Here is a 72,089-nt window from a genome sequence, read left to right on the forward strand (position 1 = left end):
CTGTGACTCATAACCAGAAGTGGATTCTTTGACCTCCTTTGAGGAATTATGGAATATAAGCAGAGAAACAAATAAAAATAAAGCTTGGAGAGACAGTGGTTAAAGTGTTGGACTATGACCTGGGATACCAGGGCTCAGACCCCACTTAGCCATGAGGCTCACGGAGTAAGCTTGGGCCACTCTCCGCCTCTCAGCCCAAATGACCTCACAGGGCTGCTGTAAGGATAAAATATGGAGAACCATGTACTCCACCTTGAGCTGCTCAAAGAAAAAGGTAGCTTATAAATGCAACAAATTAAATTAAATTAGTGGCAAAGAGTGAAAACATGGAAACCCCGAATTCTAATATCACCTTAGCCATGAATGTACTTGAGGACATAAGGCATGCCTTTATTTTTGCATCCATTGCTCTCCCAGTCTTTAAGGTAGGGATAATATTGGCCTACCTGGCCAGAGTTCCTGGGTCTGTGGAATGCAGAAGGCTCCTGTCCTGATTGAGAAGGCACCATGTTGGGGGAAGTTACATGTTGGGGGAGATGACTGATATAATGTATATCAGGATGGGAGACCTCCAGATGCTCCTGAACTATAACTCCCATCAGCCCCAGAAAGCATGGCTAATGGTCAGGGATGATAGGAGTTGAAATTCAGCAACAGTGGGAAGACCACAGGTTTCCGACACCAGATGAATATTACCATGTTTGTTTTGTTTTCAAAAAAAAGCAAGCTTAGAAGTATGGTAAGGTGCCTATGGGTCAGCAGTGGGCAACCTCCAGTCTGTGGGATCAATTGCTGCTTGAAGAAGTGCAACCAACCACCTGCCTCCTTGACCATCTTGGCTTTTTTAAAATTAGCCATAGGGGGTTGACTGGGTCCCAGGAGTGGTTAATGCTTCATTGAAGAATGGGGAGGTACCATCAGCCTTGAAGGAGACAGGGTGTTCCCCTCCTTAAGAACACCTACCTGGATCCCAAAGTGTTAAACAACCTTTTCTAGGTAAGGTGCTTAAGAAGGGGGGGGGGGTTTCAGTTTCAGGCATGCTTGGATGAAGCTGATTACTTGGATCCATTCCAGCAATTGTAGACGCAGATCGCATTAAGACTGCCAGTTTTGCAGTGTTTTACTGATGAATGCGATGGAACCCAGTGAAGAGGAAGCTATGATTATACATTGATTCCATAATTAATGAAGATCATTTCTAAAATTTAAACTGGAATCCAGGAGGAGTAGAACACAGAGGAAGAGAGAACTAGGGAAGCAGTAAAGCAATGGGACAAAGAGAATCCTTTCATCCCTAATCTTCATGTGAATATCAGCTGGGAACTCTGCTGGTTGCTCTGTCATGCTGCCAAGATGCTACACCACTTCATGCTGGTATATTTTAAGCTCTTGTGGGTGTGTAGGTGTTTAAATTTAATAATAGCTTCGGATTGTACAATCTAAGAACAATGGGAAGCATCTTTTTGCTTTACCCAAACATCTATTCGTGAAGTGATGGGGGGTTGTACTTCTGGTGGGGACACCCCATGCTCCTTCTGGGGTAGTTTATCCACCTTTGGTCCTTACTCTGCACTCATCTCTCACCTGTGGCTCCTAGAAGCAGTTGGCATACAACAGCGGCCACAACCTGGGAGTGGCTTCATCTGATTGGCTAAACCAGGTGGAGGTAGTTGATGGGTCTCAAACCCTCTGTGAGTTAGGGACTTCCCTCTGTGTGAAGACAGGCTCCAGTGGATTGAGTGGACAAGGGTCACCTGGTCAAGAAGGTGGTTTCTGTACAAGCTTTAGAGAGAAGTGAGGGGCAGATAGGACTCATCAACCTGGGAAAATAGACCATCTAGCAGAAGGAAAACTCTGATCCTAAACCTCTGCTGCCTTGTGAGACATCTTTGGGAGAAGAAAGGACCAAGGAGTAAATGCTATACAACTCCAAAGTGGAGTCCCTTGTACACCTCCTTCTGGCAAGTCCTGCAGCCAAGCAGGTGCCAAACATATTGCTGTTCTTTCCTTTGGACCACATCAGCAAGGCTCAGAGGGAGGTCTTGTTTTCTGGCAGCCCAAAAACTCCATACACCACGCCCAGGCTTGTGCCCCAGGGAGGTCACCTTTGTGCTGCTTAGGCAACCATTTGAAGTCAACCCCAGATGGATGCCAACAACAGTCAGCTATGAACTGGCAAAGAAGCTGAGTTCTTGCACAGAGATTTGTTTGAATATAGCAGCAGATAACTTGCAAAGCTTGTCTTGGTTATTCCCATTGATAGTGACATTTACAAAATCACCGTGCAAAAATAAACACTTCGGATGAAATCAGATGGAATAAAATGCAAACACAGTAGTCCTTAAGATGCAGATGAGTCATGATGAGAAAAGGAAGTAGAGATGTTTCTTGTTTACATATCCCTTCTGAAAGCTTCTCTTTTCAGGGATCCTTTCAAAAACAAAAATTACACCATGCAAAAGATGAGTACAGAACTTCAGATGACATGGCCAGGCGGCCTTATTTCAACAAGATTGGCTGTCTGGTTTGCAAATGGTCATATTTTAACAGGAAAAAATTGCTTTCAAAAGATGTGTTCCCTCTTCTGTTGCTGCAATTGCCCACAAAGTGCCACCTCTACCTAGGTGTAATGTCTCCAAATTGCCTTAGGTCTGCTTATGCCTTGGAACTGTAATGTGTCAATTTCAAGGTGCAATTTCATGTAATCTGGCAGGGTTAAAAAAGAAATGTGTCTGTGTGAGTGAAAGCATGTGTGTTTCTCACATGAGGAAAAGAAAAAGGCTTCCCCACAATCTCAAGCCAGATATTTGAGGTCTGACAAGACACTGAATATTAACCTTTTCTCAATAGGTAGCAGTTAAGGATGCAATCCTAATCCTGCTTACATGGGAGAAACCCCTATTGAATTCAGTAGGATTTACTTCTGTTGAGGCATGGTTAGAATTGTGAGGTAATCTTTGTTTTGCTTCAACTTGCTTTGAAAGCCATGATAACAGGTCTGTCACTTCACCATAACCCAACACAGTCCTGTTCCCCAAGAGAAATGAACCCTAAATATGGTGTGTATATCCTAAGTGCGGAGAAAGTGGCTGGAGGGGTGTAATGTAACTAAGAACAGTATAGAAATTCCTTCATTTATTTAAAATGCTTTCTATGCAACTTTTCATTGAAAAAATAAATGAAAACCCCAAGGGGTTCTAGTTGGCCACTGTGAGAACAGGATGCTGGATTTATATGAGGTTTTGGTCTGGCTGGGCTCTTCTTATGTTAATAAGATACAACAACAAAACAGTAAAACACAGTTACAGTACCAGGGTCATTAGAAGCAGGCATCAGCCAGTCAGGAAAAGCTTTGTGCAAAAGGTTTTTGGTAATTAGTTATTTATTTAAAGTATTTTCTGTGTGACTCACTTCCTTTGGTCTGGCTTTAATCTCCCACCAGGGCCGGCCTGTGCATGAGGCAAGCTGAGGCAGCCGCCTCAGACAGTGCAATACAAGGGGTGCCTCCATGCAGTTGCCTCTGCTGGCTGGATAAGGGGCTGTGGTGGCCTCTGGGTTCCGGCAAGATCTTGTGAGAGCCCTGCAAGATCTCAAAAAAGTCCCATATGAGTTTGTGGGACTCTTGTGATATCTTTCTGGAACCCAGAAGCTGCAGCTGTGTGACCCTGGTCAGTGAGGCTTTGGTGGGGGCAGCAAGTTGGGGTGCCCAGTAAGTGGCATGCACACAGAGCAACACCTCCCTTGTTTTGCCTCAGGCGGCAAAATGGAAGGAGCTGTCTCCCACCACCTCTGACTCCCACTGTTCAGCTTCATTGGCTGACCCTGCTGGGTTCTGATATTATGAAAGAAAGCGAAAACTTCCTCTCTGTTCACACCCTTCATAAACTTCAGCTGCATTCACACAGCAGTTTATTCCATTACCCCAGCATTCCCTTAATTGATAGCTTCTGCATTATATCTGAGCTTTCACATGATATAAAAGCCACTTCCAGAAAGATAGTAGAATATTGCACAAGTTCACTGCTCATTTCTGTATTTTTTATTCCCGTGGGGGATTTTTTATTCCACTTGTAGCCTCCTTATTTTAGCCAAATGCAGGAGTAAAGCAATGGAATTTGTTTTGGGGGTTTTTTTGGGGGGGGTTAAAAGGAAGATCAGAAGTACACAGCCTTGGAAAGCGTAGGGGAGCAGTGACATCATCCCATGACTTTCATTGTTGTGTCGCACAAATCTAGCACAACATTCCAGTGTATCAGTCAAAAAGCCACAGTTCCAAAGCACAACAGGAACTGCACTTTGAAAGGAATACTAGAAAACAGGAGAGAAGAGCTCGTATTATAATCAGGATAATGAATGCAATATTCCCCATGTCTGAAAGTATACACCTCAATCACAACCCCTCCATTTTGCTTGCCTCCCCCCCCCCAAAAAAAGGAAGCCCCAAATGCAACCTTTCCCTCACAGAGGAGCAGCCTGTTCAGGCAGCAAGCATAGGGTGCATGCAAAGAGGACAGCAGATGCTCACTCATTTAATTTATTATTTTATTTTGACCTTGGGGGCTAGAGAGGGACACCAGTTGGGTTTTCCACCTTGGGGCGCCAGGATGTCTTAGGGCCAGCCGCTGTCTGGGATAAACATAACCACACTGACCCTGGGTGAGGCCAGTATACAGCATTCTGAAAGAGGGATGGTTTATTAGTAATTAATTTACTTATGCGAAGCACTCCTTCATGAAAGGTCATGTCCCAAGAAGGCATCAATGATTCAAAGATAGAAACTGGGTGGAGACAGGTCCAGGAAAGCAGGTTTCTGGGGGCTGGTCAGCAGAGGTTCAAGATGGAGGGATGAAGAATCTAAGAAGAGTCCAGCTGCGTCAGGCGAAAGGGGGCCCCATCTAGCTCAGCATCCTGTCCTCACATTGTCCAACCAGATGCTTCATTGGGAAGTCCACAAGCAGAATCTAACAACACCCTCCCTGCTTGCAAGTCTCAGCAATATAGAAAGCTAAGAAGAGCCATGCTGGGTCAGGACAAAGTCCCATTGGACCCAGTAGATCCCTATTCCCTGGACTAGGGGATCAAGGCTTGTCCCCTAAATGTTCCCAGTAAATTAGAGTATTAAAGCCTGGTACCTCCTTCCCAAAGCCTGGGAAGCTTGTGCCCAGCTTAGGGAGGGAGGCACAGTGCTCAAGCACACAATGTTGGGATGTTGGAATGTCACGTGCACAACCTCTGCCTCCCCAATTGCCCTCGCAAGCTGGCACCTCTGGCCCTAACTGATCCCCTACAAAAAATTTCACTGCACACTATTGCTATTCTGCTCCCAGATCTGCCATCTCCAGACTAGTTTAATAGTCTTTCCCTCTTCCCTTGGAACTCTGGGAATTATTGCTCTGTGAGGGGAATACATGTCTCCTAGGATGTCTCAACATGCTTAGCAAACTACAGCTCCCAGATTTCTTTGGTGGAAGCCACAAATGTTCAAAGTGGTACCATATTGCTTTATACGTATGGCACAAGTGTGGCCCAGTTCTAGTTTTCTCCCAATCCTTCTCCTTTCTGAGTTCTATGTGGACTAAGGAACCGGAGGGACTGGTTGTAAGAAAGGAGTCAGGCAAAGCTGAGCTGATGGCAGGCTGAGTTGGTGAAGCAGTGCCCCCCATTCATCCTATATACATTATGTGCACCTCCCTAGAAATCTCATATGAAGGGCCCTTTAGAAATACTTTTAAATAAAAAATAAATTATCCCACCGTGAGGGATTCCAGTTCAACTTCTCACCTAATGACCGCACCTTTTCTTGCCTCATCATTGTTCCCTCCGAGGAAATTATTCATCTGAATAGCTCAGCAAGGTGAAGCTCTTCTTCTTCAGACCTCAAGATAAATTTTAATATTTGCACACCACATGGTTTTATCACCAAAGTCTGCTGTACTTTACTTCAGTTTTATGTGAGTCATAATGAAAACCATGTGCAAACATTTGTAGCTCAAGGACTGGTGCACATCCGTGTGGTTTGAGTTAGGATTTTTCAAAACAGAGGCAGAGCACTCAAGATTTTAGGCAAAAGATGAAAACTGTCCACAGCTAAGATTTCGTGTGTGTTTTCTTTTTGTGGGGTGTGCGCATGTGTGTGAAGGATCATTGCTTTGTAAGTCGAAGAACTGAGTATTCCTTGCAAATACATATGAGAATTTTGTCTAATAAAAATTGGGAAATCACCCTTCTATTTCTTTTCTTTTAGAGGGACAGACTTCTGAAATTGACAAAAGCAAAATGTGCTTTTCCGTCGCCTGTTTTTAGCACCAGGATGTTTTGCCACCCAATTCTTACAGAAAACAAACTGATATGTAAAGTGATATCCGGTATTACAACCTATTCCATATTTTCTATAACCACATTCCAAATGTCTATGGCTGTGCACGCATTGCCACTTCCTCAGGTTCCATTCTCACCCCTGCTGTTTGATGCTAGGCACTGCCCATATGTATCCTGGGGCTTCTTGAGAAATATGCCTGTTTGGTGGGGTTTTCCCCTCAAACCAGCTTCCATCTTATTTGAAAACATAAGCTGCAGTTAAGCTGAGGTGTGTGCAGTTCAAACAACCTTTGCACATGTGCAGGCAACAACCTCCTTTAATAGGAGCTTGGGGGTGGGTTTTCCATGTGCATCAGGTGAAGATTTCTCTGCCCCTCTCTGGAGTTGTACACCAAGTGGCAATGCAACTTGAAAAACAGTGGCAGGAAAAAACTTCGCTGAGTTTTAAGCCATTAATATGTGCCTAATGAATGCCGCAACCCCAGAGTCGGTCATGACTGGACCTAATGGTCAGGGGCCCCTTTACCTTTACCTTAAGTGTTGGGGACGTGGGTGGCACTGTGGATTAAACCACAGAGCCTAGGACTTGCCGATCAGATTTGAATCCCCACAACAGGGTGAGCTCCCATTGTTTGGTCCCTGCTCCTGCCCACCTAGCAGTTGGAAAGCACGTCAAAGTGCAAGTAGATAAATAGGTACTGCTCCGGCGGGAAGGTAAACGGTGTTTCCGTGTGCTGCTCTGGTTTGCCAGAAATGGCTTAGCCATGCTGGCCACATGACCTGGAAGCTGTACGCCGGCTCCCTTTGCCAGTAAAGCAAGATGAGAGTCAGTCACGATTGGACCTAATGGTCAGGGGTCCGTTTACCTTTACCTTTTAGCTGAAGAGTAGTCTCTATCCCATAGGTTCCCTGTTAGGGGTCCAGGGACCCCTCGGGGTTTGTGGAACACAGGGGGTCCGCAGCCCCATCCTTTGCCTCCCCCCAACTAATTTTTTGACATTTTTGCATGGTAATATCACAATTTTTATGGTCTGTTTTAGTGCTGTTTGATTTTTCAATATATTGGCCAAAATTGGTTTTGAAATTACACCGTGTTAACAACTTCAACCCAGCAATATATAGCTCCTTAAAGGAGGGAGATCAGGGCAGTCGATTTCAAGGCACCACTGATATTGCAGGATGATCATGGCCAATAGAGCTGCTGATCTGGGCTGAATTCCCTCGTGCTGAGGGAGACCAGGGCAGCCAATTGCAAGGCGCTGCCTTCCCCTCAAACTAACAAAGAACAGGGCAGCTGATTGCCCTCACTTCAAGGCATCATGGCACTACCTTCCCCTGGCACTAAGGTGGAGCAGCTTTTCTCAGTTAGCAGGAAAGCAGCAACAGCCACAGTGGATGTGCACCTTCGCTGGCTGCCCTGCTGATGGTGACTTGATGCACACACCCCCCCCACATCCCCATCCCTTCCCACCCAAACCATGTGGTGGAGGAGACTCCACTTCCTCTCCTCCCCCACCCTCCAATCTCCATGGCTGCTCTTTCCCTCATCCCCAGGCCTGATCTCCAATTTCAGACACAGTGATATATCAGAATATCACAATGTTTAGCTGCTGTTGTATCATGATGTTGAAAACCAGATATCGCTCAGCCCTATGTTTTTTAGTATACCTAAAGATTTGTTTGTTAGGGGCTACCCCACATTTTGTTCAACAAATTGCTTTGCAGAGGTAACTACCACAAAGTTATCAACAATTTCAAAAGTAGCTCTTGGACTTGTGATGCCACATTTGCATGATGCATTTAAAGTACTCAAACCTCTTCAACAGTCATGGAGAATCTGGGGAACTGTAGTTTGTTGAGGGTGCTGGGAAATGCCACACTGTAAGGTCAACAAACTACAGTCTGAGAAGCTACAGTTCCTAGAACCCTCCATGACTGTTAAAGGGATAAAATAGTGCTTTACATGTAGGCTGCAGGTGTGAGTGATTCAACAGCCTCTGAGATCAGATCAAATTCTTGGGACTTGGCTTTGCTCCTTCCTGGTCCAAAGAAGCCAAAACCCAGGAAAGTGAGGTTGTGAGGGAAAATATCCCCTGTTTCTCAATGCAGCAAATATGCTAGGCTCCAGAAAAGGGGTAGCCTTCCATGGTCACCTTGAATCACTAAGTGCCAAGGCCTTTTGAGGGGAGGGGAGGGGAGCACACCCATCATTATGAAAGCTGCCTGGATTGATTCAGTAGGAAGAGCGTGGAAGAAAATCCAGATTCTGGTATCAACTCCAAACCCCACACCCACCCCCCTCAGCCCAGAATGTCCTATCTGTCTGCATTAAAGTTTCAGAGGAGACCCAGCGGCTTTTGATCTATTCAGGGTGCCATCAAGGTCTCTTAATAGGAGTGAATTTGGCAAAAAAAAAAGCAGCTTTAAAAAGGCGGAGGGCTTCACTGAAAACAGGAATCCCCCCTCCCCATTTTCACACTTGTCCAAAAGAATAGAAGACTAAGAGAGCTTCAAATGCTGGTTGACAGATGGGAAGACAAATGGGCCTTAAAATCCTTGATCTCTGGAGTCAGAGCCATGGTCAGCTCAGATAGACATACATCTCTATTTTGATGTTGACCTCAAAAGGGAAGAGGCCTGAGTCAACAAAGAGGTCAAAGGGTAGAAAACATCCCAAGCTGTGGTGAAGATGGGGGGGAGGGGTGGCACTGCTTTGAACTTGAGGACAAACTCGCTAAGCAGTGCCCAGTTGACAGAGAGCCTTCCTGACATGGGCCATCACAAGAAGATGAGCAGTGCCTGAACCGTAGAATTCCCTGCACAGTTCTCCTCTTGGCACCGCAGAGTGGAAGAAGAAGAGTTATTGACTTAGGGCTGGGTTTACCATCTCCTTTGCCCTTCCGAGTCTCAGCTGCCTAGTTATAGAGAGATCCCTAGAATGAGACACATGTATGACTGGCGAGGGAAGAGCAATTCATTCGGGAACGCTTTAACAAATATAGACATGCAGTCCAACAGACTTATCCCACCCCCACCCCCCTTGATCAGGCGCCCTTTGCAAGCCTTTTTTATTTTTATTGGTGGTTTATATTTGCTTCTGTGCTGAGGTTTTACAACAGGATCAAGCTTCACTCTAGGTTCATGGTGGGGAGAGGGTGGAGTAGACCACACCTTCGCTATGAATAGGGCTGGCAAAATGTCAAGACTGACTGATGCCTTTCAACCATTGCTTCATTACTCAAAGGCTGAAAATATGCAGGAGCTTTTAACCTCAGAAAAACAGCATGGTCAGACCAAAGGGCCCATCTGGTCTAGCATCCAGCTTCCCACAGTGACCAGCCAGATGGTGCTTTGGAAGCCTGCAAGCAAGGCTTGGAAGCTCCTACTGCGCAGGCCACAGCCACTAGTATTCAGTGGTATAGTGCCTTTGACTCTGGAGGTTCTATAAGCTTACGTTCTAATTAAAAGCATGTATAAACCACTTAACATTTATAAAATCCCTAAGCAATGTACACAAATAGCATAAAAACAATGAAACAGTATTATAAAAACAAGAACAGTTAGAAACAGGAGTTAAGAAATAACAGGATCCAATCTTGTGGATCAGGGAAAGTCTGGGCAAAAAGCCACATCTCCATAAGGTGTCTGAAATACATAGTAGCTGATGCTTCATTTTCATCAGAGGGGAGATCAATCCACACTACAAAGGCAATGGTATAAAATACCCATTTTTAGGTCATCAGGACCAAGAACTTTATTTGGTAGAAGATTTCTGCTGTTGCAACCAGTGTGTGGCAGTAGGCAATATGCCCACTAGATCTATGTAGGCACACACCCACACAGCCAGAGCAACCTAAGATCTTCAATCCTCTCACTGAGATATCCCATAGACTACTCCAGAAGTAGCTAGTGTGGTACCAACACTGCTCTACTAATGTTTCTGGACTTCCATCAGCCCCAGCCAGCATGGGCAATGGTGTCAGGGATGGTGGGAGCTGGAGTCCAGCAACATATGGAGGGCATCATGTTGTATACTCCTACTCTACTCCTTCCCAGAACCTGGAATACAAGGAAAGCTATTAACTCAGTAGCAAATAAAACCTCTTGTGTGCAGCTACCAGATGCCCCAATGAACAAAGCAATGTTTGGATTCTTGGAACAATATCTCTGTTTGTTAGGAGCTCTCCAAGGTCCTACATTTGCTACCTGCTATCTACTGCTACCTGCTATCTACTGGATTCACAACTACAAGTGCATGTCCAGTGCTACTATGGATCTCTTACTGGACAGTTTGACATAGCTCCAAACTGAAACAGAAGAGCACTGCCACAGTAAGATGCTTAAGGTATGTCTCCAAGTAAGACTGAGAAAGACTCATAACTGAAACCCTAGAGAGCCACTACCCATCAGCATGGACAATACTCAGGTAAAGGTAAAGGGACCCCTGACCATTAGGTCCAGTCGTGGCCGAATCTGGGGTTGCAGCGCTCATCTCGCTTTAATGGCCAAGGGAGCCAGCGTTTGTCCACAGACAGCTTCTGAGCTAGATGGACCCAATAAACTGACCAAATATAAGGTAGCCTCCTGTGTTCTTAACCCTATAGAGTCTAATCCTATAAGTAACTTTTTACGGTACTAAAATGGGTAAATCTCCTTTCTGAATGTTATAAAATTTGAAATTTCCTAATGGTTCTGCTTGTTACCTCATTACTGATATCAAACTTGGACTTTGAAGGCAGAGAGTGTCTTTCATTCCCCCTCACATTTTTCAGCAAGCCTGGGTCCAAAGCAGCAGCCAGTCATAGCTCCTGTGCAGCCTCCTCCAGCCAGTGCCAGGATGGTTCCCATATGTAGTTCTGGCCTTTGTCCTCCTTCTTCTTGCCAGTGCACCTCTCACCAAACCCCTAAGCCTTCTGTAAAACTGAGATTTTTTCCTGTCACCTCATGGTCCTTCCCATCACCTTGGCAACCCCAGACCTAAGTACCTTCTTTGATGTGTGGATGCCTGGCAATTGTTTCATAATGGCATGCATTCAAGAACAGGCTGGTTTGCAGAAGCTGGCCCAGGGATTCCTTGTAGTTTGCATTTTACATTCCTATCCCAAATATTAGCTAGATACTGACATTCATTAATTTCTTAGGTTTCAGGTCAGCCTGTGTGGTGTAGTGATTAAGAGTGGTAGTCTTGTAATCTGGTGAACCGGGTTCACGTCTCCACTCCTCCACATGCAGTTGCTGGGTCACCTTGGCCTAGTCACACTTCTTTGAAGTCTCTCAGCCCCATTCACCTCACAGAGTGTTTGTTGTGGGGGAGGAAGGGAAAGGAGAATGTTAGCTGCTTTGAGACTCCTTTGGGTAGTGATAAAGTGGGATATCAAATCCAAACTTTTCTTCTTGTTGTTGTTGGTAGAGCATCTGCTTTGCATGTAGAAGGTCCCAGGTTCAATCCCCAAGATCTCCAAGTAGGGCAGAAAAAAAGACTCCCTGTGTGAAATCCTAGGGAGCTGCTGACAGTCTGCATATAGACAATACTGAAGTAGCTGGACCGATAATCTGACTTGGTATACAGCAGCCTCCTATGTTTCTCCCTATGTTTCTATGTGGATACAACAGAAATCCAGGTATGTAGGGAACAGGTAGGAAATGCAACAATTCCAGTAGAATTAATGGAAACCTGTCTCCGTGCATCACAAGCTGGGTGCTCAGTTCCTCCACATTGCCTTTTTTCTTCTGTCCATGGATGGATGCAATTACTTGAATGCTGCCCATTCCATTAGGTAAGTTTCAATGGATCAAATGCCAGGCATTTTGGTTTCCCTGAATGCCCAGGTGATTCTTGAATTCCTCATTTCTCTTGCATTCCGTGCAGTTAGCAGAACCAAACACCGACTCTCCCTCCCACACCGTCAGAGGGCTCAGATATGATCAAGGAAAGTTACGATGCTGTAGCAGATGCTGTAACAGATGCTGCAGAAGGTGTGAAAACAGAGAGTGTTTAATGTATCAAATGAGGTTTTTCCATCATACATGCTATTTGTTTGAAGGGCTGTCTAGGCTGGCATCAGATGTAGAAGACTGGATTGTCAGCAAAAGATGACACAAAGGAGTTCTGTGTAATGGCAATTGATGAGTCAATTAGGATGACTGATGCAACTCACAGGCAGATCTTCCATTTAATATATCAATGACCAGATATTAGGTAGAGTGCTAACACATGTGCTCTGGGGAGCCTCTACTTTGCAAGAAGCCCTGTTGCGGTAAAAAAGAGGGATGTGAAATGATGGTGGCATTTGCTGGGGCTGGAGCAGACCTAGAATTGGGCAGCCAGCCCTCCTCAATGAACATTTTTAATCTAGAGGTAAGACAGACAGCCTCAGAATTCTCAAGCACCCCCTCTGATAATTTCTGGTGCACCATGGAAAGAGAGAACAGCAATGTTGTTTGAGGTAACAGGGTCTTTATCATTCTTTGGGGTTCCCATAATGCCTATTTTCAATGCCCATCAGAAGATTCCTTCAACCAGTCAGGCACTTCCTGTTTTCATGGCCATGGAAGCAAACAAGATTTCAAAGCACCACCTAGCAGGGCTGGTTTTGCCACAGGGGAGCGAGTGAGGCAGTCTGCTTCAGAGAAGCACCACTGAAGAGGGCAAGCTGTCAGTGATTTAGCCTAATATGTTTTTGCCACAGCTATTGGTGATATTCTGGATTTTCCTTCCTGGATTTTCCATCAACATATATCCAGACTTCACCAAGAGCCACACTAGACATGATAGCAGCAACCACGTTTGCCAAATGACAAACTTGCCACAAGTGGCCAGATTTTACAATAAAATGTGTGCACAGGCAAATGTTCTTTTCAGCCACAACTCACTGGAACTCAATTCCGGAACCTCTCAGGTGGGCGCCACTGCCATTCTAACAGAACAACAGAGGTGTTCATGGTGTGTTCCAGCACCTCTTTTTCTAGAAAAATAGCACTGTGCACAGGTAAGCAGAGCTGAACTTCCTGCCCCGTTGGAGCATAGGAAACTGCCTTATACTGAGCTTATCTAGTTTGGGTGTTATCCATTGGCTGGCAGTTTTCCAAGGTTTTAAGCAGGATCATTTCCCAGCTCTACCTGGAGATGCTAGTATGAGGCAGTTAAATGGGATCAAATGGGATCCGTAATAGGAGTTCAAATTTCACATCCAAATAAATATCAGTGGCTTCCCAAGAACATACATTTTAATACAAGCAGCAAACATTTTGAACGTGCATGCTGTTTTTGGCCCTGGAAGGGAATGGAACAAGGCAGAGTGGGGCAGGCTTATGCACACTCCGCCAACACGCATGATTACCTGGAACACAAACCCCCATGCAAACAGGGAGTTGCTGTTTATAGTATAATAATTAGCTAGTAAACTTGGTGCCCCCCATACATTATTGTTGGGCCTCCAACTCCCATCAGCCCCAGCCAGCATGGTAAATGGCCAGAGATGATGGGAGTTGTGGTTCAACTGATGGAGGATACCATGCTGAGGAAGAGCCAAGTTTCTTCAGGGCTAAGTAGCAAATTCTGCCTATCAGGTTACCCTTTTCAAAACATACTAGACATCTGAGTTTGCTATCAGGGAAACAAAGAGTATGCAAGGTGAAGTATACAAGTAGTGGATATCTGACAACCTTCCCTTCTGGTGGCTACAGCCAACAAGAGTTGTAGGTCAAAACACTGGGAAGGCACCAGGTTGGTGAAGATGGTGCTAGAAGTCAATAGATCAACTGCTAATAGGCTGTTGCCTTTAAATGAAGAGCAGTATTTAAAAAAATACTAAAGAAAAGAACCAGTATGGTGTTCTGTTTCCTGAATGCTTGGCGAATGCCCTGAACTAGGCAATTCGCAATGAGATAGCGAGAGCGAAGGCGTCAAGACCTTGGTGATAAACTTGCATGGACTGATTGGAGGAGGATGCTGCAGAGCCTATCTTTAGAACCTATTTTAAACATTTGGCTGAGTGAAGGTGGGTGGGGAAATGGTTAGGGTGCAGCAGAGATGGAAACGTTGTCAACAAGCTCCTGATTGCAACATATGGCATGTTATGATGACTCTAATTTGGAAGAGCTGCCATCAGCATTTCCACTTCCCCAAAACTCAGCCACGTGGGGTGACTGAGCTGCCATTTCTCCCCTTGGGACTTAGGGGTGTGGGAGCAGCAGGGACTGTGCCCCCTCCCTGCCCAAAGTGGTTGGCTTCCCCCATAGAGCCCAGACATTTGCCCAATAGGAAAGGTCTCCTACATGGCCCCTCCTGCATGTCAGAGGAACCATCTCAGAGAGAGCAGGAAGCCACAGTCCTGGCGTGTGCCCTTGCGAATGCCAGTATAATATCAGGGAGGAAAGCATTTTATAGCCCTTTTAAGCCAAACTACTTCAGAACACAGGTCAGGCTTTAGGTAACTCAGTGCTCCCAACTATAAAGAACCCCTTGCCAACAGACAACAATTCTGGCCTAGGCTGTTCTCTTGATGTGCTGGCTGGTGATGCACAGGTATCATTTATATTTTATATGGTGGCCCATTTCACTTAGATATTTGGCAGACAAAGCAGATTTATTCTGGAATGGTATAGCTCCAGGAGCTATACCATATGGTGTTTCTGCACTTGGTGGTGGGCTGGAAGAACAACTCAATAGTGTTCTATACCCATAAATTTTAATAAGATGGCATATTGTTGTATGGGGGGGTGGACCCTTGAGCTCTTTTCAGACAGCACAGTTTGAATTACAGTCATGTACAATGCTGCTCGGGGACGCGGGTGGCGCTGTGGGTAAAACCTCAGTGCCTAGGACTTGCCACTCGTATGGTCAGCGGTTCGAATCCCCGTGGCGGGGTGAGCTCCCATCTTTCGGTCCCAGCTCCTGCCCACCTAGCAGTTCAAGAGCACCCCTAAGTGCAAGTAGATAAATAGGTACCGCTTTATAGCAGGAAGGTAAATGGCGTTTCCGTGTGCTGTGCAGGTGCTGGCTCGCCAGAGCAGCTTCGTCACGCTGGCCAAGTGACCCAGAAGTGTCTCCGGACAGCGCTGGCCCCCGGCCTCTTAAGTGAGATGGGCGCACAACCCTAGAGTCGGACACGACTGGCCCGTACAGGCAGGGGTACCTTTACCTTTACCTTTACAATGCTGCTAAAAGGATCTTTTTGAATAGCCCAGTCTTCTCCAACCAGGCACTCTCCAGATGTTTTGAACTACAACTCTCATGGGCCCTGCCAGTCCAACAAAGAGCTAGGAATGATGGCAGTTGTACTCTAAAACATCTGGATGCACCATGTGAGCTACAGCTACCCCTGTATTTACCTATCAAGAAACAGCTGCAGCCATCCTGTGATAATTTCACACTTTAGATTGGGTGGTGGATTCACATGTGCATCTCCAACCATGGCTTTTCAGACAATTGGTGGTGGAAGTTGAAAATGAGGAGTGACTTCAGTGAGAACAGGATTGTGCATGAGGAGACTTTTCAACCCTCCATCTGTGGTGTTAGATCTACAACTATCTGCAAATTGTGATACTGAGGTTCTATTCTATTCTACAGTGGTACCTCAGGTTAAGAACTTAATTCGTTCTGGAGGTCCATTCTTAACCTGAAACTGTTCTTATCTGAAGTACCACTTTAGCTAATGGGGGCTCCCGCTGCTGCCACTCCGCCACTGTGTGATTTCTGTTCTTATCCTGAAGCAAAGTTCTTAACCCAAGGTACTATTTCTGGGTTAGCAGAGTCTGAAACCTGAAGCGTCTGTAACCCAAGGTACCACTGTATTCCATTCTGTTCCGTTCCATTCCATTCATTATTTGTGGAACAGTCTCCCTTGGGAGGTTGTGGGCTCTCCTTCCTTTTTTTTTTAAGCAGAGGTTGGCTGGCTACCTGTCATGGATGCTTGAGCTGAAATTCCAGCATTGCAGGGGGTTGGACTAGATGACCCTCGGGGTCACTTCCAACTCTACAATTCTATGATTATATTAAAATCACCCATTTCTTCTACCAAAAATGCTCAGTGTGGCATATATGACCCTCACAACAACCCTGTGAAGTAGGTTAGGCTGAGAGTAAAGTTTTAAGGCAGAGTACAGATATGAATCTGGGTCTCCCTCGTTAAATCCTATCACTCTAAACCATGATGGGGAACCTTTGTCAGCCCAAGGGCCACATTTCCTTCCTGACAACCTTCTGAGGGCCACATTGTGGCAGAAGGAAAGGCAAAAGGAGGTGGGGCAATGAATGTAAATGTTACCTTTCTACAGCAGCCAGGTTTTGACGCATACTCACACACCCAGCTCTGTCCTCCATGTAGGCACACAAGAGATTGTTATCAGAGTTGAAGGGCACATTTCCATCCAGGCAAAAACACTCAAAGAAAAGCCAGTGAGGAGTGTGGCCTGGGGAGAGTTGGGGTGAGTGGGGGGGGGATGTGGTCTGTAGAGAGTCTGAATGGTTGTATAGGAGGTCATATAGGAGGCTCCCTTCAGTCCCTAGGCAGCAGCTCCTCATCACTGCTCTAAATGTTACGTCAAATATTGTGAACCCTATGGAATAATACAAACAAAGCTCAGATGTCCCATTTGCCCCCAGTGTGCAGATTATGCCCAGTCACTGCTGACAAAGCCATTATTTCCCAGTAGCAAGGTTTCAGATAGAGATAAGGTGATGGGGAGCAGAAGCACCCTACTTTTTACACAACAGGAGAAATGTAGTTGAAAAGCCATCATCACAAAGTGAGCATTTTAAACTCTTGTTCCATCTTCCTCATAGCTCCCTCTCCCTCTCTCTCTCTCTTACTAAGATAACTGCATTCTGCCGACAGCTATTAACATTCCTGGAAATGAAAATGTTCGCAGTAAGATAATGAAAAACAGACACTTAGTAACAGTTTCATTTTGCATGTTTAAATATTCATAACTCTCTTCATAAAACCACATGTTTGCTCTCCTTAATGCTCAGGCAATTGTGTTTATGAAATGTCATATTTCTTGTATGCCTTTTCATTACGTTGTTTGCATTCAGTAGAGCACAACTTACACAAAACACTGAAGCTTTTGCTTTTATGCAAAAAGATTGGTCAAGATTGAGAATCAAAAATTATCAAACCTGTTGACAGGTGCAGGGAAACAGCCTGTCCATCTCAGTACAATAAAAACATTCACCAACATAGCTTTGACTTCAGACTTTGTAGGGGACATCAATAGAGATGTTCAGTGCATTTATTTAACAAGGCATTGTGCTGTTAGAAAAGCATTTTCATTTCTTGGAAGGCAAGCAGATCTATAAAGCAATCTTAACATTAAAGTGAATAGTCCACAAGATTTCCCTCCCCCACTGGGAGAGGGAGAGGTAGAATCCCTTCCTTCTCCGCCCCCCTCCTGAACATATGTTGAAGATGGAATGGTCTCTGGTTTGGCACAGGGTCAATAGACCTGATCCAGGGGCCACAAATCAGGAGCATGGAGTGGATTAGGGTGCACAGCCTTTCTGTCACTGGTAAACAGAAACCTTCTGTCTCATCCCTCCCCTATCCCAACTTAGCAATGGCCAGATACTGTAGATATACCGGTAACTCCAGTGGAGAGCCCTCTGTGTGTGCACATGAGTGTGCCCACCTGCAATTTCTGGCATCTGTGTCTGCGCAGATGTGAATTCCGGTGCTGCAAAAGCTGAGCGGGCGGCTCGGTTCGGGGTGGCTCATGGGCCAGTTAAACGACCCCTGTGGGCCGCTTGTGGCCCAGGGACCTTAGATTGCTGACCCCTGCCCTAAGTCCTTGTATTGCACCCCTCTCTGCCTACTGAGACAGGCCCTTTTCCTTCCATAGGGCTAGACTTTCTGCCATCAGGACCACAAAGGCAAATACTAAAAAAAATGTGCAGAGCTCCTGAGACACCCCATTCTTGTGACAGAGATTGTAGCTTGGGGCTGGAACACATGCTTTTCATGAAGAAGGTCTCAGATTCATTCCCTGGCATCCCCAGCCAAAATATTCTGTTGGCAGGTAATGGAGATGGCTCCCTCTCTGCATGGAACCCTGGAGAGCTGCTGTCATTATTCAAAGCAAACAGTATTGGACAGAGCAGGAAGGCAGTCTGCCCTGGTTGAAGGCAGATTCCTAAGCTGCCTGCCTATCACCATACTGAAGTTCAGGTTTATGCCTTCCCTATATCTCACCAGGTGGCAAGATATGACAGAAGTGTACATACATGGCCTGGAGAAAGTGAACAGGGAATACTGTTTGCTGGAAACTGCAGTAGGAAACAGTGCTGTTGCACTCAGGTCCTACTTGCAGGTTCTTCCCATCAAGACATCTGGTTGGCCACTGTGAGATCAGGCTGCCAGGTTAGATGGGCTCCTCTTATGTCCTTATAACTCATTTTTGCTGCATTTGAATTTGAATGGGGTGCATTGGCAGTATTATGTCTCACTTCCAGTCACCATGATTTAGGAAGGAGATTGACAACCTGAAGCATGTCCAGAGGAGAATGACCAGGATAGTGAGGAATCTGGAAACCAGGTCCTATGAGGAGCAGTTGAAAGAGCTGGGTATGTTTACCCTGGAGAAGAGAAGAAGAGAAAGAGATTACGGTGGTCATCAAATATCAAAAGGATTGTCACAGAAAAAAGTGTTCTCCGTAGCATCAGAGGACAGGAGTAGAACCATCTAAAATTCAAGGACAAGACCATCTAAAATTACACAGACCTAAAGTCAATGGGTCTACTATGAGTAGAACTTGGTTGGATTCAACCTCATTGGGTGGAAGCTGTGGGCAAGGAGATTTCTGCTAAGGTAACCCCTGGGAACTATAGTAAGTTAAGAGTTCTGGGAATTGGAACACTGAGGGGTAAACTAATATTCCCAGGATTCTTTGGAGGAATGTATGGTGCATAGGATTGGCCCTACAGTGAGGCAACGTGAGGCAGCTTCATAGACCTTGAGGGAGGGTGCTGTCTTGTCCTTTCCCATGGGCAGCAAATTGTTTGAGCCAGCCCTGATGACGCATGCATACACAGCCTGAAGTTCAAGCAAAGTGGAATCAGGATAAAGTGAACCAGAAAACGGTCACAAAGCTGAAAAGGGGGAAATCTTCTCAAACACACACCAATTTGGCATGGTGAAATTCAAAGTTTTCATTAAAAAATAAGTGAGTGCTAGCCTCCCAGAAAACATCTGTCGCCTTCTAGAAGAGGGTGGGATGTTTTTAATGTGTTTCTTTTCCCCCCTCTTCGTTTTGATGTATCTATGGGGGGGCTTTCTGGTTGGTTGGTTGGTTGGTTGGTTGGTTGGCTGGTTGGTTGGTTGCTTCCTTGCTTTGGATTGCCCTAGGCAAGATAAAGCGACTAACAAATTCTAATAATAATAATAATAATAATAATAATAATAATAATAATAAATTCAAGGGAAAAGGAATGTGGAAACTCTGTCCCCAAAGAGCATCCCACAGTCTAGGTGCCACCCTAGACCCTCTCATATCTCATGATATCATCCTTTTCAACAGAGTAAGATCAGCTGTTCTGCTGCAAGTCATCAAGAGTTGAGCAAGAAAACCATCAATTATATCTTTCTCCAATTCAGTCCCCTCCAACTACCCCATCCAGCACCCAGGCTTATGGGAAGTGCAGTCTAAAACAACTGGAGAGAACCCAGTTGCCAACTGGTTAGTCTATTGCATACATGGGAGCATCAGCTTTTGGCAACCTTCCTGCTTAGACATTGTAAAAATATTATTTGAAGGTTGTTTTATGTGGGAGAGGGAGGATGTAACTGCATAAAAGTTAAAAACAGTACACTTATTTATTTATTTATTTATTCAGTTTATTTATTCAGCTTATATACCGCCCAAAGATCTCAAGACGGTGTACAACATTAAGAACATGTTTTACGGAGCATGACAATAAAAAAACAATACAAAGCATAATAATAGACAACATAATGATAAAATAATCATAATAACAGTCCCTTCTCCCCTCTCTCTCTCTCTCTCTCTCTCTCTCTCTCACTCACACACACACACACACACACACACCTTTAACAGGCCATAGATTATTTAATGGCCAAAGTCCTGGTTTAAGAGAAGTGTTTTTGCCTGGTGCCTAAAGGCATGTAATGGTGGCGCCAGGCGAGCCTCTCTGGGGACAGCATTCCACAAACAGTGAGCCACCATGGAAAAAGGTTGTTTTTGTGTTGCCACCCTCCAAACCTCTCAGGGAATGGGGACCTACAGAATGGCTTCAGGTGACAAGCACAGATTGTAGACCTAGCAGGGGCGTAGTGAGGGGGCCAGGGGGGGCATAGCCCAGGCACACAATTTTGAGGGGCCACGAACCAGGCGTCCCCATGTAGGGATCCCTCTTCCACCCTGCCTGCTGCCAGGGGCCTCTGGGCCCCATAGCCCAGCCTGGCTGCCACATCCCTGGCCCACTTGCTGAATGGCCACCTAGCCAGCATTGGGGGGTGCACTCTCCAAGGGCCGCATCAGCCAGCCAGGTTCCCCACTGTGCGGGCAAGCAGTTGGTGCATCGCCGTGCCATGAACTCTCCATGTCCCATGCCCACCTAGTGGCAACGGCAGCCAGGGCTGGGCTGAGCTGGCACAGCAGATTTTCCTCACTCTCCTGGGAGCCAGCAAAGGACGCAACACCACTGAGACCTAGGCTTCAACCCTAAAACAATAAAAAAAATGCTTGATACAGAAGTAAGTCCTGCTAAGGCTCATAGTGGGATTAAAATAGCCCCGCATTTAAAGCATCATTATACTGTAGTGCTTTAAACTGCTTTAAAGAATCCTGGGAATTATAGTTTAAGAGAGAGTTGTTAGGAAAGCCCCGTGCCTCTCACAGAGCTACAGTTCCCAGAATTTCCTGGGAAGAGGGATTGACTGTTAAGTCACTCTGGGAAATAAAGCTCTTTGAGTGGAATAGGGGTCTCCCAACACTGCTTAGTGATCTTAAACTACATTTCACAGGATGCTGTTAAAACTGTATCATTGTATTTTAAATGTGTGGTGCAGACGGGGCCTTAGTGTGGAGCAAACAATCAATCATACAGCTCTACTGGAGCTGAGTGGTTAGAACATTAAGAAAAGCCTACTGGATCAGGCCAATGGTCCATCTAGTCCAGCATCCTGTTCTCACAGTGGCCAACCAGATGCCTATGGGAAACATGCAAGCAGGACCCGAGCCCTAGAGAACTCTGCTGTCCTACAGTTTCCAGCAACAGGCTTTCAGAAGCATTGCTGCTTCCTGCCCATTGTGGCTATAGTAGTCATTGATGGCCTTATCCTCAGTTATTTAGCTTAGCACAGCCTCCCCCAACCTGCTGCCTTCCAAATGCTTTGGACTGCAACTTCTTTCATTCCTGACCATCAAGCATGCTGGCTGAAGGTTTTGGGAGACGTAGTCCAAATCATGTGATTGGAGAAGGCTGGTTCAGTGCAAGTTGCTGAGCATTTCTAGAAGGTGGTGGAATTTTTCTTTAGAAGTAAGGAAATCAAAATTCAGAACCAATAGATTTCAGTGTAGACAAATTATGTATTCAATACAGTTCTCTTGTCATCATTCTGGCAGAAGAGAAACTTGAAAGTTTTTTCCTAAACCTAAAGGTTAATGGAAATGGATAGATTCCACCACAACTAGCATGTCACTTTTTAGGGTAAAGCAATCCTGAGCTAATATGCTGAATCCAGCTTATATCTGAACCTAATAGTAACCCAGTCATATGTCCACATATATGGAAATTGCTTCCTATGATTTCATGAAGTCAGCTGATCATCCTAATTCCAAAAGGATTATAAAATGCCTCTTACTCCAAGCAACACGTGCTATTCTACTGCAAGAGCAACAGTTGTAATTTGCCTCGGATTAAAATGTGTTTGTTCAAAATAATCAAAGCAAGAATTACTAACTAGGTTCTTCCGCTGCACCCCTCTCAGAAAAGTCGGTTGGGGTGTTGCTTTGGAGGGGGAAAAAGCAAGCAAGATCCACTTTGGGTTTACAAGCTAGATATTGCTTACCGTATACTCTGTTTATCTGGATGCCAGTGGACTGGATGAAAACCAGTCCAATGCCAAGAGTGAAACATCACAATACATTAATGTAAAAATCTTCTTCATTCAAATTAGTTACCAGCATTCACATTAAGGAGATAGATACTTGAATACCCTTTACCTAGAAGTAAGCCTCACGGAACTTAATGGGACTTACAGCCATGTATAGTCTAGGACTGTGCTGTGGATGTGTCATTTATACCAGTTTACATTAACATTGTAATATTGGGGTATATGAGGTATTTGGTGGGGGCACATTATGCTCCTTCTGGGGTAGTTTGTCCACTATGGATAGGAAGGGAGCCCATCTAGGAGAATGAAAATTCTGACCCTAAATCTCCCTTGCCTTGTGGGATATCTTCAGAAGAAGAAAAGGCTCAGGAGTAAACCCTTCACAAATCCAGAGTGGAGTCCCTAAGATGGTTAGATGACACCTTGTATGCCTCCTTCTAGCAACTCCTGCAACCAAGCTGATGCCAAACATATTGCTCTGCTTTCCTTTGGACCACATCAAGAGGAAGGTATTGTCATTTGGGCAATCCAGGACCTCCATACATACTGCCCAGGCTTGCACCCTGGGGTGGTCACTTTGGTGCTGTAAACAGAGCAGTTTGGCTTCATCCCCATAGGTGTATCTATCTCAAGACAGGTAGATGCCAACAGCAACATTAACATGGTCTGTTCTACTATTCCAGCATTTTCTATCAGAAGGACTATTGCACAGATACCAAAAAAGAAGGTTGTTTATTAGCTCAAGCTGGTCCTCTTTTCTTCTGGATTAATTAACCTGTTACCCCTGGCTTTGTACTAGAACTAAGATGAATATTTTAAAAAGCAAATTTGCATCTCAAATAGCAGATTAAAACATACTTCAACATTCACTAAGAAGACAGGCAGGGGTGCTGAAATAAAGGCAGCCATGTCTTCCATTTTGTCTTAATTTGGTCTTTGGCCTCCTTTGAACAAAGCCAGTTTGCAACCTTCTCCCACAGAGCCAGCAAAGCCAGGAGGCAAGTGAGGCCCAGACCAGCTCATCCTTTTCACCACTGCAACCTGCTTCTTCACCCACCTCTCACTCTGACACAAAGAACAGAGGTGGTGAGAAAGAGCAGCAGTAGAAACCACTGCCTGCTTGCTCCTCGGCTCTCTGACTGACAAGCTGCAATAATGGCAGTAAAGAGAAATGTTTCTCACCCTCTTTCATCATACTAGAATTTGGGGGCATTCAATGAAGCTGAATGCTGGAAGATTTAGAACACTGGTGGGGAGATAAAATAGTTAAAACCATGGAATTCTCTTGCAGAAGAGGCCACCAAATCACCAACTTAGATGGTTTTGAAAGAGAATCAGGCAAATTCATTTAGCATACAGCAAAATCAGTATCTTACTAGCTATGAAGTTTATGATTTCCCCTCTACTATTGGAAGCAGTATGTCTCTGAATACTAGTTTCTGGAAATTGCAGGTATGGAGAGTGCTGTTGTGCACAGGTTCTGTTTGTGGGATTTCCAAAACATGTCTGGTTGGCTACTGTCAGAACAGAATGCTGGACTGGATGGGCCCTGGTCTGATCCAGCAGAGCTTTCTTATTAGAATATAAGGACAATAGACTCACTGAGTGGGGGTGGGGACTACAGACCACGTCTCACTTAAATGCCCTCTAATACCTGGAGTCAATAATCACAGTGGATAATCAATAGTGGATGAAGAATAGAAGTTACACCATAGGTCCTTCCAGCTCTGTATTGTCTATGCTGACCAAAAGCTCTAGGATTTCAGAGCTGTAATCTTCCTCAGTCCCATCTGGAAATGCCAGTGATTGAATTTTGCACCGTATACACATTAATAAGACAAATCACAGTGTGTTATATGCCCAAAGAGTAGGTTCCCCAGCGGTGTAGCTAGCTGCTCAGGTGCCTGGTGCAGGGGCATGTCCTGCACCCATGGGGGCAGGGCAAGCCTCTCCCACAGTTAGAGCCTCTGCCTGGCTGAGGGAGAGGCAGTAAGCAGACACAAGTCCCACGCTGCCATTTCAGACAGCGTGGAACCTGCAGACTCCTAAGCCCCCATGTCACTCCTAAAAAGTTTCATGAGCCCATTTAAAAAAGAAAGAAACCACCTTATTTTGTCACACACACCCCCTCAGTGATGACACTCCTTCCAACCCCACTGGGTGCCCCAAGAGACACAAAACCTTGAGAAGGGCACATACATTTCCATAAAACCACACAGAGCAGCTCTCCAATTCAGATATTTGTTCTGCATAGCAATGCACTCTCAAATATAGCTGTTGTATATTGTCTGAAACAGACAAATCCTGGTCTACAAAACTCCATCATGCAGTGCTCCACCCACCTTTGTCACTCTCTGGCCCTGCTCACTCCTGGCATGAAGCACCCAGAACAGTTGCCCACAAGGAAATGCAGACCTCAGTCTGAGAAAAGGATTGTCCACCCCTGCCTTTGTCTAACAGAAGCCCTTCAATTCTAGCCAAGTGGAGGCTTCAAATTGTTCAGAAACTTTGCACATGCTCCAAGGCAGCAGCCCCAACCCAGCAATAGGCATTGAAATCAATGGGCATTTATGCATTCTCAGCTCTGTTCCTTTCTTAAAATGCTCACTCCCGACAACGGTCCCTTTGTATGATTATGATTCTAGGGCTGAATCCTGATTTCTGGCTGAAATTAAGATGCCTGGCACAGAGTTCCACAAAATGCATCCAGAAGGTCCCCCCTCGGTCAACCCGCTTCCCACAGCGTTGCTGATCGGTCTGGCTCCTGCTGCTTTCTCCTGGCTCTCTGCCAAAAAAGAGAAAGCAGCTGCTTTGGGGAGGTCATAGACAGCAACCACAACAACTCCCCCCCCCTCTCTCTCCTGCGACGCACTCCACAGGGTATCCCCCCCCTCCGAAAAATCTTCCGCCATTTGGCTTGAGACTTTGCAAGACCCAGCAATCTCTCTCCAGAGTAAGCAGCCTCGTGTACTTATGATGACCTAGGACACCAAAACTGAGCCTTTGAAAATTGCTTTTAAAGGGGACAGAGCGGGGGGGGGGTGCTTCTCTCTTCCACACACAGACACACTCCTGGCAATGTAGTCTGCAAGCTGGAATTCTGAATCAGTCTCCTCTGGTTAAATTTTTGCTGTATTAAACAAATAAAGTTGTTGGCTCTCAAAACCATTGCCATATTTCTGATCATCAGTGACTTAAGCAGGACAAAATGGGAAGAAACTGCAGGTCTGGAGAGGCCTCTCTCTGTGTGTCCAGCTATGGTATTTTCCTGTTGCGTGCAGGAGAGAGGTTAGTTATATTGGGTGCCCGTGGCTTTTAAGCCCTTGTCTATCTATAAATAAGCTGTCTTAGCAGAATCCTGAAAGCAACTTGTAGTGGAATGAAAATACAAGCCAATCCAGGCAGCCACTAATGGTAAAGGGCAGGTGTAGGGGTAGTGATAGGGTTGCCAGCTTTTTCAGCAGGACCTGCAGCTGCATCTTTAAAAGCAGCTCAAGGGACCAATAGTCCCAAGGCATCCTGTTTCTCTCACCATGCTGTGAAAAGCCCTCTTTACTAGTTTCTGTAGTGTGAAAGGCACAATAGCTGTGTTGAGCTGGTTTCCCCTCCGTGGCAGCTGCTAAGAAGATAGATGCATTCTCATTTTGGGCCAAAGTTAAGGTGTGCACCGTGGAATTTAGCGAGGCACCTTTGCAAGTATAAACATGCACAAAGACAGGTGGGTGAGGCTGGCAGCCTATATCTTAGCCTCCCCCAACCTGAGGCTTTGGACAACCACCACCATCCACTAGAGCCAGCACAAGAGAGAGCTACATCCCATGGATTTCAACTGAGCTTACTTCCACATTAAAGTATGTGATCCATTGCACTTTAAAATCACAATCCTCTCTGCAAAAAATGCCCAATTCTGTGTTTCCTTGGAAATAAGCACCACTTGTTTTGATGGGATATACTTCTGAGTAAGTGGCCAGAGGCACACTTACTTCAATGCATGGAATCGAAATGCAGAGCTTTCTCTCTGAGTAAACATAAATAGGCTAGGCCAGGCTGCTAAGGCTACTATCCAATTCAGGTTCACCAGGCAGAGAGTAAAGTTCCATTTAACTCTGATTCAGGGCTTCTCTGATTCAGGGCTACAGAGAGACAATAGTGGTATTGTACTGGGATCAGATAAATTTAGTTATGTGTGTATTTCTCTTACTCTGTTACATACCTATACAAAGGCCATTAATGAAGGAGGGGTTATTCCATCTATTTCAGACTATTGCTAAGGAATACCTACACTTCTGGACACTCGGCTGTTCAATAAATGACAATCCTTACAGCATTGATATATATGCTTATTGTGGATCTTAGCACACAAACGATGAACAGGATGCACCAGATGTGCATGCCAAATGCCATAGCCCTTTGCTAAATGAAATAAAGGATATCTGACCTGGGATTGGAATATTGCACTAATACAAGATATTTAAGAAAAAGCTACACCACAAAAACATACTTTCAAAATGCACTGGAATTCTTTAATATATCCGCCCTGGCAATTTAGGCTGCAGTCCTATATCATACACACAATTACCTGGGAGCAGGCTACATAGATTACACCTAGTAACGCATCCATAAGGTTGTACTGTTATCATTGGACATACCTAAGAGCAGATCTTGTCCAATGCAAACCTAGGCATGTTTACTTAGAAATAAATCACACTGAGCTCAGTAGGACTTACTTCTAGGTAAGTGAGAATAGGATTGCAACCTAAGCCTTGCTGTAAAGCTTCCAACACATACAGAAATATTTTTCAACATTCATCCAAATATGAAAGGGTACTCTCTTGCTCCCGTACACTAATTTTATAGCCCCCACCAAGCCAATTTTTCATGGAACCGTCAAAGAATTTAGGAGGAATGTGGTATGGGGGGCACCCTTTCCACCTTTAATTTTCCCATCACTTCATATTTCTCTACTTCCTGAGCAAGGTCTCAACCTCCAGAATGAAACGCAAACATGGATGAGCCGGAAAATCTCATTCACAGAGACAGGAAAGTATCAGTAGCACCTTTTCCTGGACTCTGCATATTGCACCATCTATCCAAGTGCCTCATCCCCCTTGCAAAACAAAGGAATCCAAAGGAAGAGACTCAAGTACTAGTCTCCTCATGCAGATTTCTGGCCATGCAACAATCACCTGGGGAAGGAAATGAGGGATGGGGAGATATACAAGAGCATGCCCACAGGCCACAGAATGCACCAAACTAATAAGTAAACCAGCTTTCATGAGAAAAGTGGTGCAGTTCAAATCTATTGAAATAAAGGCTGCACTCTTGTGAAAAGTGGGGTGTGTGCTTCTGAGTAAACGTGCATTGGATTATACATTGGCTAGCATTTTATCCAATAACCCCAAGAGCGTTGTTGACAGTAACCCTTAAACATCTACGTTGTTGCTATGGCCATATTTAAGAACAGGAAGCATTAACAACGAGACATAATAATGTAACAGTAGACTGTCAAAAATAATTGTACATCAATGACAAAACATACACAGTGTTTTCTTATTTATAATATCAGGCCCAATCTATCCAAAGGGATGCCTTTTTAAATCCCACTGATTTTTAGCTGAAGAATTGCACACAGGTGCTTAAAGTGTAATCCTCTCTACATGTCTACTCAAAAGTATGTCTTACTGTGTTGCAAAGCTCTTACTGCCAGGGATTTGGGTACAGAATTGTAGTCTATTGAGTTGCAAATGCTATGAATGCTGACATGAGAGTACCACTTAAATTAGTGAGACTTTAACTTCTACATCATTATGCTCAGAACCACCCTGATTTGTTGAAATAAAGCAATCTTCCAGATGTTGTTGGACTCTAAATCCCATCAGTCCCTGCCAGTGTGGCCAATGGTCAGGGATTATGGGAGTTGTAGTCCAACAAATACCTGGAGGGCCACAGGTTCCTCATCCCTGAATTAAATATTTGATTTCTTTGTGTGAAATGTTGTCAGAAACCAGAAAATAAAACCATAACGATAATCCTAAACAATAAATAGGTGGAGGAAGGGTTCCATATCATGGGATTCAGATTAACAGACCGTCCACTGCAACCAGTTAGCAATTTTATAGCCAATTCCTCCCCCAGGAAAAAAAATCCTCCAGGGAGGCTATGTACACAAAAAGTCTCACCTTTTAAAGATTTTCCCTTATCCAAATGCAGAGTTACTTCCTGAACTGCAAAACTGGTAATAATAATTTTTAAAATACTACATGGTGATCAGGTCCACAGGGAGTGATTTCCTCCTGGTCTGTTCTGCACATAGCAAAGGAAATACTTTCACAGCAAGCCCGCAAAGAAATGCTGCAGAAAAAAATATATTATATACTAATAAAAAAATAATTACGTATTTTATGTATGTGCTTAAACAAATGGGGAACAAGAGAAATAAATTGCAAATAAAAGATTAAAAGGGCAAAATTCTCCATTTCAAAGAGGCAAACTTCCAATCTCTCTGTCTGTCTGTAACCTCTGTAGATCCAGCCTGTGAGACTTCACTGCAAAAGGTCACAGTGATGCCGCTTGCTGCCTAGTACCTATATTTACTCAGAAGTCCCACTGCCTTTAGTGGTGCCTCCTCGGCTCAACATGGCCACACTTCCAAACATACTGGTTGCAGTGTAAGGCTATTCCCAAGGAGCAAGCCCCATTGAGTTGGATGGACGGGGACTTACCTCTGAGCCAACATGCTCAGTACAAGAGTGTTGCAGCGCAATGCTAGGCATTTCTACTTGGAAGCAAGCACTACTGTATTCCATAGGACTTAGATTGCAGCCTCACATCACAAGCCCATGCCTGTCTACTCAAGAGGTAAGTACATAGGAAGGAAACCCTGCCTTACTACCAATGTGGTGTCTGGGTGGAGACCAGGGTTCAGATGCCAGGTCAGCCATGAAGCATTCAGGGTGACCTTGGGGCAGCCCCCCCCCCATTGGAACCCTACCTGGCTGGGTTGTTGTGCGGATTGAAAAACGAGGAAGGGGAGAGCAGCAAGCAGGTAGGGTGTATGGAAATAAATAAATCCAATCAGTTAACTGAATAGAGAGTAGGCCCCATTCTGCACAGCAAGACGGACTTCTGAGTAAAGATTCTGATTATTAGGCTGTCCCTGAACAAAAATAAAAGCTGCTCCATAATTATTCCTCACCCCATCTCCCTTGCCTGGCCAAGGGCTTGAACTGCGGAAGGGGCCTTTGGCTGAGCAGGCCAGGAGGTTTTCCTCATTGCCAAGTTCAGACTGAGGTACAGGGACCGCTCGGGGCAACCTACCCCCAAGCCCACTGGGTCCGCAAAGTGAAGTGTGTGTTGTGGGGGCGGGAAGAGTGGGTGGACGTCACTTTCTGAGTTGCCTCTGCGAAGGTGGCGGGTCAGGGTGGGAAGCCTAGTCTCCCCATCCTTATTAACAATCTTCCCCTCCTTTGACTGAACTAACACACACACCCCTCCCCGTGAGAAGCATCCAAACACCACCGTTGCCTGGAGCAGGGGGGAAAACAGCCAAAGTGGCTGGGAGGGAGGGAGGGTCTATTCTCGCCCTCCCGATCACCTCCCTCTCTCTCCTCCACCCCCCCCCCCACGCCTTCAAGAGAGCAGGCTTGGAAGCAGATTACTGTATTCCCTAGACTCAACGGCTCTTGTCTCTACACACGAACGCCTTTGGAATCGGAATATTCCAAGATATTCCGCCAGGATATTCACACACACACACACACACACCTCCTTTCAAAAAAAAAAAGAAAAGCCCGGTCGTTTAATCCGAAGCCGCCTTGATTCGGTTTGTTCCGACGGTTCCCAGCGAGTAAAAGCCAACGCTAAAATCATTAAGACTCTAGTTCACCAAAGCAGTCCAGAATTGAGTCGCTTGTTTTATTCTGTGTAGCCACGGATTCCCCACGTGCCCTCAGGTTTCTGTGCAAAACCGCTTCGGTTCCCCCCCCCCCCCCGAGCTAGATCCGGCTATACAAAAGCGCGAATGGTTTGTTTGTTTGTGTTAAAAAAAAAAAGCCATGCCGGCAAGGAAATCCGATTTAATGCGTGGTCGGGAGATTTGCGGGTTTAAAAATAAAATAAAATTGCAGGCCTAGTCTCTGGCAGCCAGCAGGGCTAGCTTTTGAAACTCGGAGAAAAGTTTTTTTAAAAACTTTCAGCGCAAGCGAGAGGCCTCCCGGAGACTGCAATGACTAACTGAGATCAATTGAGCCAGAAAATTAGCCTACAAGCCAATTTCATTCATTTGACTCCCAAGAATCCTCAACGGGCTAAAATCAAGAGGCTTCTAATTAGCACTAGCTTCTTTGTAAATTTTCTACCTCCAAAACAACAAAATCCCCTTCTCAAAATCCATGTGTTTGTTTCCTGGATACCATGTGTTTGTTTCCTGGATACCTTATATTCAAAAGGGTGGGGGGGAGTTGAAGCCAGGTGCAAGTCCTCTTGACTGATTATTTAGGCATCAGTACTACCATGCATTTTCAGTACACATATTTCTGATATCACAGCGCTAGAGGAACATGACCTAATGTTCAGATGAACATGGATTATATTTGACCAACCAACAGATAGAAGACACCTAGTGAGACCCTTTCCACCAAGTGTATTTAGCAATAAATCAACAGAAATACTGTACTACAAAGAGGCCCTAATTTTTTTGCACACATTTTCCTCAACCCCCACACACGCACACATACACACACTCACAATATAGCTGCCAACTATGGATGCCGCCATGCATAGCCCCCACTTCCCCTTCTATGACATTTTAGCTTTTATTTTCAATATTCTTTACAATGCTGTATAATAATGGAATGCTTCAAAGTGCAACATATATTTTTTTTAAAAAAAGAAACAATAATTCACATTCTGTGCTCAGTTAATAGAGAACCACATCAACCATTACCAACTTGAGATCAAGTCCCACTGAAAAATTAAAGAGCCTTGCTTCCTGTTAATTTAGTTTAGGACACAGAATAAAACATGAAAACTAGCTAGATAGGCAGGCAGGCAGGCAGAATATTAATATGGGACTGTGAAATTAATTTGGGAGTGTATTTTTGTTCACATTCACCAAAGACACACATAAAGCATATTTCCCATAGGCACCCATAATTCAGAAAACTAATTCCGTTTACCTTTTGGTGTTTACATGTGTCTGTCAAGGCAGATTTAGAGCCTGTAGCTCCTCCCTTCTTCGTTTGAAGTTCAAGATGTCCAGGCCACTAAGTGAATTGTGAACCCCATGTGTGGTGGAGGAGATTCCAAGAAACCATTATAAGACATTTGCACTGAGGACAGGCAGGTCATCATCTAAACAGGGGTGGGAGTGGGGAGACACACACACACACACACACAACCCTCTTTCTTCCCTCCGACCCACCCGTGGTGAGAAAGAACCAAACACCATAAACCTTTCAAGCAGGGGTGGAAGGGAGGTAGGGGTGGTCAGCATTTCACATAAATAAAGGAAAATTGGAAGTGAGGTGATGAGATCTAGCAAATTGGGAAGCATTTTACAAAATGGAAGACACACCCCTTGCTTCTTTTTAGATTTGCTTTTTGCAGCTGTGAATCCCCCCCCCCCCAAAGGCAGAAATTTTGAAAAAGGGTTGGGGGAGGGAAAAGATAGAAGGAAAACATTGGAAAGAAATGGATTCTACTGTGTTATTTCCAAAACAATAAACTTTTAATGCTAAAGCAGTTATATAACCAAAAAGCTGTACAGAGTTTGTCTGGATTTTGTTTGTTTGTTAGAAAACAAAATTTCTTCTTTTTTTGTGGGGTTTTTGTTTTGTTTTTTTCCTCATAAATATGTTTCCGTTTCCGGCACTTCTCTCAATAATTAAATTACAATTGATAAATATGGCATCATGGATATGTATTTACAAAAAAAAAAAAGTTATTACAAAAAGGCAACTGTTTATACTAAACCGCCATGAGCTGAGTGAAATTAAGATTACATTTCCCCCTCCTGAAAAACATACTGAAGAACACCCCTGGCCCATTCTCAAATCAGATGAAATACATTCACAAGTGTAATGTTTTAGAGAGTGAGAAAAAGGTAGGAGAAAAAGAGACAGAAAGACAGAGAAAGAGAGAGAGAAAGAAAGATTTCAAGACAATACAGGACTTTGGCAAGTTTTAAGACTGTGGTTGTTGTTTTTTCTTATTATTTTTAATAATCACAACTAAGGCCAAGGGGAAAAGTCAGTTTTTTGTTTTTCAAAATCCAACCCCTCCAAAAAAGAGAGAGAGAGAGAGAGAGGAGGGGGTATATATCTATTGGAAGTTAAATCATAAAGTGTAAAAGTCAGTTCGTTGTTTTTCAACATCCCACCCTAAAAAGGAGTGGGTATATATCTATTGGAAGTATATATTTACAAAAGGCAAGAATGTTGGGAAATAAAGGGAGTGGTATTGAAAGGTGGGTTGGAAGAGGGATTTAAAAAAAGAAAAAAAGAAATAACCATCAATGCAGAAAAATCCTGAGAAAAATAGAGACAAAGTCCAGCCTCCGGCTTTTGGATAGGGTTAAAAAAGAAAAATCACACCCTTGCCACCACTTGTTTGTTGTTGCTGCTGCTGCTGCTGCTGCTACTGTAGTTGTTCCTCCTTCATTTTTATTTTATTTTTATTTTATTTTTTGTCCTGCAAACTCCAATGACAGGCCAAAGATGAATCCGGTGTCCTTTGTTGTCAACAGGAATGCTTTTGGTACAGTCTGGTTAGTCTGGGTTTTGTTGTTGATTTTGTGGGGGAGGAGAGGAGTTGAATTTGTCCTCATCAGACATACCACTCATTAAAGTTGGGGGGCAGTTCTTGGTTGTGGCTGGGGTTGGCGGTCTGAACAGCTGCTCCTGGTGGTTTGCTGGAGTCCTTGCTGCTGGCAGCCACAACGGCTGGTGGGGTGGAGGACTCGTAGCCAGAACTAGCCGCCGGAGAGGATTCCGACCCTTGGCTCTCATGGACCTGAAAAAAGAAGGCAGAGACAATTGCCACAAGTCCAAGAGCAAGAAACTCTCTTCTTTTTTGCCAGTGGACAGAAGGGGAGAGTTGATTTACAGTGAGCCACCAATCTGTGTGTGTGTGTGTGTGTGTGTGTGTGTGTGTGTGTGTGTAACTCATTATCTAGCTATTTGTTTATTTTTAGAAAATTACTGGATAAGTGGAAAATATGGTCAACCTGCCAAGCTCATCCCATAATTAAATATGGGATGGAAAGGGTAAATTCTGGAAGAAATCCCCAACAACAACACCTTCTATAAAAACAGAAACAGGATAGCACATTATTAGATGAGCACACTATACTGGAAATCAGAGCACTGTTTTATACCTAGTGGCTTCAAGCACTACTGTTCGCTATAAGTGATTTTTAAAAAAGATTTTATATTTCAGGAGCAGATTATATATGTATGTGCACTTAATATTTTAAATATGTGTGGATGGATATCAGATGACTCTGCACTCCGTTCCAACCCCCCACACTCTCACAAACTCAGCGGCCAAATTTACTCATTCATAAACCAGGATTGGAAGCTTAGCAACTATACATGATGAAATGTTATTTAACAAGGGAGAACAAACCAGGCACTTGAGACAAACTGCTCCTTGGGCAAAACGGCCCCCTCTCTGGCCAAGCCAAAGCTTTTTGAAAATTACAAAGTAAAAAATAAAAATTTAAAAACAGCATGCGCAATTCCTTTTATTTTCATTTCACTGAGGCAATCATTACTTGAAAGCCCAGGGAAGAGCCTTCTACTTTTTCACCAGCAGAATAGCCAGGGTTCTTTTCAATATGGAAATGTATCAAACTGGAAGGTTATACACACAGAAAAACACTCCATGGGTGTATATGTCCAGACACACAAAATCAGCATATGGGCATAGGTTTATGCATAAAATATACATACATGTATAACTATATAGATTGATACATGTGTAATTAATTACATACATAATATAAACGCACATGAAGGCACATGCATATATAGTTCCAATTACATAAGCAGATGGGCAAACATAAATAACTATAGAACTATATTATGTATTTTGTACACATGTATAATATAAATAGGTATGCATTCAGGAATAATACAGATGCTCTCAAACACACAAATTAATAAATAATTGATTAATTGATAAGCATATATAACTATAAACCACACACACGTGACTTTTATTTACATCTATAAAAACAGAAACAGAAATGCAGATGCGTCTGTCAACATTCACTCTATATGCCCACACACTACATGAGAGCGGGGAAAGAGGGTGGTCAGATCTCACCAAATTAAGGGAGCCATGGCAAAAGCAAGGTCCCCAGGAGGAATCCTTTACCTTCATGTGCTTCCTTAAGGAGCTGGGGTGGGTGTAGGACTTGTCGCAGACTTTGCAGATGTATGGCTTGTCTGATGTGTGGACGTGCATGTGCTTCTTTCGGTCGCTGCTGTTTGCAAAACGCCGGTCACAGCCTTCAAACTCACACTTAAAGGGCTTCTCTCCTGCAAGTAAAAAATAATAAATAACCAGAGATTGGGCCACTTGTTTCGTAAAGAAGAGACACAGTAGCAGGATGGAGGTACAGAATGGTTTAGGGCTTTTCCCCACTAACTCCCCACTCCCTTTCTCTCTTATCACACACAAGCACACCTTTTCTGCCTGCAGCAAAACTTTCTTCTTTTTCTTTGCAGCTTTTGGGCTCCCTGCTGCTCCTCTGCCTGAACTCTCTTGCTCTTTGTACACAGACAGGTTTCTGAATTTAATTTTTTTAAAAAGTAGGAGAGAGCAAGGAGGAGCCAAGGGCTCTGGGCTGGTGAAGGGACACCAGACAGTTCTGAGACAACAGAGTTTTGAAACTTTGCAGTTCAATTAAAGGACCCTTTTGTAGCTTTTAATTTCTGCCTTTGAAATGCTACGGGCTTTCCTTAAGCTGGCTGTTAAAAATGAGATGAGAATTGGATGTTTAGATTATTTGGGGCAGGAAGAAAAGGAGGGGAGGGGAGAGAGAGAAAGCGGAGAAGAAAACTCCCCTGAAGATAAATTGTGGAGATCCAGACAGTTTTATAAGATGTACTCAAGAAGGCAATAATGTGTGTTGGATTGCTGTTTCCGTCTAATTCTACGCTAGTTTTTTTGTAAAGGACAGAACCGTTTATTTCTCTTTTTTCCGTGCTTTTTTTTTTTAAAAAGAATGCTTTGGACAAAAAGTATCAGTGATTTAATTAGAAGATGTGCCAATCAAGGCATTAAGAGAGCGGGCGAGAGCGGAAGTAACCGAAAATTAGATTGCATTAGCATTTGTATGGTTTCCTCAACAGGATGTCTGAGGAGAGCTCAGTCTCTTTCTCTTTCTCGCAAAAAGCAACACACACAGCTCCAATGATTTTTGTTTCCCTCGCATTACATCCAGAGTGAGAGAACTCCATGAGAGGGACGAATGCGCGGGGGGGGGGGTGTACAGGGGTGGCTAAAGAGTTGCAGATGAAAAGAAAGGTTCTGAAATATCATCTTCAGAAGTAAAAGGGAAGTTTTAAAAAAAATCAGTCAGGAGTTATTTCTCTTCTCGTTTGAAATCGACAAAGAACCTCCGTGAAACTGACTTTCACCGCGTAGGGGTGAAAATAGTATTTTAAACGCCTAAACAGAAATAGGCAAAAGCAAACCACTCGTTTTATATAGTTTCAGATTATTTCTACCCCACCTTCCCCAAGCTCTGATCCTTCAGACCTCCAGAGCCATACAGAGCAACCTTTTGGCGCGCTCTGCTTTTTTAAAAAAAATTTCTACCCAGAACAAAACCAAAATTATTAAAAATAAGAATCTGGGGTTTTAATTTTGTTGTCTTCTGCTCAGGATTATTGCTGGTTAGATAGATGCATACAACTGTATTGGTGGGTATATATTGTTGGATATATATATATATATATATATATATATATATATATATATGCTTTCGTAGATTTTCACGGGTACAGGAATGCAGGTTTTGGTGTCCTCGGGTGTCTTCCAACTTTTACACGGGAAGACACCCGAGGACACCAAAACCTGCATATATATATATATATATATATACACACATATATACATACATGTCCAAGGGTGGTGTGCCAAGGGTGTGCCTCGCCTTACCTGTGTGCGTCCTCTTGTGGATCTTGAGGTTCTCCGACCTGGCGAAGATCTTCCCGCAGCCGGGAAAGGGACACGGGAAGGGCTTCTCGCCGGTGTGCACGCGGATGTGGTTGACGAGTTTGTATTTCGCTTTGAAGGACTTGCCCTCGCGGGGACATTCCTCCCAGTAGCAGATGTGGTTGTTCTGCTCAGGGCCTCCGACGTGCTCCATGGTGACGTGGGTGACCAGTTCGTGCATGGTGCTGAAAGTCCGGTCGCAGCTCTTTTTGGGTCGGCTCAGCGGAGGCTGGTGAGGCTGCTGTTGCTGGTGCGGAGGAGCCGGAGGCTGCGACAGCTCCTCGATCCATTTGCAGGAGAGCTCCTGTTTGATGGGCTGCCGCATGTAGCGGAAAAAGGCTCCCGCGCCGTGGTGGTGGTGACGGTGGTGAGCCGCGGCGGCGGCGGCCGCCACGTTCATTCCCCCCATGTTCACATTCATGGGGCTGTAGTTGTGGAACTGAGCCGGGCCCCCATAAGGGTCCGCGCGGGGGCTGGAGACTCCTCGGTACGTCTCCGGCCTCCCGAAAAAGTCCCCCCGCAAGCCCAGGTGCATCTGCCCGTTCTCCACGTGCCCGGTCGGGGAGGTGTGGCTGGGGTTCTGATCGTGCAAACTCGGGAACAGCAAGTAGCCGCCAGGGCTGTCCGCGATGCCCGGAGGAGCGTGGAGCCCGCTGGGCGCATTGCCGCCGAAGAGGCCGTGCTGAGCTGCAGCCGCAGCCGCGGATCCCCCTCCTCCGCCACCGCCGCCGCCGGCGGGGGAATCCCCGAGCGCGGATCCCCCGCGGTTGCGGAAGAGAAAGTCCCGCGTGGAGTTGAAAGCGGCCGCGGCGGCCGCGGCGGCATAGGAAGAAGGCACCTGGCCGGCGTGGTGAGGGTGAGGCGGGTGCGGAGGGTGGCGGTGGTGGTGATGGTGATGGTGCGGGTAGCCCGACGCTTGCGGCGTGAAAGCAGAGCCTTGTCCCGACGCCAGCTCGTGGGGCGCTGGGCTTATTTTAAAGGACGAGTCCCCGAAGGGGTGGTTGAGCCCCATGGCCGCAGCGGCAGCGGCGGCAGCGGCATCGCGGTTCGCCACGTCGTGCGGGTGGTGGCACGGCGCTCCGAAGCCCCCGACTCCCAGCGCGGGGAACTGAGGCCCGCCGTCTAACAACATGGTCATAGTCCGCCTCGAGAGATGAAGCAGAAGCAGAAGGAAGAGGAACCGCGGGGAAGATGAAGAGGACGAGGCGGCCCCACGACGGCGATCTCCTCCCGCGTCTCCTTTTCGCCCCCTTTCCTGCCCCCCTCCCCAACTTCCAAATAACAACAACACGAGCTCTCCAAAGCTTTCGATCTCCCCCTTCTCTCTCTCTCTCTCCCCTCCCCACTACTAGCTCAGCCCCACACAATGGAGAGACAGGCAGGAGGGCTCGCGCGCCAGCCCCACGAATGCCGCATTCACACGCGCTCCAAACCTTTCACAAATAAGCGGGTGGGGGGGTTGGAGAGAAGAAGAGGGGGGTAGAGAAAACAACAACTGAACAACACCCGCTCCCCAAAAAACAGTCCCCGAAACCCCACCCACTAGCCCTAAAGGGCTACGAACGGAGGCACCCCCTCTGTTCCCCCCCCCACAGCCTCGCACACACAACCCCTGGGGGGATCCCCGCTGCCTCTTTCCCCTCCTGCCTTCCAGGAGGGCGCCCTCCACTCCAACTGAGCGACGTCCTTGCACTGGCTAAAGTCAGGCGCTCCTCCCTTCCTAACACATATGGAGAGGGGGGGAGAAAGAAAAAAGAGAGGGAGAGGAAGGGCGAGGGACGCTGAGAGGGAGAATACCCAACTCCGAGAGGCAGCTTCCCTGCCAGCCAATGGGGAACCGCCTGGCTAGCCGTCACCTGACCCCCAGCTGGCCTGCCCATTGGACCAAACCCGCCTGATTGACAGCGTTTAACATTGAATATGGCAGCTGCGTTTAAGCCCTGCGCTCTGATTGGCCCGGCTGGGTTTAGTGAGGCGCAGGTAAGGTTAAAGGGTGTCCGCCAACCCCCAAATGTTTTGTTTACTGGAGATGCAACGGGGGGCTTTTGCGGGGGAGCAGAGAAGAGGGCTTGGGGGTGGAGATGATGGTCCTGGGTTTAGGGGCAAATTACTTGTGCATCATTCTTACCCAGCCCAAAGCAGAAAGAGAGGGGGAGAAAGGATGACGCTCTGCGTGTATAGTCCGATTCCATCAACCGCTGCGCCGTTAATATTTAGGAAGAAAATTCCAAATCCTTTGAAGCTGTCCCTGCATTGCCCCCACCACGCGCATTTGCCCCTCATAGGACTCCCTTTGCTTCCCTTCAGCCCTCGCCAATTCCGTTTGTTTTCTGTAACAATCCCTCGAAAGCACTGTAGCAGCACACTTCTCTTGAAAAATAAAATAATAACAAGAAAAGTCTTTAAAGAAAAGGATGGAGGAAAACCGGAGTGGGGGTGGGGGGGAGATGAACTTGCAGAGATGAAAAACTTAAAAGACAGGGCAAGATGCTTCCAAAGACGTCAGAACTCCCCATATTTTCGTGCCTCGGGGCAGGCATGGCAGCGAGACCGACGAGGAAAGACGCGGATCTATCCCCGACGGCACCGCGTTCAAAGCGGGGACTCTTTAAACCTGAGATGATTTTAATAATGATGATCATAATCACAGCAACGACAAGAAACAGATTTTAAAAGTAATGATGATGTTGATGGCGTAAGGAAGGACACACACACACACTCCCCAGAAAACCGTGCTTGAGAAAATTGTTTTTAAAACGACAAAAATCCTCCGTTTGTTTATCTTTTTCCTTATTGCACATGTCCAAAGAGACCTTCGGAGTAAAATCTGTTTGCATGTGTAGAATGTATATATAGATATATTTTTCATTTTGTTTATATTTTTACTACGAATCATTTGAGTCTTTCTTTATTCATCGTCCCCACCCACCCCCACCTCATCTTCCCGCTAGAAGTGGAAGAAGAAACTTCAAAATCTTTGGGGGGGGTGAGGGGGAGCATAAGAAAGAAGGAGGGAGATGAGGAAGAGTTGAAACATCTGAAAGACAAGGCAACGTGTCTGTGGTTTAGGGTCCCTGGTTCTCTGCTTATGGCTCTCCAAGGCAAATATATACACATCTTTTCTTTCGAGCAGAGAACGTATAATGTTATCCCGAAACCTGAAGCTAGCGGATCAAAGGCACGCTTGGTATTTATTTATTTATTTATTTATCTGTTAATTTATTTGCAACGCAACGTTTTAATGTTGGGAAATGACGGTCGTCTGTGGCAGCCGGGCTTCACCCCTTTCATTTTCCCAACCCCCCGCTCGCGTCCCACCGTCCTTCAAGTCTCAATAAATCCACTCATTTTCTCGTTCTGGAAAGCATTTGCAAAGAACGATGGGGGGGAAGCAAGTGTGGAAAGAAAAGGGCTCGGAAAGAGAGATGCCAGTAATTGTAATATCCTGAGATTCGCCGAGCCCCGAAGTCTCTCCATTGAAGGCCCCTCACAGGATTTGCCGCCGCCTCTCCGCAGGAAACATACAATCTGATCAAGTTCAGAAGCGCGTTGAGAAGAAGGAGAAGAAGAAGAAGGGAAGGGGGGAGTGCTTCAAACAGCGCTTTTATAAAATACAGTCCCCTTTTCACGTCCTCCCCCCCCACACACCCAACACCAACCCTCAGAAAGGGGGGGGGAGACTTCACATTCTTTATTTTAGGGGTCTCGCCAAAAGGAGACAGAATGAGCGACCTGAAGACAGACTCAGACAGGAGGGATTGTCTTTCTACATATATATTGTTTTTCTACACACATACATACACACACACACACACACACACACACACACACACACACCTATAAAACTTAGTCACTGGAGTTCACATCCTACCAATCCCCAAAGCCCCCCTCCCTCCAGAGCAGCCCAGGAAGGTGAGTCTGTTGCTTTCAGAAATCGCTGCCGATTTGCTTTATTACTTTACTGACCAACTTACCTATCTACCTACCGAACTACTTATTACCAATCCTTTCTTCTCTTCTGAAGACAGAAAATGCAAGGGGGCGGTGGCGAAAGGCTTTGTTTTTCTCTCTTCCTTGGGGGTGATGTTTGTTTGGGAAGGGAAAGTTTTGGGGTTTCGCCTCCTTCCTATTGGAAGTTTCACTCGAACGGGGCAGTGTGTGTGAGAGAGAGGTTGCTGTTGTTGTTATTATTCATCCATTATAAAAATGACTAAAATGACCTCTTCATTCTCTGGGCCTCCGTGATGCTCGTCTGGTATGGGAAGGAGAACTGCCGGGGGGGGGCGTGGACAGGGCTGGAGAAAAATTGGGCCACGGGATGCACTACGAAGGCGCACAGAATCCCGGAGAATTTGGGGTTTCCCACGAAGCAAACGGGGGCCTCTTATAGCCACACAAGGGGGTCTGGCTCGGCAGAGATGACTCGGTGGATCCTCAAGGTCATAGAAGGAATCGAGTTGGCTCACCAAACACACAGATCTACGCGCGCGCACTCCTCCCCCCACCCCCGCGTACTTTTTATTTTATTTCAAGCGGAGTGTCCTTCTCTAAAAACCACCTTTCCCCTGCCCTCTAGTTTTTCATCCTCCTTGTCACCACCAGCTTGACACTGTCCCAAGCGGTCGCTCTACCTGATCCCGGGGCCTGCCTTGCGAGGCCCTCGATCAGATAATTAATTACCTCCAGCACGTGTTCTGTTGTCTCTATAACAAAAAAAAGAGGCGTAATTCAATTAGATCATCAACGGAGTCTTGGGTTAGGGAATGTCTGTGAAGCCGCGTCGTGGGGCACGCTGGGGCGAATGACCTTTGCTAGGGCAAAAGGCCTCACGTGTTGGCCTGGTGGCCCATTGTCTTTGGCTGGCTGGGGTGATGTAGAACAAGTTGGGACTTCGGGCCGCTTCGAGAGCAACTTTCACTTGGGCACTGAAGCCCCAAATCTTTCTTTCTTTCTTTACGCGAATCTAACAGATACATTTCTTCAGATATGGGTTATATATACACCCTGAACCTTCAAAAGCATAGTCCTTTTATTTTATTTTTAAAGGGGGGGTTAACCCCATTCCTATGTTTTCTATGACCAAGTTACAAGGGAAGACGTAAAAATCAGATTAAAATTTCGAATTTATTTTCTCCATTGCGTCATGGTTACCCTAATATATCCGAGAAGGGTGGGGTATTGGTGGGGGGTGGAGGAGAAGGAAAATCCGAATTAGTCCTTTTGCAGAGGGGAAAGCGAAAGACACCTTTGTGCGCGCTAGAAAGGCGACCTCGCCGAATATCTTGATTTATTCTGCGAGGAGGAAGTGCAAAGAAATCGTGATTTCTTTTGGGAGGAGAAACGTTTCCCTGAGAAGAAAGGAGAGGGTGTGTTTCAAAAGACGGCGGAAATAAATCGTAGCTTTAAACAAGGGACCGCGGTCCTTTCGAACTATTTTATTGCTTAAGAAGAGGAGAGGGGAGGCGTGGGGTGGGTGGGAAGGGGGAGGAGACAGATTTGACATAGTGGAGTCACTACAAGTAGATTAGGCAACATAAATTAACCTATAAATCTTTTTATATATACATTTCACCCCTCGGCAGCGACTGTGTGACTGGGGAAATAATATACGAGCAGACAAGAGCAGTTGGAAGTAGTTTACCTAGGCTTGGGAAGAAAGTGCGTTTTCACCACCCCGCCCCCTAACCTCTTTTAAAGAGCAGCGCGTATTATGTAACACGCACCAAGATAGGTTTCTAAAGCAAAACTCTGGATGTTGACTGTAAAATGAAATCTGTCCTCGTTTCTCTCTCTCTCTACACACCCCTCACAAATTAAAACCCAAAGTGGTTTGCTTTTACAAATGTGCTCGATTGTATGTGCTACTTTCCTACTCAGTATCTGTCTGTCCGACTGCCCCCCCTCTCTCTGCAGCCAAAATAAATCCGTCTTTAAGTCCTGATTTCAGTGGGGAAATTAAGCACGTGCTTCCCGTTTTAAAGATCGCAGGGAGTTGTACGTGTTTAACCTGGCTGGATCATGTTTCGCCACTAGTTAGGTAGATGCTTGTTTGTATTAGTTGGTTAATTAGTAAGGTATTTTGTGAATTGGTTGGTTACCTGGCCACGTATTTACCACCCTTTCTAGATCTCTTCATGCATCTATTCATAGGTGCAATCTTCGCAACTGCATCATTGAGTGGGGAGAGGATATTTGTATGTGTTTGTGTATTGTGACTGTGTGTCTGTGTGTGCGTTACACGATCCGATTGCTACGACCTAGACATCCTTATAAGGGTTTTAAAAATGCACACAGAGACCACCACCACGCTTTTAAAAATGTGTTGAGAAGATGGGGAGAAGTGGAGAAAAATAAAAGAAGAAAAATAAGAAGACAGTGCGCCCGTGAGTTATTTACTCTTAAACAACAGAAACCAGAGTCTAGCTCGTTTCTTTGACTGAAGTGGACTTGATATCCCATTTTTTTCACCCCCTTAAGAGAGACCTCTGCCTCTCTCCCATTTCTCCTGTTTAATCCCAGAAAGTGATATATTACACATTTAGAAGGTGGTATGAATAGTGAGATCCGCTTCTCCCGTTTCCTTAGGGTCTCAGAGGTCTCTCTCTCTCCCCCTCTCTCTCTCCAAAAAGAGGCAAGAATGTTAATAACTTAATAACTTTCCGAGAAAAAAGAAGAAGAAATATTGTAAAAAATTTCATCATTTAAAACCTTTCTGCTGATTTAATTTCCCCTTAGAACACATCTTAAAACATTTTTAAAAGAGTAGGGAAAATATTCGTTCTTCTCAAATTCGCTTTCTAGCCGAGTTCTTCTAGCAATTTAACTTCGGGGGACTTTACAGGTGAAATTCCCAGTTATTGATCTGCCCAGGACGTCATCTCCAAGCCCCGGGCTGCTTTCCCATTAAACTAACAACCCTGTCCCACCCCCAGTGCAAAAGTTGGGTAGAATAACTGCAAAGCACCAATCATAACCTCTCCAAAATGTGTCCAATGTTTTTAATCAGCTCGCAGGCCAAAAGGCGTCGGCTAATAAACGTTCGAGGAAGTAGTTTATTCGCCTGCCATAAACATGTACGCGATTCCGGCGTAATTAAATGCAAACCACAAAGCGAACGAGACGTTTTCATTGTAGCGCTCAGTCAGAGCAAAAGGAATCACGTGTACATTTGAACTTCAGAGATCTGAGCTGGGATAAACAAGTCTGAACTCTGACAAAGAAAAAAAATAGAGGGGGTGCAGTGGGATGGGGAAGGAGGTGGGGTGAGATATCAAAGTGCTAATAGAATCGAGGAAAGAGTTTGGGAGCGCAGAAAGGGGGCAAGAAACCGCTCGGTTAGCATTTGGGGTGTCAGTCTGGAGCGTCAACCCTCAGTTTACTGCAATGTATTTAATGGCACATCTAAAATTGGGGCGTGGGGGTGGTCCGTGGAAATCAGGCGCTCTATAGGCCCAGTGCTATGGGACAATATCCTACAGAAGCGAGGCAAAAATGAAAAGGCAGAGCTGAATGAATGGCTGGTCCTTGGAAAGAAATAATGAAACCAACAGGAGTAACTTTGCAAAGGTGTTTGATTTTTTATTTTTGGTCTTTGGTGGTTAATTTAGACTCCTGGGCAACGTTTTAAATATTGGTTGGATGGGAGCGTGAAAGAATGATTTACTTATCTTCAAGATATCTATTCCGGATAAAGAGAGCCTTTCACTCTTAAGAGTCATCCAGGCATCTTCACTCCAAGATCATAAACACGATTATTTAACACACAAAGAAAGAAAGAAACAAAAACCACGTCCCATTTATGGATCCAACTAGACTATCTGCACTCCACATACGCACACCCATGTGACACGTAGCAAAATGCTCAAGGAAAGGGATCAAAACTCGATCGCTTTGATGTCCACATTAAACTGATATAGTCAAGGGTTTGTAAGACGCTTTCAGACATTTTATGAAAGAAGGGAATAAAATAGGTGGCAGATAGATCACAGGTACCCATATTTGCCAATTTCTATCACATACAAGTTTCACGCTGTCTATTGTTGCTTAAAGGACACAAAAGTCTTACTAGAATACGTATGTAGACGCCAGCGGATCAACTATCATGCAATCGCTGGAAATTTGTCCTATATTTGATATATGAATTCCTGTCTTTATATTCTATCTCTCCATCTCTTCTTTTAAGAGAAGAGCAGGATGTACGGCTGTGAGGGTTAAAGGACAGACAAACAGAGAAACATGTCACAGACATGTTTGGGCATATATGGTTTGGGCATCCATGCTGTCCTTTTGATCATCTCAGTTGAGAAGCCCGATCTTATGTGCTAAAGCACCGAATACGTCTAGAACAAGAATCACTACGAAAAATGACAACACAATTTGCCAAATCTGTCTCCTCCGTCCATTTGTGGGGGCCGGAGAGGGGGAGATGTCCTTGTTGTTTGAAAAATCCGTGCAGAACCTCTCTTCGGCTCCCTTCCTTTCTGTTTCCCAACTCTGGTCCACCATCATCCCACACAAATTCAGATGCCAGGCTTGCTAAGGTGCGGGTTCAGACGTACCATTATTGCTTTGAGGTTCCGCCAATGGCACCAGTGTCAAAACATGTGAACATGATTTTGGCTGCGAGCCTCCTTAGAAAGAAAAAGGCAAATGGAAGTGTTTGCGTGAAGATCACTTCAACTTCCGTCATTGACAGTATTTCCAATAAAAGAGCTTTTAATAATTATATTTTTTGATTGATGTTTCCGTTTTTTACATCGGTTAAATCCAGGTATTCGGAGGGTTAAGTAGCACGTGGGAAAGGCTGACTGTAGCATTTGCATCTTAGAGAATGGAAGGGGGCATCGCATTAATGCCCCTGTGTAAGAAATGCTGGTTCCATCGAGGCATTCGGGGAAACGTTCCACTGTCCTCTGGGAATGTGGGCTATTGGATTTTGTAATGGGCTAATAAAATGTTCCATAAATGAAATTTTATTCTTTTATTATGATTAATGGTGTTGCAAACAGCTGGTGCTGGGACACTGCGATATGTAAGCAATTTATGGGAAGAAGAGTTTATTGCCATATTTGAACCTCTATTCACAACAATTCTGAGCGCAGTTCTGGAAAGGCGATTTCCTTCCGCTCCTATATAGAACGACCTTCACATACAGCCAAGCTACTGATTTTCGCCTGTGATTTATATAAACAAGCGATCCTCCTCCTCCTCTCTTTCCAAGGCCTTGGGGTTCTCCGCATCAGGAGGGGGATTCAAAGCCACTCTTCTTGCTACGGCAACAGACTACTCATACCCATGCCAACAAAAACCTGTCTTATGAGATCTCCCTCCCCACGTCTCCAGTTAGGAAGCGAGAGAGAATTGGGATGGGGAGCGGAAGCCAAGGATGAGACCGGAGACTTCCCCAGCTTAGAGAAAGTCAATCTCTGCCCCCCCCCCAATCGTCTTTCCTTTCAATAACCTTTCCTTGTCATTTTACACGCAATATAATTTTGAGCGCAATTAACGATTGAAAATAAATTGGGTGTGCCTGATCACTACAAATCTTAAAACGCACCCACCCTTGTTACAAAGTTACCCCACCCGTTATGTATCTATCTGTCCGTCTGTCTATTTTATCTGTCTCTGATCTTTCCATCTGTGTGGTAATATAGCATCCTTCTGAATGTTTGTACCCGATATTACTGCCTTCCCCATGAGCAACGTAATCTAACGCCTATCGACGCTTATCCTTACACCACGGGGCGTTAAATTATACTAAAGGTTTGGTGGGCTGTCCAGTGTTGTTGCGACATAAGTTTTTGTGCTTTGAAATCCACTTTTATCAGGTGCATGAAGGGGAACCCACAGTTAGGAACTGAACCCTCCTTAATAGAAGCCTGTCTGTGTTTGTCGGAAATATCTTTCAATGTTTCTGCAACAGACACCAATTTAAGGTTCAGTGCGCGCGGGCGCACACACGTGTGAATATGGCAAAGATCCCTGCATCCAAGGGGGTTAACCTTGTTAGAGTTCTCCTGCAGCAAGAGCAGCCAAGAGTCTCTTTCGGGACCCTTGGAGGCTCACGCGTTTGTTTGTTATGGGAGACAAGCTTTTCTGACCGTGCATCTTATGAAGAAGTGGGCTGTGGATCGCGAAAGCCGATGCCGTCGCAAATCTGTTGGTCTTTAAAGGCGCCGCAAAACTCTTGCTTGTTCTTTTTCTCTCGGTCTTTCTTTTCGGCGCTAACTCGAAGAAGGAGAGAGGAGGAGGAGGAGGAGGAGGAGGAGGAGAATGAAAGCGAGATGGGGGAGGTGGGGAAGAGGAAGGAAAGAAATTTGCGAATATCTCAATCAGTGACGAAGTGACCTGTGACCCGGAGGGTGGCTTTATTGTCCTCCTCCTTTTGCGTGGGACATACACTGTATTGACCCTTTCTGCCTGATTGAGCCCTGAGGGGCAACCGGAGCAAACAATCCCTCCGCAGGCATGTGGGGGCTTAGAGAGAAGTCGCCATCCTTCCTCCGGGATCAGTTGGAAAGCCACTGGGAGACTTGGCCTCTGTCTGGGCAGACAAGCTCCCCACCCCCGAGCCCCAAGGATGCAGCTCCCCCACCAAAACAACAAAACAAACCCAAAACTAACCGTGCCTGTTTGGGGTTTGAAGGAAACCCGAAAGGGCTGCGGGGAGGGGGCATCAAAAGAGGGAAGGAGATGCGGCGGCTGGGATAGATCAGGGTTCAAAGGCTCCGTCCGAAATAAAGAAGGTTGCGATCATCGAAGGCACCGCTACTCTTTCCTGGAATTTAAAACGGGATTTGAGGAGAGGAGGATCAGTCGGGCTTGCCAGCGCGGACCTCTCGCCTCGCCCATTCACGCCCTTTCCTAAAGTTCCGAATTCGATCTGCCCGGACTCGAAGGTTCTGCGGCCCTTTCATCTTTTTCTCCTGTCGCGAGAAAGTTCGGTGCATCTTTACAGAAGCCGCCCGGGCGCGCTCGGGTGGAACTGCGTTTCTTAAAGAAGAAGGGGTGTTTCTTTCAGCAAACAAGATTGGAGAAGTGTCGCGTGTTGCTGCTTTTAAGTGGCATCGTTGTTCTTGTTTGTGTGTGGAGGGTGTGCGCGCGGATGTTTAGGAGAGACGGCTGGAGAATGTGAAAAACGGGCTGAGCGACGAAGTAGGAGAGGAAAGGTGTGCCTTTAAATTCGCGCCTCCTCCTTGTATTTAGAGAAAACCGTCGGAGACGGGCAAGGGGATGTCGGGCGGAAGGAGGAGGCCAAAAACGAGGCGGAGTGCTCTAGCTCTTGAGGGGAAAGCAGAAGAAGAGTGTATAATGACCCGACAGAGCATGCTGCGCCCTGTATTCTAAAAAAGCCCTATCTATTGAGGCGACATTAGAAAAAGCCAATGGGATGGGTCTTTCTGCACCCCTCCAATTCCAGCACCGGATTCAGCCGCCTTAAATAAGTATCTCTTTCTAAGAATTCTGGGTTTCGCGAGTGGGCGACGCTGATGGGTAGGACTTCCACCTACTTCCACCACTTTGTACGTGAGCTGTAATGGTCCAGGAGGAGACTCCTGGAGCTCCGGAGACTTATCTTTTTAAAAGCCCTTTGCTATGTAGGCTGTTTGTCTCTCCACCTTTTCACAGATTCTATATGCCAAGTGGAATGGGGAGCAGCGGCTTACAAACCGGAAAAGAGGCCTTTGCAATTGGGGGAGGATTGAGGGGATGTCCTCCCCCCCCCTTTCTTTCTCCCATGCTCAGGCATGTATGGAGGGATTGTGGCAAACTCAGCGGAGGAGGTTCATTTCATGGAGCAATATTGTCTTCCTCCATCTCATACCCTTGTACCTCTTCCCATCTGAGGGTGTCTAGGTTCCTCCACACCATAGGAGCTTATGAAACCAACAAATTTCATTGATCCATCCAGACTTCCATGATCTCCTCTGACTGACAGAAGTGCTTCAAAGCCCCCAGTGGAGCATAGGATACTATAGGGCTTCCTTGCTACTCCTGCAGCTAATGAGGTCAGCTATGAGACCACCATGAGGTTTTTCAGGCAAGCCAGCTAACTGGTTCTGGGTGTTAAAATCCCATGGGTCATCTGCCTCATTTAAGCCAATGTCTCAGGGAGACAGAGAATTACTGGCTGAACATCTGGAGAAGGTGTCCAAGGCTTAGTGAGTGGCAGAGGTGGGACTTGATCCTTTCCGCCACATCTCCACCCACTTTTGGGTACAAAATTCTAACTATTGGCCACATTGCCTTGTTCCACTGTGTCTGTGAATCTGGGGGTGGTGGCTCTTTAATCCAGATTGATGAACATGGTAATAATACCACAGAGAAGGGCTGTGGCTCAGGGGTAGAACATCTGCTTTGCATGCAGAAGGACTCAGCTTCGATCCCCAGCATCTCCAGGTAGGGAACAAAAAGAGGTCTCTATATGAAACCCTCAAGAGCTGCCAGTCAGTGCTAACCTAGAGGGACCAAATAGTTTTGTTCACTTTAAGGCCGCTTCCTTTGTTTCTATTGCAATAGTATGGCCACTGAAATAATAATAATAATAATAATAATAATAATAATAATAATAATAATAATAATAATAATAATAACAACAAATTATTTTGGGTTGTCATATTTCAGGCTACCATCCCAAACACATTTACTAAGGAGTAGACCTCACTGAACATGTTAGTGTTTTATAATCAGTCCAGGTTCCCTGATATTTTATTGTTAAATGGTTGAAGTGACTCATATGTTGACATGTGTACTACAAGGCTACAAATATTTTAAATAAATCATTCTGAGTACTCAGTATTTAAACTTGCTGAGAGCCAGTGTGGTGTAGTAGTTAAGACTCGTAATCTGGTGAACCGGGTTCGCTTCCCCGCTCCCCCACATGCAGCTGCTGGGTGACCTTGGGCTAGTCACACTTCTCTGAAGTCTCTCAGCCTCACTCACCTCACATAGTGTTTGTTGTAGGGGAGGAAAGGAAAGGAAAATGTTAGCCACTTTGAGACTCCTTCGGGTAGTGATAAAGTGGGATATCAAATCCAAACTCTTTTTCTTCTTCTCCTTGCTCTGGACATTACTTAATGCCCTGTTGTTACACTGCTAAGGCACATTAGACTGAATTAACTGAGAAACCTGGCTTTCCTCAACATGTAAGGCACTTTCTTGGCAGTTTTTGAACCAGGGTGGTTGGTTTACAGGCATGCAAAGTTTATGCATACATCTGTGTGTATGGGTTTCTTCTCCCACATGGAACCTACACCCAAGAAAATCAAACAAGTGCTTGCAAACATCCAAACCACATCTGTTCCCTGCAGGCCACAGGCCACAACCCTTCCTTTCCTTTTCAAAGGCATATACTGGTAATCACAGATGACTCTCCAGCCTGCGCTTACTCACACACAGACATACTGTCCACTACATGCTCACAAAACCAAGACTCAGTGTGCTTGATCCTGTGCTCTAAACACACAACCAGTCATATTTCAGTGTGTATGGAGAAGGAAATCCCTTTCCAGACACATTTCCTGGGCAACACATAGAACCCCATCTGAGGTTGAGGAGCGTCTCAAAAAAGACACATGTGCATAAGTTACGCACAGCTAATCACACTACATTTCTCTGCAGTAACAGCAAACCACAGATTGCCTTTGTTATTATTACATTAATACCTTTGCCTTCGTCCAGTGAATTCAGGGAACTGTATGTGACATTCCCTCCCACCCGTTTTATTCTTTTGCCTTAGACCCTTTACAGCTGCTGGCAGTCAGAGTAGACAATACTGGGATAGACTGACAAATAGCTTGAGCTTATATAATAAGGCAGCTTATTATGTTAGGCCAAGGGTTTGTGGCTTGTAGGGCCGGGGCTGCAGTTTTAAATTCTAGACTTAATGGCTTACATGAAATGTCGAGAGGAAAATGTATACTACTTAACTTGCTTCTCTAGAAAATTGTGGTATTTGCCACTGATCATTTACAGCACCTCTCTTTCCTTCTTTACTCTTTTGCATTGAGCACACAAAAGGTCAGGAGAAGGAAGAGGTGTGTCTCTGTTTGTACACAGATAAGGGGATATATTGGCTTCCCTGAAGTCGTTCCCCACACCCCCAGTGCCAAATGCTGTTGATATGTGGTTTGCTCAAGGTGATATTATACTAGCAGTTAATATTTCCTACATCTAGAGCTAACTCCTACTCTAACTCGTACTCTGGCTGGGGACCTCTATGCCTATGGCTGAATATGGCTCTCTTACGTCCCTTAATCTGACCCTCAGAACTCTTCCCAGGCCACACCCTTCATTAGCCCTACATTAAAACCGAAGTGTTCTTGCTAGGGCGGAACAAATTATTGAGTATTGATAATGGCTCTTGCTTCAGGAACAGGGTAGGAGGTGAAATGTGTATAGAAACTATTCTACAACGTAAAGGCAAAATGTACATTTGCTGCTCACTCACTTTTGCCTCTGGCTCCACCTACCATTGGCATGTGTCTAGAAGGGAATGCAGACCTCAGACTGAAAATGGTTCCCCACTCCTGTCCTACTATCTAGATCAGGGAAAGAGAGGCTCTGGCCCTTCCAGATGTTGATGGACTCCCAGCTCCCTGATTATTGGCCATGCTGGCATGGGGCTGATGGGAGATGAACCTCTGGAGGACTACAATTTTCCCATCCCTGATCCAGATCATCAAAGAGCCACATACATAAGAAGAGCCTTGATGGATCAGACAAGAAGGTCTGTCCAGAAACCTGTTTCCAGCTGTGACCACCCAGATGCTTTGAGGAAGTCAGAGCATGAAGGCATTCTTGATTACTTAAACTAAAAGACTAAAACTAGCCTATCTGATCTTCCTTTAAGCTGCAAAGGGATGGCACTCTGCTGAAGGAAGGAAGAATAATATCTAATAAATGTATCTTCTCCTCTCCTAGCACCTAATCACTTGCTGTATGCAACAACACACTTCCTTTGATTCCCCAGGCCTAGTTCCAGAATGAATTATCAGAGCACTGAACTTTGCCAGTGCTGATCAGGTCCTGAACTTTATCCACAACCCAGTCAGGCTGATTTTATTGTTGTCAGTATTTTCAGAACTGGTCATGGTGGTGATGGCAGTAATTGTATTTTATAGGTCATTTCCACCCTACTTTAAAAGTATCCCCAAAATCAGCACACATAAAAGCAATAAATAAATATACACATTTGCAGGGTGATACAACTTCTCTATAAAATAACCTAATGGTGAATCAGATGGAAAAACAGCAGGCTAAATGGGTCAGTGAAGGCCAGCTCATCCACACACCTCGTTCAGTGCTTAAACTCCAATATTAGAGCATCCTCAGCCGATGGCTGACAACTTCAGGCAGGCAAAGACTTCTAGCCAGGGAGAGATCACTACTCCTTCAGCTAATTGCCTCCACCTAAAAATTACTCTTACCACAAAGTTTCTTGGCTGAAACGTTCATCCAAAATTGACTCTCTTATAACTTAAACACAAAAGATCTAGTCCTGTTCTCTGATGCACCAAAGGACATGTGTTTGCCCTCTTCTGTCTGACAGCCCTTCAGTTATTTGAAGACTACTGCCACGTCCACATCCAAGTCTTTTGTTCTCTAAGCTAAACATAACCAGTTCAGCTTAGATCTCTTTATGGATGTCCCCTCTCAGCAGCTTGTGAACTTTAAACTGATGGAAAGGTCTTCCAGAATTGGAAAGTCTTATCTAGTGACAAAAGGTGGTAAAATTTACCTTAGGAGTGAATGTAGCTGCCAGGAACATTTTGTTCCATGACAGGGGTCCATGTTGAATGGACTGAGAGACCCAAATAATCCCAGGAGCTGCTAAACACAAGTATTTGATTGTTTATTCTTACGTTATACCCATTTTTTGCTGTATAAAGTGAGAAAGAGGGGGGAGAGAGAGAGAGATCATTCAGAATGTCTTACAATCACACTTTCTATGGCTCCCTTCAAAACACCAGACTGGACTACCAGCATTGACCGCCTGCATGGGGCTACCCTTCTTTACTTTGTAGAATCACAAGTTTAATTGCAGTGGAAGAAGATTAGAGCAGTGCTCCTGCACCTGCTCTGGTTTTGACCTATAAAGCACCCAATGCAATCCTATGCTTACTTCAGTGATACTAACTTCCAAGTAAATATACACCAGGCACCCTTACCTCTCAGACGCCCATTCAGCCTGTGTAGCATAGTGGGTAAAGACTGAACCATGAAATCAGGAAGTCCATGGATGAAACCTTACCCCTGCCAGGAATTCCCACAATGGCCTTAAGCAAGCTGCTCTGTCTGATCCTCAGCCTTTCCCATCTGCAACATGGGAGGTAATAATACTGACTTGCACTGCAGGATTGTTGTAAAGGTTACAGTCAGGTAATATATGTGAGCTTAATGCTTTGGGCAGCTGGACACACCATTCTAGTGCTAAGTATTATAATTCTCCTTTGTGTCCAGGTGATAGCACCTGGGCACCAAATCAAGGCACAAACAGGCATCCTTTACTTTATGCCTCTGGAGCAAGCTTCTACTGGAGCATTTTATTTCTATGAAAATGTGTTTTCTTTATCTAGGCTGGCTTTTCAAGTAGGTATGGAGCAATACAGATGTATTGTAGGATTACCACCCACCTTTTAACAACGGGGAATATCAGATTCTGATTTTAATGTTGCTTCTCCATGCTGATACATTGAGATAGTGTTAGAAGAGTATGCAAATCCGTGGAGGATAAGACTACCAATGGCTACTAACCATGGTGGCTATGTGCTCACTCCAGGGTTGGAGGCAATCTGCCTCAGATCGTACTTGCAGACATTACCATTAAGGCACCAGGTTGGCCACTGTGAGAACAGGATGCTGGACTAAATGAGCCTTTGGCCTGACCCAACAGCCAGCTCTTCTTATGTTCCTAGGGTGGGTTAAAAATAAACTGAATTTTGAGAGAGGGGGAGCAACTCTAGAGACTGACTTTTTGCTTCCAAATTTCCAAACACATCATATTCAGATGATGATGATTATCCTCCATTTGTTACAGTGGGTTTTATAACTCTTCCATGACTTGAGATCAGGGCTTTTTATCCTTAAAGCTGCCACCACACCCTCCCTTTCACGCATAGAGTTCATAGTGGCATTTGCTACAAGCCAGAAGTTGGCAGCAAGTGCTAAACCCACGAAATCCCTTGGGCTGCCACAGGATTTAAATCTAGTATGGATTATTCGTAAAGATAACATTTAGTTAGGAGTGCGCTCCTCCAGCTGAAACCACGTCCAGTCTTTAGGACGTTGTACATTTACGTATGCAGAATTTCTGTCGTTGTTGGACTCTGCTGAGGGCTATTGAAACAGGGAAGTGATATCTCAGGACCTTAACATCGGCTGGGAGCGAGTTCCGAGTTTCTCGAGAGTTGTAGCGATAGTACGAATGGGCTTCCTTCGCGCACGCGGGTGCATCACCTAGTGTTGGAATTATCAAGCGGTGAATGGGATCGTGTGAACCAGCCCAAGGAAAGCGGGGCGGGGCGGTGGAAACAGTAGCCTAGTGAAAGCAATTCATGCTTAGCATATAGAAGGTCTCTAGGCAGGACTGGAAAGGACCTGGAGGGCCGCTTACTTCGAAACACACAATAGCGTCTGCCTTCAACAGTAGTAGCGGTGGTGGTAACAGCAGCAGAGATCTAGCTTTCCTGGGGTCCCAGGCGCCTGGGAGCTGTCCGCGGTTACTCAGAGAAAGAAAGGCACTTTGCACATCCGCAGAGGTACCGTTTTGGTATTACTTTCCCATGTGTCTTGGCTGACCTCGGCGCTAAACCACGTGTCCCCCGCCCTCCCCGCCCAGCCTCCCCAACCCCAAATCTTGCTTCCTCTAATTCTCTGTTAGGGAAAGATCAGTAAACCGAGTCTCAAAGGCAAAAACGCTACTCGCTTGCGTGCGCGTAGGCGAGGAACAGAGGCAACTGCTTCTGAATGACCTGTACACTATACAGTACTCAAATTTGAGTTCTGCGGTTGGTTTCAGTAAGGTGTATAGCGCCGAGCTGAGCGGGGTGTGTGTGTTAGATTTTTGTTTTATTTCCCCTCTTTCTTTCTCTTCCCGTTCTTCATCTTCTATTCCTACCACTTTCTTTCTTTCTTTCTTTCTTTCTTTCTTTCTTTCTTTCTTTCTTTCTTTCTTTCTTTCTTTCTTTCTTTCTCTAATTCCACTTTTCCCTTCCCCCTTTTCTTCCTTCTCTTCCTCTTTCCTTCTATCCATTTTATTATTCTCCCTTCCTTTTCCTCTTCCTTCCTTTTTTCCTCCCTCCTCTTTCTTTCTTTCTTTCTTTCTTTCTTTCTTTCTTTCTTTCTTTCTTTCTTTCTTTCTTTCTTTCTTTCTTCTCTGCCTCTCACCTCTGGAAGGCAAAGACTCTGTGCTTTTACCCGCGGTCTGGCTGTCAGAAATTCAACAGGTGCAGCTCTCCCTCCTCCCCGCTTCCCTGCCTCTCTCTTATGCAAGCCTTGCCACTAGAAGCTCGCCCTGCTCCCTTTCCGATTTCCCACAGCCGTATTTTGCCTATGTTAACATTTTAAATTGTAAGCCGCCTTTAAAATTGTGAGCGGCATATAAATCAAGGAAGCACAAAGACCGAAGCCAACTGGTAAAGGCTCAATATCTCGCGGGAGGGAGGTGACATGACTTCCTGGAGGCCATCTATAAATGTCCTGAGCGTTTGTACGAATTCCTTAGGAGATGCAACTTTCACGCACATTCCCCCCGTCATTTTAAACCTTTGTTGAGATTGAGTGGAGTGAGACACGCACTGACACACTTTTTTTGGTCTCCCATACCTAATTTAATTTTGTTTATTGCATGTTATATGCCACCATTCTCCTCAATGAACTCGGTGCAATGCGCATGGTTTTCCCGTACCCGTGTTGTTCCCACAACCACCCTGTGAGGTAGGCTAGGCGGAGAGGCAGTGACCTGTCAAGGTCACCCTGTGAGCTTCAAGGGCTGGGTGGGGTTTCAAACCCTGGTCTTTCTTTCACCCTCTCGCTCCTCCCTCCCAACTGCATCTCCCCCTCAAACACTGAGAAAGACTCCCCGCTTTCCAGCCATGGAAATGCCTCTCTCTGACGCTTGTGTTTAGACAGGACAGCAGCTCACACCTCTGCCACCGACTCTTTATGTGGTCCTGGGCAAATTACATTGACTGGAGAGAAAACCGTGATTTACACGCCTTTGCCAGTTCAGGGTGCCCTGGAAAGTATAACTAGATATCAAGTGAAAGCAGGGCAATTGCGTTTCACACTTGGGGTGGAGGGACACTCTCTAAAAGACAATAGAAAGCGCCCTTGGGCGTTACCTTCCTCGTTAATCTAAGATGGGAAGTGTCAAATTAATCGCCTCTCTCAACCCGCTTGGAATCTGCTACCGAAAGATCCCGCAGGATCGAATGAGGATCCAGTTTACCCTATCCCCGGAACTGGGAACGGGGGGAGAGAAGCAGACCACCCTCCCTTGCCAGTAAATCGATTGTTCTAAACTTCTGCAGTGGGATACTCAGAAAAGAGAAACATGGAAAAGAGAAAGATCAGCAAAAGTATTAGCAGTTGATGTAACAGACAAACACACAAACACCCCGCCGCTTGGAACAGGCACGTGCAAAAACAATAGAATCATAGAATCTGAAGAGTTGGAAAGGGACCCAAGGGTCATCTAGTCCAACCCCCTGCAATGCAGGAATCTCAGCTAAAGCATCCATGACAGATGATCACCCAACAACTGCTTAAAAACCTCCAAGGAAGGAGAGTCCACCACTTCCCGTGGGAATCTGTTACACCGCGGAACAGCGCTCGCTGTCAGAAAGCTTTTCCGGATGTTTAGTTGGGATCTCCTTTCTTGTAACTTGATACAAACAAACTATAATTCTGTAACAGTGAATGAGGACTAGTAGCTTACTGTACTCTTAAGACATAATGAAACGTAAAGTCATTTTGAATTTTTATCCCTTTAATTAACATTTCTTAACTATATCCTTAGAGCAACAGATGGTGGGGTGAAAATTAAGGGTAGCGGGTTAGGAACATTATTCCCTTAGAGCTAATATTACTTCCCAGGGGGATGAGAAGTTACTTCTTGAAGCTGCATGCTCTGTCGTCTTATTTTCAACAGTGCAGCCCTATGTATGCTAACTCAGAAGTATGAATCCCAGTGATTTAAACGGGGCTCACCACAAAGGTTAGGGGGGGGCGCCACTCGATTGCTCCTTCCGGGGTCTGTGAGAAGGAGGGGCGGTGGTTGGGATTTCTCAGGAGTAAGAGAGACAAGCTCTCTGCGCATCTGGCACTGAGAAAAGAGATCACGGTCCCTTTGGGAGAAGGAGCGTAGCTCAGTGGGTGGAGCATCTGCTTTGCGTGCAGAACGTAGCGAATTCAGTCTTTGGCCGAGATCCCTGCATTGCAGGGGGTTAGACTAGATGACCCTGGGGTCCCTTCCAACTCTAAGATTCTGTGTTTCTATGATAATCCCAGGTAATGTTGGAAAAGACTCCTTTCTGAAACCACAGTATTGTCGGTGTATTGACAATACCGAGCAAGGCGGACCAATGGTCTGGCTCGCCACAAGTCCTACGCCCCTCTTTTAAATCAGCCCTTAACTCCAAACCATGAGGACTGGAATCCTGCTAGTCTTCATGCCACAGCTGTAGAGCAAGTCTTTTGCAAGCAAAAGGTCTCTGTTCAATCCCTGGCATCTCCAAGTTCGGCTGGAAACGATTTCCTGCCTGAAATCCTAGACAGCCGCTGCCAGTCAGTGTAGGCAGTACGGAGCTGGATGGACCAATGGTGTGACTCGGTTAGAGGGCAGCTTTCTGTACATGAAAAGTGAAAACCCGCTTCTCACTCAGAAAACCTAATGGTTCCTTGAGGCGAGGATAGGGTTATCTCTTTCGCCTCTGTCACCCTCCCCGGCTGGGCATCGGGAAGCCACAGACCAGTTCAACCACAGTATGTTCAGGAGTTCATGGCTACGTCGCTGCTTCTAGGACCAAAGGCAGCTTGCCGCAGAGATGGCTATTGTGCGCATACCCCGCTTATATTGCACCTTGAGCGGAAAGGCGAGTTAAAAATCCGGTAGCAGCAGCAGCAACAAAAACAACTCGATTTAGCAATTGGGGATGATTCACACATGCAGATAAATCACTTGATTTCTCATTGCACGGTCTCTCTTTACTCCATCTCCCTGAACGATGGGCATGGAAGTATTGCATTTCAGCTCACATTGGGTGACTCGGAAATACCTGCTTCTTCAGGGTGGCGAATCTGTGAAGGCTCCTTCCTACGCCTCCACCCTCCACGCTGAAGGAAGGAACACGCGCTCGTGTGAACTGGCCGATAACCTTGTTGGTTTGGAACGAATGTACATTTCCAGGCTCTTTCCATCCTCTAGAAGCCTTTGAAGCAAGGATTTAGGCTTAACTGAGTCGTGGATCGGACTGTAGTCTTGAGTTCTCCCCGTCTCGCTTCCCGCCTTGGCAATCTCAACTATAAAACTGGTTTGCGTGTGTGTGTGCTGATTTTCGTCTGATGCATTATTTGTTGTAACACCGACATGAACATGACACAATATCACTCCACTCGTGTCTGCTCGAGCGTTTTTACCTCCAAGAACTAGGCTAAGAAAGCTTTAAGGAGGTGTGCACGTCTCTATCTCCACACACGAACACACAAACACACAGAGCCTTCCTGCTTTTCGATCAGTTTCCCTTGTGAAGTACCTGCAAAATAATTTAGCAACACCGCCCCCCTCAAGGAATTCAGCAAGGTTCTGGATGTCAGAGAGGAAACATTTGAAACAACATGTTGAAGATTTCAAAAATTAAAGAGAACTCACACAATGCTTCATCTTTACTTCCTTTATAATTTATGCAGTTTTGGCTCATCCCAATCAAAAGCCGTCGCTCACTTAAAAGGAGACGTTAATTTTCTTTATCTCTCCCCCCGCCTCCCCTTCCCACAGTCGAAAGGATCTGTCGGAATATATATTTAATTAGTTCCAAAAAGCCCTGAGATTCAGCTACGTCATTGGGGGTTTTTTTTGGGGGGTGAAGCAATATATACTTTTAGGGATCTTGGGGCGGGGTGAGGAATCATCCTAACAATCCAGATCTTTTTAAATGGAATGATGAAAATAAAAGGAGACCAAAACTCCAATGGAACCAACATTTTGTTTTCTTTCACATTTGAGGAATGAAGGTTGCATGTAATTGCAGCTGTACTCTGAGCAGACCTACTGAAATTAATGGACGTTACTAATTTAATCATGTTAATTTCAGTAGGTGTACTCTGCATAGAACTTAGTTGAAGAGCACATATTGTAATTTTTTTGCGGGGGTGGCGGATATTTCGAGCAGAGGAAAATTGAAAATGTGTGCAAGATATCTCCCAAGATCAAAAATCAGGCCTGGGCACACGTTTTTCTTTTCCTTTCTTTCCTATACCAAAACCAGCTAAATAATTCTTCAAGTCTTGTGGTTGTTATTATTGTCATTACGTGGTTACAAAGGAAATAAACTTTCCAGTCCCACCCCCTCAAAGGAGTGGGGGGGGGGACACCTCCTGCATTGATAGTAGGTTGGAATTCTAAACAGACCCCTGCACACCTAGATGCAATTAATGATGGGGGGGGGTGGAAAGCGAGGGAAAGAAAGATCCAGGAAGACCCAGTTTGGCCTTCAGCAAAAGCAAAGTTTATTTGGGAAGCAGCTGAAATTAGCGCCCATTCTAAGTCACAGGTTGCTTTATGTTTCCGTTACCTTCCAGCTCCACCGCCACCCCCCCCCAAAGGACCCTTTCCTCAACAGTTGTGCTGGCGAACCCCAGTCAGTTCCCCTCTCTGTTAAAGTGACTAAGACGACCCTAAGGTTTCGTGTGCCCGGAGACTAACTGTGGCGTTTTGCATTTCATTCGCACGTCCCTGAGACAAGCAGATGGCTGGACAGACGGACGATCCCTAGCGTCTAAAATCGAATATTAACAAGAATGCTTTCTAGTGCAGTTCAACAGCGTTTTTAAAACGTTTGTGTGCCAAATCCGTTTGAAAAATCGGACTGCTTATTTCATTCTCCTTAATCAGTAGCAGATATTTCACTCTTAGTTTGGGTGTCGGGGGCTGCTCGGGTTCTCTGCTTCCTTATATTTCTCTTCTTTATTTCTCTTTCTCCATCCTCCTTCTCTCCCTCCACATTCGTTCTTTTCCTTCCTTCCTTCCTTCCTTCCTTCCTTCCTTCCTTCCTTCCTTCCTTCCTTCCTTCCGAATCTTTCTCTCTCTCTTCCTTCCTCCTTCCTCCTTTCTTCCCCTGTCTCCCCTTCTCTTCCTTCCTCTTTATTTTCCTCCCTTACTCCTCTCCCGTTATATTGGAGCCACCCTTCCTCCGGACTGGAGAAGCTCTGGGCTTTCCCATCCAGATCTCCCAGGGCACCCTCGTCTGCCCCACAACCTATTGTGATTTGGGGAGCGGTTTCTCCCTGCAGTAAAAATAGTAGGACTTCTCCAAACCCAGAACCGTCGAGGTTTGAGAGCTGGACCAAAGGGGGTCATACGGATTTCGACTGGAGTGTGTGAGGCCAACGAATGCAGGAAAGGCCCGCCCTAACCTGAGGCCACAGAGGGACCAGGTCAGCCCCAGATGGTAAATTTGAAGGTGCCATTAAAATGAGCAGGAGGAACTTCGGGTTTTCTGGTTCTAGCTAGCCAGATCCATCTTTGCAACACAGAGAACCATCCTCTTCTACAAAGTGAGGTACACAGCGCAAAATTTGATTGGCAGATAGGCAGGTAATCATAGTTGGTTAGAGCGTTGGTTAGATAACGCCAAGGTTGCAGGTTCGATCGCCGTAAGGGACAGGTGCATATTCCTGCATTGCAGGGTTGGAGAGTAGATGATCCTCGGGGTCCCTTCCAACTCTACGATCCTAAGAGATAGGATAGGATACTTTGTGGGTACTTTGGTGCTTTCAGAATCGCATTGACACTTCAGTCAAAGGAGCAGGTGTGTATAGGCAGGGACAACCGTGCTGTGTAGTAAATGTAATTTGTGGCGCTTCTCATATACTGTATATACATATACATACGTGTGTGTGTGTGTGTGTGTGTGTGTGTGTATGAGATGCACCACAATTTACATATTACATATATGAATGAAATAAATCTTCTGAAACCACCTCTCCCTGGAAAGGACTCCTGTGTAATCCGAAAGCTGCCTTCCAGCGTTTTCTGGTGTGTGTGTGTGTTTAACTTGTTGGTCTCCTCGAAGCACGGTGTATTTTGCTTCGCTGCCATGAGGATTAGTTTCTGGGTCTCAACCTTTATTTGCCCCTCTTCTTCCCAGTGCGATTTGAATTAATATATACTGTGGGGAAAGTGCTTGAAACTTTCCTCCACCTGATACTTTAAAATAACGGGGGAGGGGGGGAGACGGTGATGAGTTAAAAAAATGAAAAGAAACAGGGACTTCTCTCACTCACTCGCTCGCACGCACGCACGCACGCACACCCCAAAACAACCACACAAAACAACATTCCAACATAGCAGGCTATTTATAATTCGGTGAGATACATCACAAAGATCAGCATAGTTCAAAACAGCTGTCGATTAAAAATAAAAAAAATGCAGGTTTAGTTCCACATTAGTATAATATTACATCACATAATCGCGCGCTGGGGCTGAGTTAGGTCAGGATCCTGGATAGCAATCTTCCAGGTATCGCTTCCATCCTCATACATTGACCATTTGCCCTTTAATAATTATATAGGGAAATAAATTTGGGAAATAAAAAATAAATAAAAGCCCGGGGTGGTCTTGAAAGGGTTTTTGCGAAGTGTGGGGGGGGGGATTTGATTTCAAAAAACCTTTCCCCGTCGGCCTAGATTCTGTGTTATAAATAGTAAGCACACACACACACACACACGATAGAAGGACGAAAAGGAGAGGGTTGGGGCGGCGGCGGCGGCGGCGGCGGGAGTTGCTTTGCACTGAGGCAGGAATAGATACAGTAGTTGGATATAGATGTATCCCACAGCGCGCGCGCGCATGCACGCGCACGGTCTCCTTGCACTTTTTGATTTGCTCCTTCCCGTCTCTTTCTATTGCAGCTCTCCAGAATCCGCATCTCACACACCCTCGCTCGCCACTCTTATTTATTTCTCCCCCCCCCGCCTCCCCGCCTCTCTCTCACACACACTAAAGTTAAAGGCGTTGTCTCTCAGCCTAGGTAAACACAGTTGTTTTAATTAAAAGGTTTTGGCGCTGGAAGGGTGTCGAAGAGAGAGACGGGGAGAGGAGGAGACGTAAGCGGTAGATGGGCTCAGCAGACACTGGATAAAAGGCGACGGCTCAGAATAAACTAATTAAAACATTGTGTTTGGGCCACATCGGAGTTCTTTTTTTGATCTTCCTTATGTTTTAAAGAAATGTCAACGCACTAGAAAGCCGTCGCGGGGAAAGAAACTCACACTCGCCCTCCCCAACCCCCCCCCCCAAGCTCCTTTTCCTAGAAAGCGCGGCGCTTTTCAAAGGCAACGCCGGTAGATTTTCCGAAAGATGCCCCGCTGGGATAGCTGGCGTATCTCCTCTTTGCCAAAGTAAGCTGCTGTCCATCAACGGCTTCCGCAGCCAATCCGCGTCCTCCTCTCCTCCGAGCCACCCTTCCTGCTGTGCTTTTATGGAACACGCCTCAGCATGTTTAGAGGGAGAGAGAGAGGCTGTATTTCTCTTCTCTCTCCCCCCCCCCCACTCCAGCCTGAAATCCCCCCTTCTTTCCCCGTTCTCTCTGCTACCCCTTTAAGGGGAGGGGGGCTCTGATGGGGAAGGCATGGCTAAAATACAGGGGACCCTCTCCCAAAATGCGCTCCTCTTTCTCTTCGTCCAGATAAACACGCGCACAAACTCGTGACTGTTCAGACTGGTCGGTTTTGTGGTTGCTTTGGAGGACTGCATTGATTGTGGACCCCTGCTCTTACTGAATGAATGAATGAAACTGGGGCTAAATAATAATTAATTATACAGGATTGTGTGTCCATGGTAGCCCTACAACTGGCGTCCTTGAGCGGGGGCAGGGCGGGTGCAAAGATGAGTTGCCCCCTGCCCCGTGAACCATAATTCCCGCATTTATTTATTTCCTTTCCTTCTTTTTAAAAGTAAGTTTCTAGCATTAACAACCTGCGATATGAGCCTAAATGTGCAGGCGCAATTTCTCATTCTCTTTTGTAAGAAGCCAGCTTGCTCTCCGCCCTCCCCCTTTCCAGCATGTTGCTCCCCCCCCCCACCCCGCGCACTGTCTTGTGAGGGGGGGACCCCCTGCAGGTCTGGGGTTGCCAGTCCTCCAAGTCAGAATGGGGAAACTGCCACCTTTTTCATGGTGTGGTGATTGCAGCGGGTTGCGGGGCGGGGGGCGGGAGGGAAAGGGGCAGCTGTTTTTAAAAGTCGGAGTTCTCCCACACTGTAGCTCGCAGACCCTTCGGAACTGCAAGGAGGTGTCCGCATTTCCCTCGCCCACCCTTTGATCCTTCCCTCCCCTTCCCCGATCTTACTTGTTAGGACTGATCCAATCAGACAAGAACTCATCCAGGAAAAAAATAAACAATAATCCCAGGGGCACCCCCCTTTCCCCGCCCCCATTCTTAGCAAATAAAATAAAATTAAAACGTCTCGATTCGGTGATGAGATATGGTCCTCTATCCTGACCTCGCCATGGCCTGGATTTAGTGCCTTGAAGTGCCTTGCGGGGCGGGGTGGGGGTGTGGGAGATGCGCACTGGTCATCTGAGCCAGCTGGAACCAGGAGCTGGAGAGAAAGTGCTGTCTCGGTGAAGTGAACCATCAGCGTCCCAAAGGCCCTTCCAGAATGCAAAGACGCGCGCGGCTGAAGGAAAACCCTGCTTCGGCACCTCTTAGAAGAGCGCCAGCAGCGCCGCCGGCACCACCCACAAGAAGATCGGGTCAGTCTCATTTGGACTGTCCAGCAAGGGTGCTCTTCGGGGGAAGAGGCCAGGAAACAGGCCACAACGTCACCACGGAACGCGACGCGGGAGAGCAGAGTGCCAGGGTGGCTCGAAGCGTTGCTCTGGTGGGGAGAGACCTTGTCAAGACAAGTGCATGCTGCTATGCCCCAGGGGCCAGAAGCCTTTCGCCTTTGCCCTACTCCTGGATGCCAGGGAGTTTCTGCCCGATCGGAAAAGTGGAGGATCCACCGCAGAATCCACACAGGTTAACTAGCGGCCAGCAGAAAAATCGATCTGTTTCTGGGTGAGTGCTTGGTTGTGCGTGGTGTGTGCGTGGGAGTGAATCTCAGTTACGTGCTCACACACCGCTACACATACACGACATCTCTGCAGTCCTACACGTATCTATTATGAGTCTCTCGCTCTTTTTAAAAGTGTTTATTTCATAGATACATAAATTCACATACATACCTATTTATCCATTTTTGTCAAGATCAACAACAAAACTATAACCCAAATATCTGAATATTCAGAAGTAAGTCTAGTTGTTTTTAATGAGGTTTGGTGCCAGAATTGCCCTCGAAACATACTCAAGTGGCAAAACCCATCAGTTTTCGTTTCCCTGGAGTAAAGCTGCAGTCCTTTCCACAGTGGGATTTCAAATGTGAGTAAACACGCATAAGATCCGGTTGCATCGCATGTTTACGGATGATCGCCCAGATGTTATTCTTAACCTCAAACCGCAATATTATACTCACTTTTCTGGGAGAAAGTATCGTTGAAATCAGTCGAGTAGACTGATATATGAGATATAAAAAGCAAAGGTAGCAGCGTTGTTCCAAGAAGGGTACCCCTCCCAAATTCACAGCTGAGCAATGCCTTTATTAGGACCAACGAAAACGCCACAATATAGTGGCAAACTTTATAGAGTTCTCCAGAACTCTTCCTCAGAAAAGATGTTAGGCAAAGAAGAAGGGGTGGGGGAAGAAGGAATTTTTAAAAAGAAATGTCAAAAGTACAGGAATTTGGCTGAATAAACGCAAGTTGTACCTTGTGGAAACTATAATCAGCCAGCAAAACCACCATATAAAAGGCAATGTTATAGCTGGTTCTTTTTCATTTACACACCAATGGATAGACATTCTACCTAGCAAATGTGTTGGGCGTGTGCGTGAGAGAAAGGGGTGGCGGCGCGGGGGGGGGGCGGAGAGCTTTACCTTTCTGACCTGGAAGGCTGGAATTAACCCCAACGGAAGAACTTGTTCCAATCCCAACACTATTTTTAAAAGCTTCCCCCTCCTCCCTTCTTCCAAACGGTTGCACCAAAACTCGCACTAGCAAGAGATCTCTGTATCCTTATCTAAGCTTCTTCTTCTTCTCTTGAGAGTCCCATGAGAAGAAGATCAATCCTATCCATTCTGAAGGAAATCAGCCCTGAGTGCTCACTGGAATGACAGATCCTGAAGCTGAGGCTCCAAGACTTTGGCCACCTCATGAGAAGAGAAGACCCCCTGGAGAAGACCCTGATGTTGGGAAAGATGGAGGGCACAAGGAGAAAGGGATGACAAGAGGACGAGATGGTTGGACAGTGTTCTCGAAGCTACCAACATGAGTTTGACCAAAGTGCGGGAGGCAGGGGAAGACAGGAGTGCCTGGCGTGCTCTGGTCCAGGGGGTCACGAAGAGCCGGACACGACTAAACGACTAAACAACAACATCCACGTTTTGTATGAAGAAGCCCCATTCGCTGCCACCCTCTCTCTCGCCTAAAATGTCTTCCTGCTTGTTTCTAGCAAAGGCCACGACTCACCACTCCTCAAGTGGGTTATTAGGAAGAACAGCAACGAAAATCTCCAAGACAGTGTTTACCAGCCCCACTTTCTAAGACTGCGCGGCTGCGACTTCAGCTGCGTCTCTTCTTCTTGAGAGGAAGATATGGGAAAGAGGCTGTAGACTACAATACAAAGGAGGCTGTCCTCTTCGTCGCGCGTGTGTTTGTGACTTCAAATGTCAGTTTCCGGCACTTTGTGAAAAAACGTGCAGTTCTTCTCCACCCGCCCCAGTCAATCAATACTACTCAACTTAACCATTTATTGTTTTTAAGAAAACACTCTTAAAACTCTCTTAATAGTCTTCAGAAGCGCGTGCGTTTCCTTCCTTGCCTATTTCCAATCTTAGTGTGTTTTGAGGATTTCCTGGTTAATTTACCGGTTTCAAAATATTTCTCCCCATCCAACCAAACGCACACATTTAAAATGGGATGGATATGGATCTCCTGTGATCCTTCCCAACCATTTCCCCTAGAGGCGTGCCATTTATTGCCATTCGTTTCTTACTGTTTTCTGAGTCTGTCACTTTTGAAGGAAACAAACAAAACTCTTCCAAAAAACAATCTCAAAGTGGTTTAACAGTGTGGGGGTTCCATCTCCCTCCCCGTGGCATTTTTGTTTCCATAGAAATAAGAACGAAGACTTTCCATAAAACATTGAAGAGTGTAAGTGACCACCAATGAATAAAGTTGCAGTCTTAAGCATGCTTACTAGGGTGGAAATCTGCAGGAACTGAGTAGGACTCACTTCCGGCTAATCAGAAATCGAGGAGTAATTACAGAAAGATTTCTATTCGGTCGAAGAATCATAGAATCTTAGAGTTGGAAGGGACCCCGAGGGTCATCTAGTCCAACCCCCTGCAATGCAAGAATCTCAGCTGAAGCATCCATGACGAAGAGTTGAAAAATGAGATTTCCCCCCTCCAGTTGTGATAGATGGATGGACGGAAGGAAGGAAAGAAGAACATGTACATGATACATACGCACACCTTGGGGGAGGTTGTCAACTTTTCTTGTTTTTAAAGGTAAAGGTACCCGACCCTTAGGTCCAGTCACCGACGACTCTGGAATTGCGCCCTCCTCTCCCTTTACTGGCCGAGGGAGCCAGCGTTTGTCCGCAGACAGCTTCCGGGTCATGTGGCCAGCAGGACTAAGCCGCTTCTGGTGAACCAGAGCAGTGCACGGAAATGCGGTTTACCTTCCCGCCGGAGCGGTACCTATTTATCTACTTGCACTTTGACATACTTTCGAACTGCTAGGTTGGCAGGAGCTGGGACCAAGCAACGGGAGCTCACCCCGTCACAGGGATTCGAACTGCCCACCTTCCAATTGGCAAACCACAGAGCCACCCGCGTCTCTTTTCTTGTTCTTAGCACCCCAAATAAGAGAAGAGGGAAAGTTTACCCGTTACTGCATTCACGCGCATGCACCAGCTTAAAACTATTTACAAGTCAGGTTCTGAAGAACGAGGGAAAGGTTAAAAGGTTTAAGAGACTGTGTGAGGGGAGTTAGCTTCTCTGCCCTGCCAAAAAGAAAAAAAGAGCGCCTTTGATCTTAATCCGGATGTAGATCCGGGTTTTGATTTAGCGATGAATTACTTGTTGCTTACCACACTGAAGTTGAAATTATCAGAGTGAGAGGAAGACAGGCAGAGCCGCGCGTAGGCGGCGCCGCAGGCTGAGGTTTGTGTCAGCGCCCACCGCGCACAAGCGTAACTCGCGCGTATACAGGCGCACACTTCCACCTGCCCTCGGGTGGAAGCGGTAATGAGAAACCAGCCATTATTTGAGAGATCTAGCATATAAGAGAAAGGTCATCCCATTTCCTCAGAAGTGCATTATGCCCCCTCTATTACCCCATGGGCGTAGCCAGGATTTATTTTAAAGGGGAGGATTTATGTTACGGGGAGAAAACGAGTTATCTGCGATGCAATTGGTCAGTTAATTAAATATTTTTTATTTATTTACTTGATTTGGAGGTGGGGAAGCTCACCCCCCCCCTGCACTCCCTGGCTACACCCATGATGCCTCCAGTATATTATTCTGAGACTGCCAGGGAGATGTGGGTGGTCTTCTCAGCAGCCCCTCGAGCTGAAGGTGGTTCCTCTGTTCCTGGCGCGAATCCGCTCCTTAAGGAGTTCGCGGAAGTTCGTCAAAAGCAGTAGCGAGAAGCAGACCCGGGTTAACTCCTGCGTCACGGCCTGTCTGGACGAAGCAGGAATCCCACACGCCCCACTCACAGCCAACTTCTCCAGCTGTCTGAAAGACCACAGCTCAGTACTAGAACACCTGCTTTGCATGCAGAAGGTTCTAAGTTCATTTCCCATCCATGTACGTATGAAAGAGATCCCATTCTGAAATCCTGGAGAGTCGCTGCTAGTCAGAGTAGACAATTCTGAGCTAAGTGGCAGCTTCCGTCGTTCCCAAGACCAGGAGAAGATCTTCCAGGGGGAGGGGGAGTGCCCATCCCTGAGACTTCCTTATGCCGCATTCGCCAATCGAGGGGACGCAGACCTGGTCCAAATGAGAGTCAAAAGTCTCCCCGCCAGAACTTCACTTTCCCAAACCAGAATCATTGAGTTGTTTTGTTTTTCCCGGGGGGGGGGGGGTGCAAAGCCTAGACTGCTTAGGAAGCACTCCGCCCTTCAAGTTTCTGCCTCTGGTAAACGCAGTTTGGTCGACGTTTCTGTGGCGCCTTAAACACCACACAGCTGCCTTTCCCGCTGGGAATTCTTTTCGGCGCAGGCGCGTTCTGGCATAAATCAGCCCGAGCCAGTTCCTTCATTACAAACACACTTCAGTATTTCACTCCCATTAACTTTAGCTGAAATGGACATCCAGACACCTCTCCCAATGTATTCAGTACATACCCATTCCTGTTCTCCAACGCACCCATTCTTAGCCACCTGTCTCCGAGGGACTTGCCTCTCCTCGCCGGTGCGCTCCTGCACACCTCAGCTGCCAGGCTACGGATACATGGGAATTACCCCCATAGAACTCAGCGAGACTTGCTGCTGAGTAAAAATGAACAGTCGTTAAGAACGCAAGAGCCATGCAGCTGCGTAAAACCAAAGTCCGATCCATTCTAGCATCCTGTTCTAATACTTTGCGGCCAAATGCTCCCATGGGAAGCCCACGAGCAGGACCTGGGAGCAAGAGCTCTTGCCACTTGTGATTCCCGGAGGCTGTTATTCAAAAGCTTACTGCCTCCGACAGTGGCGAGATAACAAAGCCAAGCCATCGTGGCTAATAGCTACGGATAGCCTTATCATTCATACGTTCATAACTTTGCGCTTTTTAGCAGTTGCGCGCCCTCATCCACCAAAAATACACACAGGCGAATTTTCTCTGGGTCTTCTGTCAACTCTTCTACTGGGACTCTTCCACCGTGTAATAATAATGACCACTGTTCTCTATCCTCCAGTAGCATCCAAACCGGTAAGTATGTATTTATGTAATTCAGTTAACGTGGAGGAACTGGCTTTAACGAATCTGTGGCGGGTAGGGCAGGAGGTTTCCTGCCCCACAACCTTTCTAGTGAAAATTCCTTAAATTAAAAATAGCGGACATTTTGGATGTGTGCCCCAGAGAGAGAGAGAGAGACGAGATACCCCTCAATTCCACTCCGTATTTGAATTTGACCTGATTTGTCTGAACCGAGGATAGCGCCTGGAAGAAACCGGAAGGTTTAAAACTCACAAAACCTCGAAATGTGTTTCAAACTGAGTGTGTCTTGGATATAGGCTGATGGATTGGGCGGGGAGTAGTCGAAAATCTACGTTTCTGATTGTGGCAGATCATTCTGGTACAGAGATACAACCACTGTGGTTCCTTATGAATTAAATCCCCACCTACCTTCATGACATTTTTCTTTTTTGCAATGGGAGACCCTGAGAGTACTTAACCTCTCTCACTGTTCCAGCCACTGTTGTAATTCGGAATTGCTTTCCCCTGTCTGCTTCAGGAGCTGGTACAGGAACATAGGAAGCAGCCGTATACAAAGTCAGGTAATTGGTCTAACAAGCTCAGCGTCTACACTGACTGGCAGCAGCTCCCTGGGGGTTTCTCACACAGCACCCTCTCCCAGTCGAACCAGAAAATGCAGGGGACTGAAACTGTGACCTTCTGCATGCAAAACAAATGCTCTACCAGTGAGCTATGGCCCAACGACTGTGTGTATGTTAATGTGTAACCTTTAGAAATATGTTTCATAAATACTATTTAGGTTGGCAATCAGTGCAAATGGGAGATGGGCAGGAGCATAGGTGAAGCCAGGGGGACAGGGAGGGGCAGCTGCCCCCCTAAATCAATACAAATCAATAAAAAATACATAAGAAACTGAGGTTCTAGGCCCCCCCACAAAAGGCCTGCCCCCACTAACAAAAATCCTGGCTATGCCCATGGGAGGAGGGTCATGTGCTCTAGTGTCTCAAGCCCAAAGGGGGTGTCAAATTAAACATTTGTTCATTTTTTTTACATTCTCTAAGTTTCACAATCTGTTTTTCATTTACAGCTGCAAATTCAAGCAAATAAGACATGTGATTTGGCGCCTTTCTCTCTTCCTTTAGCTAAGATGGGAGCTTTTTAATTGACTGGCTACATGTATTTCTATATCAACATTGTTGCACACATTTTTTTTAATGTGTAATGGAATTCCTTTTCTATGGAGAAGCATTCAGTCATGTTATTCCCTGTCGCAACAAGATTTCCACTTCATCTGTTGTTTCTGGGAACTAGGACTATGATGTTCTTTTCAAAAAATAAAAAAATAAAAAGTGGGGGTACAAGGCTCACTGTCTATTTTTACGAAGGCTCTTAAGAACTACATAAGAACATAAGAAGAGTCCTCTTGACCTGGTGAATGGTTCTCCATAGTCCAGCATCCTGTTCCTACAGAAGCCAACCAGATGTGTATGGGAAGGCCTCTCTAGCAGGATCAGTGCGCAAGGGCACAGTCCTTCCACCCGCCGTTTCCAGCAACAGGCATTCAGAAGCATTGCTGCTTTCAAATATGCACAAGAAGCAGCATGATGGAGAACTCAAGGTAACTGGGATCCCTGGTCAAATTTGTGTACAGACGCAGTCTTAAATATGGGTATGGATGCCTTATAAATCTCCCAGGGAGAAAAAGCTTGATTGAAATTAGGAACCCGTTTCCGGCAGACAGGCTAGAGGAGAGCCCACACCATCAGGACCCCAACTCATGATGTACATTCGTAGGGCAGCTTGTCAGGGATGATCAATGGTTGGCATGGCAACTAGCCTCCTTTCCCACAAGAACACAGTTCTTCTTATTAAATTTGGTTGGTTATTGATCAGTTCTGCATCCATGCATTAGAAACATGACAAATACTTAGCAGAAAACAAGCACATTTTTTAAAAATGAAAAACAATATTATACTTGCACTCCTTCAGAGCTTACAACACAGTGCAGTTATGCTATATATAATGCCCTGAATCTTTTGTATATTGCATCCATTCCTTAATCCTGACCACCAAAAGACTGGCCACACACGGAGGTCTTATCCAGTAACCAGAATGTGAACTAGTAAATGCATTTGTTATCATTCACCTTCTTTTACTGAGTGTGCATGAATCATAACTCTTACACAATCTCATTTTCAGATCTTTTGGCTTTGGCATCTGATCTCGTCCCTCAGTAGCTCAGATCTATTTATTGATACATCTCTCTTCTGTTTGCTTTTAAGTTAGCATCAGAACTGATTGTGTTCCATGGGATTACACATAGAGAGAGGGGTTTGTTTTTTTCTTGTTGGCATTCCTGTCTCTTTTTCAAAGTGTGACCTTCTGCTTAGGTTTACGGAATCAGACCCATGCATCAGAATTGATTCACTGCAGGGCAAAGGAGACTGAAGTTTAGCATGTACTTTGAGAAGAGGGTGCATGGCTCAGTGGTGGAGCATCTGCTTTGCATGAAAAGCAGACTCAATGCCTGGCAAGGGCTCCTTCCTAAAAGCCTGGACAGCTGCTGCCAAACAGTGCAGACACCATTGAGCTAGATGGGCCAAAGATCTGACTTGGTATAGATATTAGGCCATTGTTAGGTGGTGGAGTGGCTGCTTTGCTTACAGTCTTCTGCTTAAAAGGATCTGACACCAGGTGATTTAAAAGACCACTGCAAGAAACAGCAGGCTAGATGAACCAACAACCTAATGTGGAATTTGTTTATTGCAATGATTTATACCCCATCTTTGCACATATTTCCTACCAAACTGGCTCACAAGCAATGTTCAATTACATTTTAAAAAAACATCAACAATATCAAAAACACATAAGGATTCATCCCACAGAGGACAGTGGGTGGTAGATCAACCTGCCATTTCCCCCTGTTCACCCCTTGCACCTTTTTCAAGCTAGGAGGTGATATCAGATTTGGGCACCAGAGGCCATTCCAGATTCACCACCTTCTCACTGTTGTATAGCAAGGCATCCCTGAACGGAGCTCTATGGTCAGGATCCAGAAGAGCCTGGTCTTCCCTGGAGCATTGTAGAGCCACCCCCTTGAAAGAGAAAGGACCTTCTTCAGCAGTGCACATAAACTTGCATCTTTGTTCCACAGTGCTCTCCTGGTCCTCCTCAACCAAGGAAAGCTGCTCTTCCCATTACCTCATTGGCTAAGCAGCCTGAACAGAAGACCTTTCCGGTA

General features: G+C 45.7%; 1 protein-coding gene across 2 annotated transcripts; it reads right to left on the reverse strand.

The window, feature by feature from the left end:
• Window positions 1–18,008: 18,008 nt before the first annotated feature.
• ZIC3 (Zic family member 3) lies at window positions 18,009–38,818 on the reverse strand. 2 transcript variants are annotated; one of them, XR_014164700.1, is made up of 4 exons: window positions 36,562–38,818; window positions 34,771–34,934; window positions 31,569–33,402; window positions 18,009–18,892 (listed from the first exon to the last, which is right to left on the reverse strand). XR_014164700.1 is itself a non-coding variant. In XM_081897245.1 (3 exons), the coding sequence occupies exons 1-3, from the start codon at window positions 37,754–37,756 to the stop codon at window positions 33,217–33,219; spliced, it is 1,545 nt and encodes a 514-aa protein (XP_081753371.1). In that variant the 5' UTR covers window positions 37,757–38,818; the 3' UTR covers window positions 30,903–33,216. The 2 variants fall into 2 exon arrangements, 1 of the variants encoding a protein (XP_081753371.1); XM_081897245.1 differs by lacking the exon at window positions 18,009–18,892 and having other exon boundaries at window positions 30,903–33,402.
• Window positions 38,819–72,089: the final 33,271 nt, after the last annotated feature.

This window comes from Podarcis melisellensis (assembly GCF_964234715.1).
Source record: "Podarcis melisellensis genome assembly, chromosome: Z".
NCBI lineage: Eukaryota > Metazoa > Chordata > Lepidosauria > Squamata > Lacertidae > Podarcis > Podarcis melisellensis.

What these genes read in the sequence shown, in the direction of transcription:
- ZIC3 (XM_081897245.1), bottom strand. Translation starts at nt 37,756, where the DNA reads ATGACCATGTTGTTAGACGGCGGGCCTCAGTTCCCCGCGCTGGGAGTC. An exon ending in CCACAAGAGGACGCACACAG is followed by an intron (nt 34,935 to 36,561) that starts GTAAGGCGAGGC and finishes TTTTACTTGCAG; the next exon opens with GAGAGAAGCCCTTTAAGTGT. An exon ending in CCTTAAGGAAGCACATGAAG is followed by an intron (nt 33,403 to 34,770) that starts GTAAAGGATTCC and finishes TTCTTTTTTCAG; the next exon opens with GTCCATGAGAGCCAAGGGTC.